This window comes from Electrophorus electricus, chromosome 15 (assembly GCF_013358815.1).
Source record: "Electrophorus electricus isolate fEleEle1 chromosome 15, fEleEle1.pri, whole genome shotgun sequence".
Lineage (NCBI taxonomy): Eukaryota > Metazoa > Chordata > Actinopteri > Gymnotiformes > Gymnotidae > Electrophorus > Electrophorus electricus.
Genome location: NC_049549.1, coordinates 18513718 through 18585243, shown reverse-complemented (window position 1 = coordinate 18585243; position 71526 = coordinate 18513718). Strand labels below are relative to the sequence as shown.

Sequence of the window (71526 nt, the reverse complement as noted above, 5' to 3'; positions counted from 1 at the left end):
CTGGGCAAAAACAAAGCTACCATAACAGCAATAATGGTGTTTAACTAAGCTCATGACCTCGACTTTGACATCTGCACAATGGCTGGAACCGGGGACAGCATGTAGTAGGGGGATCATACAGAAGGAAGAACAAAGGGGCAACACAACAGACTCGACTGGAGTCAGGACAGGAGATGCAACTGGGGATTAGGTGCTGTTCAATGGGTAGAATATACAGGTGGACTGGAAAACAGGCAGGACACGTGATTGCAAAGAAGGTTGGGAGATAGGCTGGATGGTGGACTGGATAACAGGACTGGAGCATGGAGGATGGGTGACCAAGACAAAACCAGGAAAGTTTAATCGAGAAACTTGGAAGGAGACGAGAAGACTGAGGGTCAGCCACAATAGGCTAATTGGCAGGTGGCCCTAGGAGCAGGCTTGAAGGCCAAAAGGGAGTAGGAAACAGGAGGCTGGGTGGCATCATTCATGCCAGGAACAGGAAGCTGGGCAGCTTCTGAGGAACAAATGCATAAAGAAATCCCTGGGTGTTCCCTCAGGCCCGCAGTTCCTATCACACATAGTACAGAAGAAGGGCTATGAGGGAGCCAGACATAAGGACATATTGCCCTCCCAGTTCATAAAAGCCATCCTTCTGGAGAGCCAGAACTATGAGGACCAGGTAAACCTTCATGGTGTGGGACAAGGAGACTCTCCGGACTGGTAAAGCCTTGCTCATACACCCCTTTGCCTGATACAGCATTGCCTTGTGCAGATACTTAATAGTGGCAACATCAAAACCAAGAACAGAAAAACAAAACTATGGAACTAGTTTTAAAAATAAAACCGAACCAAGGAGTGTGAATGACCAAGGTAATAAAAGGTTATCAACACACAGGCAGAAACTAACAAACACAGGAAAGCACATGACCACATGAAAGTGGAACTAAATGAAAACCTAAAAACAATGCATGGCAAAAATCTCACCATGGGAACTATGACTCCAGAGAAGGCAAAACTGACAGTTGGTAGAACATCATTAACAGCTTAGATTAGGAATTTTATTCAGCTGGGCTTGGCTTTCTAAAGCTCCTCCCATGACTTTGCATTCCACCACTCACTCCCATCTTATCCAAGTTCCCTGCTGCCACATTCCAACTGTTCTTGCTCACTCCTCATCTGATGCTCATATCACATTCTGTATTAGCAACCTCCAGTCCTTCCCCTGCACCTTGTCATAGCAAGTGTCAAGGAAGGCTGTTCATCTATCAGGAGGGACACGCCCACTGCTGCTCATAACCACACCAAGCACATGCCACAGTCCAAATCACGTATTTATTAACCCTATGCACCTGTTCCTTGTTTTCTCTGTCTTATTATTTAAGCACACAGGTACCTGAAGTTAGTGCTGCTGGACCTTAGAACAATGCACTGCTCAATAGCTCTATGCTAACTGAAGCCATTTGTTTCCTTTGTCGCTGCATTGAAGGTTGTCATTCCTTCATTTCAGCCTCACCTCTTGCTCACTTTGTCGCCACTGTCACAGAATGTGTAGCCAACTGTGAGTGAAGTGAGCAGTCCTGACTGAGCACACCTGCGGGCTGTTCAGGTGGCAGCACTTGAAAAGCAGATGTAGGAACTAGGCGTTCTGTGGTGTAAGGAACCTCTCCCCAAGAGCCGAGTGACTCTGCCTACTATGTCTCCTGCTCCTGAGGGGGTAATCAGCACCCCGAGGTTTATGGAGGAGAACCCGATAGCTGTGAGGGATTCGTGGTCCAGTATAAATTGTTTTTGGTTTATCAGCACCTTCTGCCCAACCATGTGAAGGTGTCCTTCATGATCTCCCGACTCACAGGGCAAGCTCATGCCTGGGGAGCTGTGCTGGTGACTAACTCGTCTTAGGCAGGGCCAGTGTGTTCTTCCTGAAGAAGAAAGATGGGGGGCTGAGGCCATGCGTGGATTATTGAGGGCTAAATGAGCTACTGGTAAAATGTCCTTATCCACTCCCCCAGTCTCAGCCGCTGAGGGTAAATCGATACTTCACAGAGCTAGACCTATGCAGTGCATACATCCTTGTACGGATCAAGGAGGGAGACGAATGGAAGACATGTCCTCTGGCCACTACGAGTACTTGGTTGTAGCCATGGCTCCCTCCATATTCCAAGCGTATATTAACGAGGTCTTAAGGGGGTTTCTGGGTAGATCTGTTGTCACATATACCGACGACATCCTCATCTAGTCCTCCTTTGACCAACATGTGTATGAGGTACGTGTAGTACTCTGTAACCTCTTATGTAAACGCCTCTACTATAAGTTGGAGAAATGTGAGTTCCACGGCAGTGAGGTGTTTTCTAGGATGCATCATTCAGGAGAGATTTGTACGCATGCAACTCTGTAAGGTAGAGGTGGTAACAGGCTGGCCGAGACCCCAGACACGCTGGGAGCTACAGCTATTCCTGGGGTTTGCCAAGTTCTACCGGAGGCTCATCAGGTCCTTCAGCACCCTGTCCAGGCTCCTCACGGACCTACTCTGGAAACAAGCTAAATGGTTGAGATGGAGTGTTAAGGCATAGGTGTTAGAGAACCTAAAATCCACCTTCTTTACTGCTCTAGTACTGCAGCAACCCTACCCAGCGAAGCAATTCATGGTTGAGGTGGACACCTGGAATGTGGGAGTTGGGGCTGTGCTGTCCCAATACATGGGGAAGGATGGCAAGTTAAAGACCATAGACTACTTTTCCCATAAGTTGAACCCATCCAAGCATAACTACGGGGTCGGTGATTGTGAGCTTCTCGCGATGAAGCTAGCATTTGCAGAGTGGAGGCACTGGCTGGAGGGAGTACAACACCCTTTTATGGTAATAACTGACCACAAGTACCTGGAGTACCTCCAAGCCACCAAATAGTTAAACTCCAGACAGGCTTAGTGGTCCCTCTTTTTCTCCCGATTTGCTTTTCACATTACCTACAGACCAGGGGAGAAACACATGCAGGCAGACATCCTCTCCAGGCAATACACCGCTGAAGCGCAATCCACAAATCAGGAGCGAGTTCTCTTCCTCTCATGCTTCTTGGCATCTGTACGATGGGACTTAGACCGCAGCATTGAAGCAGCCAACGCTCATTCTCACTGCCCACCCCATCAGCTCTACATTCTGCCCAGACACCGCAGAGCCCTCATCACATGGGTACACACCTTTTGGGGACGGGACGGGACATCCAGGATCGGCTTGCACAGTGCAACTATTGAGTGAACGCTACTGGTGACCGGCAATGCATAAAGACTTGGTTAAATACATGGCCTCGTGTGCAGAGAGTGTACATGGCAAAGCGCCACATACTACAGGTAAACTGCTTCCCTTACCTACTCCCCTACGCCTCTTGTGTCACATATTCAAGGCACTACCCAATGCTCTGAAGACAGCCGACTGCTCTTTGGCCACATATTCAGAGAGTTTGGGCTTCCCAAAGACATCATGTCTGACAGGGGGTGGGTTCAGTTCACATCGCGGATGTGGCATGAATTATTGGGGAAGCTAAACATCACAGTTACCCTGACGGACAGGTAGAGAGAGCTAACCAGGAGTTGGGTAATTTTCTACGCTTGTACTGTCAGCGATACGAGACGTGGTGTACTTACCTCTCCTGGGCAGAATTACTTGCCTCTCTTCGCCATGCAGGGACAAAACCAATCCCCTTTGAGTGTGTTTTAGTCTACCAACCACCACTATACCCCTGGAACTCCCCTACGTCTGAGCAGCCCACTGGGAGGAAAACACCGGCGGTTGCTTTCTTCCATCATAACCTTCAAGAGGAAGGCAAATAAGAGGTGTGGAGAGACCCCATGATACGAACCTGGAGACAAGGTATGGGTGGGCACGAAAGATGTCCGGATGGGACCTGCAGGCTAGCTGTGTGCCAAGTATGCCAGTCCATATAGTCACATACCGTATAGGTTTGCCAGGGAGCAGCTGTGCATCAATGGCTTTCCATGTCTCATCCCTGAAGCCTGTGGTGGAGTGTCCCCTCACTGAAGAGGAGGATCCCTTAGCTACACCACCTCCGCCGCTGGAGGTGGAGGAAGAACCCACCTACAAGGTGCGTGCCTTGCTGGACATGAGGAGGAGAGGCACCCAGCTGCAGTACCTCAGGGACTGGGAGGGGTTCGGCCTGGAGGAGTGTTGCTGCCTTTTATTTCCTTTGTTGCTGCATTGCAGGTTGTCATTCTGTATTATGGAGAACAAAGACTCCTTCATTTCACCCTTGCTTTTCATTCCCTCTGTGTCAGCAGCGTCACAGCAAGGTCCAAAAGGAACCATAGAATCCCGCTGGCACTAAAGTCTCCATAACAGCATCACAAAATTTGCCATTAGAAAGTCTACTATGAATGCATGAGAACATTGTGTAGCGCGTTTTAGTTTTAAAGGCTTGCTTTCTGTGCAATGTATGTTTCCCTTAGACTAGAGTACTGTGTTTGAAATAAATGTTTACGTGATGTCACCAGCAAGTAGAGGTGTATGCATGTGGAAAGACAGCATGAGGGCTTTGTCCAGGGAGAGAAACAGCATGGAGGAGAGTGTGCATGTTAAGAGACATAATCTAGAGCTGTGTGCACATGAGGAGATGGCACATACAGCTGTGTGTATGTCGAAAATGCATAGGGCTGTGTATACATGGAGAGAGGGCATGTAGGGTTGTGTGCACATGGAGTGGCATTTGGCACACAGTCCTCATATACTCTGCAGTCATTTCACCTTTGAGTTTTGCACAGATCATAAAAAAAGATTTATAATACTGCTTTATAGAACTTTGGCAATCATTTTTGCCTTACTTTGGAAATGACCAGATTTCTTTTTGGTTCTTTCTTTATTTAAAAAATATCAAAGTGTACATACCACAGAGCTTAGCCAAGACATAACAGCGATACAAAAACTGTTAAAATGTTAGATAATGAATTGTTGTGAGACAACATTATGACTAATACTGTGTGGGCTCCCAGGTAATTGAAAAGCCTTTTGTTGGCCTTCTAATAAAGGCTGTTGGTCTTGGATGGTGCCCTATGACAACATATATTGTGCTCACTGTTCATCTGATATTGTTTTCAAAGTACCCATGCCCTCTTGAAATTCAGAAAAAATCTCTACTGTAAAACACTGAGGCAGAACTAGTCATGCAACCACCAAAATGCCTGGCAAAGACTCCTGAACATGTCATTGAAGAACAGGCTACAGGCCCTTATGTCTCCTGTGCACTCAAGGGTGATGTAATGTAGCTCAATCTCACCAAACCATCCACATCATTCATAGGTCTGTGTGAGGCCTCCTTAGTTAAGGAGTTGCATTCTGTCCTGTATGATTCTGTACAGAAGCCAAGGAACCATACAGTGGGAAAGGCATTAAGATGTACTAGTGACTATGGCATCATCAGTATATGATACACCGGGGACTGTGCATTCAGATTGGGTCAGATGAGCAGAGAAATGCATGTGGCCATAATGATAGAAGCAGGTCCAAGATCAACACTCTTATTAGGAGCCTTTCAATAGGCTTTCAGTGCCCTGGGAACCCACATGGAATTAGTCACCATAGTATGTACAATACTTATGAATCGTAAATTTTATTAGTCTTTTATAAGTGATTGTAAGACATAAGCATCTGGCCATGATGACTGGGAATGGTCATGAAAAATGCAATTTCACTTTCTTAGTTATTATTATTATTATTGCTTGGAAACAATTTAAAAACAACATAATTTTCCAAAATAGTTGACATAACAGGAAGGATTGGAGTTCAAGTATTTCATTATTAGATTTAATTCACATTCTTAGATTAGCATTGGATAAAATTTTCTTGTCAGTGGTGATGAAATGCTGAAAATGGTGTAATCTCCCTCTGAAAAACTATATATATATACACCTACATATGAAATGGCTAAGTGACTACTTAAGCACATTTTAAAGTGCACTTCAGGAGGATTTTCTGTCTTACAGTATTAGTGTTTTGCACTTAGAAGATTTATGTGTTTGATTGTCTATGCTCAAATGAGATTTTATTCTGTCCACATTGCATGTAGCACACAAAAGCAGCGTAAAATTTCTCATCTCTTATGCCATAGATGAGTGGACTGACTGCCCTGGCGATGACACTAAATGTTATAAAGTTGAAAGAACGGATTGATGAATACACCTTAAAGTCTATCTGTTTGACCACATCTTCGATATAGGGGTAGATAATCTCCATTGTACACAGTGTAAGCTGAAACATGTGCAGTGAGACAGTACGGAGCCCCTTCGCTGCAGACTTCTTGTCAACAGAGACTGTTCGGGCAGCAAGCATAATCATCACATAGCAAAATAATTCAACAAGAAAAATGGTTATGAAGTTTATAATGTACAGGAAGCCCCTCATGTAACGGTGCCATGGCTCAGGAGTCAAGATCTCATAATAGCAATGGGTGAGCTGTGACAGATAAGCTTGCGAGACAGTCCAGGCAAGGATGGTCACGTCCACGAGCGGCCTTACAGCGCTTACAGTCCAGATTATGAGGATGGCAGTATGGGTCCTGCTGGAGGTGGCGAGAGCACTGTGTCTCAGAGGCATACAGATGGCCACGTAGCGCTCTACACACATGGCAGTGATGGTCAGCGGCGTACACAAGGTGACCATCTCCATGAGAATACAGAAGGGAATGCAGAACACCATGGGCATCAGGACATCACTGTAGGATATGAGCACCACAAAATCAGTCAGCAAAAGAAAAATCAAATCAACCAGTAAGGTGTGGGCAAACAATATGTAGCGTGTCTCAGTCCTGAAGGCCTGCTTCCTGGAGAAAGTGACAAGCATGAGCACATTGATGTATATGAAAGGCCACACGAAGAACTGAGTTATGGCCATTGATACAATAATTCTCATAGGCATGGAGCTGACCAGCTGTAGCTGATAACTGCTGCTGTTGGTGTCCTCACTGTTGTTACACTCAGCTGTGCACATGTCTAAAGAAGAAAAGAAATGACCAGCCTGAGAATAGTGTTGCATGACCTTCAGAAAAATTATGCCAAAATTTTAATAAAAAGAAAAAATTCTTGGAAAATAAAGAGAATTATAACCAATATTGTGCATAATAAAACTGTTATATACACAAGTTTACATTTAAGTCATAACAACAATAATGAGACAATGTTATCATAATTCGTATTGTCACTAATGCATTACCTGAAGAACAATGAAGTCAGTCAATAACAGCAACTAGACAAATACACACACATATATATATAGAATTGGTGGGGACTGATTTTAATATTTAATTTTTGACATCATACACACGTAGGGCTTCATACTGTATGTACATACCAGCCATAGGCAAGAGTACTGGGGGCGTTGCACTGAAGCATTTGGTAAAAATAAAAAATTTAAAGCCCTAATCAGAAAGCAGGACCCGTGTGTCATCCACACCACTGGGAGGTTCACGATTACAAACAGCATAGTAGTCGTGGGGATCCCGAAGCCTCAACTGAATAAATTAGCATGGTAATTATGGTCATCTCATTAAACGTTTAACTTGAACTTCATTGCATCTTGTTAATCAGGTGTTCCAGAGGTTATTTAGCTAGCATTGGTATGGCAACCCATCATTCCTTCATCAGTATACATTAATGCACTTTAAGGAATCAACCAGCAATGGCCCTCTAGTTCTAAATGAACTAAAATCACAAAAACCTCAATGAACACTTCTTGTGTCATTTGTATTTACTGCTTGGTCTTGGTAATAGGGTCACACTGAAGTGGAACAATGTGAATATCAGAACCCACAGGTCTCTATGCTCTTTCATGAAGGGCAAGTTTTGTAACAATGGACATGATAACATTTTTTTTAACTAACTACTCTGGCAGAGCTTCCAAAAATGTTTATTATTTACTAGCAGTAGAGTAAACTGATTCTCCACACTACGGAAGACCTGGCTGAATCTCAGACCCAGTCAAGAGTCACTGCAGGTGCCAGACCATTGTCCTAGATACTGCAGCAACAGAAGCTGTCGAACAATACTCTAGCACTGTGTAAGAACCTCTTTTCTTCTTGTCTGTTAGTAGACATGTCCAGTTCTGAGGTACACTGTTGGTCATTCCTGACAGTCTTAAGCATTGTCCCTAAATGTTTGCCCCTCCCTGGCATCGTGGTTCCCACGTGAAGAGATCTAGCGGACATTATTAAGGAAGTGGCCAACTTCTTTCATGCTTCCTAATGGGAGTACTGAGGAGAAATGTCTTCGGATGTTGGCAGCACATCGGCTGGCAGATACCCTGGACTGGCTTTATGAATGGTATGTATGGTAAGGGTCCGCAGTGGACTATATCTACCCAGCTACCCAGAGAAATGACTTCCTTTCTCAGGTGACTGAAACAGTTCAAGCTATGCCTAGATGGAAAAAGCACAAGATAGTCTTAAAAGCCACCCTGAGTCCATTCCTGTGTTTGAGGTTTCCTCTTTCTCCCTATTGGAGTCCCAGCCTGTTCCTGCCCCTCAGCCCAAGACCCTGACCTCTGGGGTAGAGGCATCCAAGTATGTTTTTTTGGGAGGGGGGGCTGCCCCATGGAATGTGTGGGGAAGACTATGGGACTGAGGGACCATGCATTACAGGCTCTAGTCCCCGGCGTGGAATGCCCCATATGCTAGACCTCCGGATCCACAGTTGTCCGACGCAGTGCTTCTGGACCCACTGTCAGCATAGGCTGCACCTCCTAACCTGCAGCTGACCTGCCGTCTGTAGCAGCTGTGCCTTCTGATCAGACGACGATAGGTGCTGCACTTCCTGACCCCTAGCCTATTCCTGTCTCCGGCATGGAAGACACCACCCTGTCGGTTCCTGTCTCCAGCATGGAAGATGCCGCCCTATCTGTTCCTGTCTCTGTCATGGAGTACGCCGTCCAGCCAGTCCTTGTGCCATACGCCAAACCTGTGCCCACGCCATGTGCTAGGCCAGTTTCTGTGACAGAAACAGTGGCTACATCACATGGGCCTTCTCTTGACTCCTAGGACTCATGTGGCCACAGCTTGTTGATAACCAGTGACTCCTGAGGCCTCTGTTGGCTTCCCACACCCCAGTGTTCTGCCAGATCTCCTATATTTATGCCCTGTGCTTCTCCTGTGACTTCTCTGCCCTCTGAGGCTGCTATATCAGCACCACTAACTGCCCCAATGTTCCTCCCGTCACCTGTTCCTGACACCATGTTTGTCTGTAGTTATTCATGTTCATGTTGTGCCAGTGTCGGTCCCTTTGACTGCCTTTATTTTAGTCCCTGTGTCCTTGAATGTATCAGTTCCTGTGTTTGTCAGTCTATGTTCTGACCATGTTTCGCCATCTGTCTCAGCTCCTGTTCTCACCATGTTTCCAGTGCCTGTACCTATCTAGTCTTGCTTCTGGTCCCTGGTTCTTTGTTTTCTATTTGTTTTTGTTTTGCGAATCAGGGGCCGTGTGTTAAGGGGCAGGTTCTGAGACCTCCTGGAGTTGTGGTTCCCACGGCAACACTACCTGTTTGTTTACTTCCTTGTACTTTCTTGTTTTAGTTTCTTTCGGTTCTACCCCATTGTTTGTATCTCCCGTTGTCATTATGTCCTCTTGTTAACTTGTTAGTCCCCATTTGTTCTTAGTATGTAAGACCTGTGTATTCATTCAGCCTTTATGAAGTCTTGTCAACCTGTCTAGTGTTACTGAGCCTTTTGTTTATTTAAAAAATGGATACACTAATAATTGCACAGTATTACCAGAAGTCCAGAATAAGGTGTAAGGTGTTTTTTCCCCAAAAGGATCAGATGCACTGTTGCACTTTCATTTTGAAAGAAATCAATGGAAAATAACATTAAACGTGCTCTTTCAGTAAAAGTAGCTTAATGTCTTTTGGACTAAATTCTGCAGAATTATGCTGTGTTCGTGCTCAGCTTTACACATTTTGTGTATGAAATTACACACACACACTATAAAATATTTATAAAATATTCCCAAATATTTACCTCACATAGTGAATAAGGTTCTCACCAACAGACAAATTCCTTAATTTCATCTGTCAAGTGCAGTGTCAAGTGTGTCTAAATCAGGGGCTAAAAGGCTGAAATGTCAATGTAGCTGATAACAATCCTGCCTAGTAGATGTCATGGAGGACATCGTTAATGAATATCTGGAAAAACAGGCAGTGTAAGAAAGACTGACAGGCATAATCAGATATTCATAATGTCCAGATGTTGTGGCAAAAGTGGTTTTCCACTTACCACTTTTCTTCACGCGGATGAGATTATAAGCGTTTCTAAGATCTAGCTTGGTGAAAGAATTAACTCCATGGAGCTAGTAGTAAAAGGTATGGGTATTATTTCTTTGTGATGGTGTTCAAGATCCCAATAGTCTATTCATGGACGTAGATCACTTTTTTTTTTTTTTGTCTTCTTTTCGCCACGAAGAACCTGGCTGCAGCTCCTTCATAATGTCAATGATGTGGATGACAGTACAAAAGGATAGGCACAAGGATAAATGAGATCAGTCCAAAGTATGTAAAAACGAGTGCAGTACAATAAGATGAACAAACCAGAAATGGATAAGTTAGAGACAATAACCAGAGAGACAAACACAGAAACCACTCAGTACTCATGGAGGATACATGTTAATACTTTGCCACAGGTAAGTGGAACCAGAAAAGTCAAATATGCAGATGAAATGGGGAACAGGTTGAATCAAACAATAATCAGTGGAGGCGGATCGAAGAGGCTAGCTGTGATTGGTGCAACTGGATGGAGTGACAGGCAGGCCATTGGCTGCTGGCTAATGGGGGATGTAGTCAGAGGCAGGGAGCGTGACACAACGGTTGTTGTTATTAAAATGGTGTTGAGAAATAAAAGTGGAATACATGATGGAGTAGAAATGCAGGGAAGCAAAACTGGGCAAAAACAAAGCTACCATAACAGCAATAATGGTGTTTAACTAAGCTCATGACCTCGACTTTGACATCTGCACAATGGCTGGAACCGGGGACAGCATGTAGTAGGGGGATCATACAGAAGGAAGAACAAAGGGGCAACACAACAGACTCGACTGGAGTCAGGACAGGAGATGCAACTGGGGATTAGGTGCTGTTCAATGGGTAGAATATACAGGTGGACTGGAAAACAGGCAGGACACGTGATTGCAAAGAAGGTTGGGAGATAGGCTGGATGGTGGACTGGATAACAGGACTGGAGCATGGAGGATGGGTGACCAAGACAAAACCAGGAAAGTTTAATCGAGAAACTTGGAAGGAGACGAGAAGACTGAGGGTCAGCCACAATAGGCTAATTGGCAGGTGGCCCTAGGAGCAGGCTTGAAGGCCAAAAGGGAGTAGGAAACAGGAGGCTGGGTGGCATCATTCATGCCAGGAACAGGAAGCTGGGCAGCTTCTGAGGAACAAATGCATAAAGAAATCCCTGGGTGTTCCCTCAGGCCCGCAGTTCCTATCACACATAGTACAGAAGAAGGGCTATGAGGGAGCCAGACATAAGGACATATTGCCCTCCCAGTTCATAAAAGCCATCCTTCTGGAGAGCCAGAACTATGAGGACCAGGTAAACCTTCATGGTGTGGGACAAGGAGACTCTCCGGACTGGTAAAGCCTTGCTCATACACCCCTTTGCCTGATACAGCATTGCCTTGTGCAGATACTTAATAGTGGCAACATCAAAACCAAGAACAGAAAAACAAAACTATGGAACTAGTTTTAAAAATAAAACCGAACCAAGGAGCGTGAATGACCAGGGTAATAAAAGGTTATCAACACACAGGCAGAAACTAACAAACACAGGAAAGCACATGACCACATGAAAGTGGAACTAAATGAAAACCTAAAAACAATGCATGGCAAAAATCTCACCATGGGAACTATGACTCCAGAGAAGGCAAAACTGACAGTTGGTAGAACATCATTAACGGCTTAGATTAGGAATTTTATTCAGCTGGGCTTGGCTTTCTAAAGCTCCTCCCATGACTTTGCATTCCACCACTCACTCCCATCTTATCCAAGTTCCCTGCTGCCACATTCCAACTGTTCTTGCTCACTCCTCATCTGATGCTCATATCACATTCTGTATTAGCAACCTCCAGTCCTTCCCCTGCACCTTGTCATAGCAAGTGTCAAGGAAGGCTGTTCATCTATCAGGAGGGACACGCCCACTGCTGCTCATAACCACACCAAGCACATGCCACAGTCCAAATCACGTATTTATTAACCCTATGCACCTGTTCCTTGTTTTCTCTGTCTTATTATTTAAGCACACAGGTACCTGAAGTTAGTGCTGCTGGACCTTAGAACAATGCACTGCTCAATAGCTCTATGCTAACTGAAGCCATTTGTTTCCTTTGTCGCTGCATTGAAGGTTGTCATTCCTTCATTTCAGCCTCACCTCTTGCTCACTTTGTCGCCACTGTCACAGAATGTGTAGCCAACTGTGAGTGAAGTGAGCAGTCCTGACTGAGCACACCTGCGGGCTGTTCAGGTGGCAGCACTTGAAAAGCAGATGTAGGAACTAGGCGTTCTGTGGTGTAAGGAACCTCTCCCCAAGAGCCGAGTGACTCTGCCTACTATGTCTCCTGCTCCTGAGGGGGTAATCAGCACCCCGAGGTTTATGGAGGAGAACCCGATAGCTGTGAGGGATTCGTGGTCCAGTATAAATTGTTTTTGGTTTATCAGCACCTTCTGCCCAACCATGTGAAGGTGTCCTTCATGATCTCCCGACTCACAGGGCAAGCTCATGCCTGGGGAGCTGTGCTGGTGACTAACTCGTCTTAGGCAGGGCCAGTGTGTTCTTCCTGAAGAAGAAAGATGGGGGGCTGAGGCCATGCGTGGATTATTGAGGGCTAAATGAGCTACTGGTAAAATGTCCTTATCCACTCCCCCAGTCTCAGCCGCTGAGGGTAAATCGATACTTCACAGAGCTAGACCTATGCAGTGCATACATCCTTGTACGGATCAAGGAGGGCGACGAATGGAAGACACGTCCTCTGGCCACTACGAGTACTTGGTTGTAGCCATGGCTCCCTCCATATTCCAAGCGTATATTAACGAGGTCTTAAGGGGGTTTCTGGGTAGATCTGTTGTCACATATACCGACGACATCCTCATCTAGTCCTCCTTTGACCAACATGTGTATGAGGTACGTGTAGTACTCTGTAACCTCTTATGTAAACGCCTCTACTATAAGTTGGAGAAATGTGAGTTCCACGGCAGTGAGGTGTTTTCTAGGATGCATCATTCAGGAGAGATTTGTACGCATGCAACTCTGTAAGGTAGAGGTGGTAACAGGCTGGCCGAGACCCCAGACACGCTGGGAGCTACAGCTATTCCTGGGGTTTGCCAAGTTCTACCGGAGGCTCATCAGGTCCTTCAGCACCCTGTCCAGGCTCCTCACGGACCTACTCTGGAAACAAGCTAAATGGTTGAGATGGAGTGTTAAGGCATAGGTGTTATAGGACCTAAAATCCACCTTCTCTACTGCTCTAGTACTGCAGCAACCCGACCCAGCGAAGCAATTCATGGTTGAGGTGGACACCTGGAATGTGGGAGTTGGGGCTGTGCTGTCCCAATACATGGGGAAGGATGGCAAGTTAAAGACCATAGACTACTTTTCCCATAAGTTGAACCCATCCAAGCATAACTACGGGGTCGGTGATTGTGAGCTTCTCGCGATGAAGCTAGCATTTGCAGAGTGGAGGCACTGGCTGGAGGGAGTACAACACCCTTTTATGGTAATAACTGACCACAAGTACCTGGAGTACCTCCAAGCCACCAAATAGTTAAACTCCAGACAGGCTTAGTGGTCCCTCTTTTTCTCCCGATTTGCTTTTCACATTACCTACAGACCAGGGGAGAAACACGTGCAGGCAGACATCCTCTCCAGGCAATACACCGCTGAAGCGCAATCCACAAATCAGGAGCGAGTTCTCTTCCTCTCATGCTTCTTGGCATCTGTACGATGGGACTTAGACCGCAGCATTGAAGCAGCCAACGCTCATTCTCACTGCCCACCCCATCAGCTCTACATTCTGCCCAGACACCGCAGAGCCCTCATCACATGGGTACACACCTTTTGGGGACGGGACGGGACATCCAGGATCGGCTTGCACAGTGCAACTATTGAGTGAACGCTACTGGTGACCGGCAATGCATAAAGACTTGATTAAATACATGGCCTCGTGTGCAGAGAGTGTACATGGCAAAGCGCCACATACTACAGGTAAACTGCTTCCCTTACCTACTCCCCTACGCCTCTTGTGTCACATATTCAAGGCACTACCCAATGCTCTGAAGACAGCCGACTGCTCTTTGGCCACATATTCAGAGAGTTTGGGCTTCCCAAAGACATCATGTCTGACGGGGGGGGGGGGTTCAGTTCACATCGCGGATGTGGCATGAATTATTGGGGAAGCTAAACATCACAGTTACCCTGACGGACAGGTAGAGAGAGCTAACCAGGAGTTGGGTAATTTTCTACGCTTGTACTGTCAGCGATACGAGACGTGGTGTACTTACCTCTCCTGGGCAGAATTACTTGCCTCTCTTCGCCATGCAGGGACAAAACCAATCCCCTTTGAGTGTGTTTTAGTCTACCAACCACCACTATACCCCTGGAACTCCCCTACGTCTGAGCAGCCCGCTGGGAGGAAAACACCGGCGGTTGCTTTCTTCCATCATAACCTTCAAGAGGAAGGCAAATAAGAGGTGTGGAGAGACCCCATGATACGAACCTGGAGACAAGGTATGGGTGGGCACGAAAGATGTCCGGATGGGACCTGCAGGCTAGCTGTGTGCCAAGTATGCCAGTCCATATAGTCACATACCGTATAGGTTTGCCAGGGAGCAGCCGTGCATCAATGGCTTTCCATGTCTCATCCCTGAAGCCTGTGGTGGAGTGTCCCCTCACTGAAGAGGAGGATCCCTTAGCTACACCACCTCTGCCGCTGGAGGTGGAGGAAGAACCCACCTACAAGGTGCGTGCCTTGCTGGACATGAGGAGGAGAGGCACCCAGCTGCAGTACCTCAGGGACTGGGAGGGGTTCGGCCTGGAGGAGTGTTGCTGCCTTTTATTTCCTTTGTTGCTGCATTGCAGGTTGTCATTCTGTATTATGGAGAACAAAGACTCCTTCATTTCACCCTTGCTTTTCATTCCCTCTGTGTCAGCAGCGTCACAGCAAGGTCCAAAAGGAACCATAGAATCCCGCTGGCACTAAAGTCTCCATAACAGCATCACAAAATTTGCCATTAGAAAGTCTACTATGAATGCATGAGAACATTGTGTAGCGCGTTTTAGTTTTAAAGGCTTGCTTTCTGTGCAATGTATGTTTCCCTTAGACTAGAGTACTGTGTTTGAAATAAATGTTTACGTGATGTCACCAGCAAGTAGAGGTGTATGCATGTGGAAAGACAGCATGAGGGCTTTGTCCAGGGAGAGAAACAGCATGGAGGAGAGTGTGCATGTTAAGAGACATAATCTAGAGCTGTGTGCACATGAGGAGATGGCACATACAGCTGTGTGTATGTCGAAAATGCATAGGGCTGTGTATACATGGAGAGAGGGCATGTAGGGTTGTGTGCACATGGAGTGGCATTTGGCACACAGTCCTCATATACTCTGCAGTCATTTCACCTTTGAGTTTTGCACAGATCATAAAAAAAGATTTATAATACTGCTTTATAGAACTTTGGCAATCATTTTTGCCTTACTTTGGAAATGACCAGATTTCTTTTTGGTTCTTTCTTTATTTAAAAAATATCAAAGTGTACATACCACAGAGCTTAGCCAAGACATAACAGCGATACAAAAACTGTTAAAATGTTAGATAATGAATTGTTGTGAGACAACATTATGACTAATACTGTGTGGGCTCCCAGGTAATTGAAAAGCCTTTTGTTGGCCTTCTAATAAAGGCTGTTGGTCTTGGATGGTGCCCTATGACAACATATATTGTGCTCACTGTTCATCTGATATTGTTTTCAAAGTACCCATGCCCTCTTGAAATTCAGAAAAAATCTCTACTGTAAAACACTGAGGCAGAACTAGTCATGCAACCACCAAAATGCCTGGCAAAGACTCCTGAACATGTCATTGAAGAACAGGCTACAGGCCCTTATGTCTCCTGTGCACTCAAGGGTGATGTAATGTAGCTCAATCTCACCAAACCATCCACATCATTCATAGGTCTGTGTGAGGCCTCCTTAGTTAAGGAGTTGCATTCTGTCCTGTATGATTCTGTACAGAAGCCAAGGAACCATACAGTAGGAAAGGCATTAAGATGTACTAGTGACTATGGCATCATCAGTATATGATACACCGGGGACTGTGCATTCAGATTGGGTCAGATGAGCAGAGAAATGCATGTGGCCATAATGATAGAAGCAGGTCCAAGATCAACACTCTTATTAGGAGCCTTTCAATAGGCTTTCAGTGCCCTGGGAACCCACATGGAATTAGTCACCATAGTATGTACAATACTTATGAATCGTAAATTTTATTAGTCTTTTATAAGTGATTGTAAGACATAAGCATCTGGCCATGATGACTGGGAATGGTCATGAAAAATGCAATTTCACTTTCTTAGTTATTATTATTATTATTGCTTGGAAACAATTTAAAAACAACATAATTTTCCAAAATAGTTGACATAACAGGAAGGATTGGAGTTCAAGTATTTCATTATTAGATTTAATTCACATTCTTAGATTAGCATTGGATAAAATTTTCTTGTCAGTGGTGATGAAATGCTGAAAATGGTGTAATCTCCCTCTGAAAAACTATATATATAGACACCTACATATGAAATGGCTAAGTGACTACTTAAGCACATTTTAAAGTGCACTTCAGGAGGATTTTCTGTCTTACAGTATTAGTGTTTTGCACGTAGAAGATTTATGTGTTTGATTGTCTATGCTCAAATGAGATTTTATTCTGTCCACATTGCATGTAGCACACAAAGGCAGTGTAAAATTTCTCATCTCTTATGCCATAGACGAGTGGACTGACTGCCCTGGCGATGACACTAAATGTTATAAAGTTGAAAGAACGGATTGATGAATACACCTTAATGTCTATCTGCTTGACCACATCTTCGATATAGGGGTAGATAATCTCCATTGTACACAGTGTAAGCTGAAACATGTGCAGTGAGACAGTACGGAGCCCCTTCGCTGCAGACTTCTTGTCAACAGAGACTGTTCGGGCAGCAAGCATAATCATCACATAGCAAAATAATTCAACAAGAAAAATGGTTATGAAGTTTATAATGTACAGGAAGCCCCTCATGTAACGGTGCCATGGCTCAGGAGTCAAGATCTCATAATAGCAAAAGGTGAGCTGTGACAGATAAGCTTGCGAGACAGTCGAGGCAAGGATGATCACGTCCACGAGCGGCCTTACAGCGCTTACAGTCCAGATTATGAGGATGGCAGTATGGGTCCTGCTGGAGGTGGAGAGAGCACTGTGTCTCAGAGGCATACAGATGGCCACGTAGCGCTCTACACACATGGCAGTGATAATCATAGGTGTGCATATAGTGACCATCTCCATAAGCATGCACACGGGAATACAGAACACCATGGGCATCAGGACATCACTATAGGATATGAGCACCACAAAATCGGTCAGCAAAAGAAAAATCAAATCAACCAGTAAGGTGTGGGCAAACAATATGTAGCGTGTCTCAGTCCTGAAGGCCTGCTTCCTGGAGAAAGTGACAAGCATGAGCACATTGATGTATATGAAAGGCCACACGAAGAACTGAGTTATGGCCATTGATACAATAATTCTCATAGGCATGGAGCTGACCAGCTGTAGCTGATAACTGCTGCTGTTGGTGTCCTCACTGTTGTTACACTCAGCTGTGCACATGTCTAAAGAAGAAAAGAAATGACCAGCCTGAGAATAGTGTTGCATGACCTTCACAAAAATTATGCCAAAATTTTAATAAAAAGAAAAAATTCTTGGAAAATAAAGAGAATTATAACCAATATTGTGCATAATAAAACTGTTATATATACAAGTTTACATTTAAGTCATAACAACAATAATGAGACAATGTTATCATAATTCGTATTGTCACTAATGCATTACCTGAAGAACAATGGAGTCAGTCAATAACAGCAACTAGACAAATACACACACATATATATATAGAATTGGTGGGGACTGATTTTAATATTTAATTTTTGACATCATACACACGTACGGCTTCATACTGTATGTACATACCAGCCATAGGCAAGAGTACTGGGGGCGTTGCACTGAAGCATTTGGTAAAAATAAAAAATTTAAAGCCCTAATCAGAAAGCAGGACCCGTGTGTCATCCACACCACTGGGAAGTTCACGATTACAAACAGCATAGTAGTCGTGGGGATCCCGAAGCCTCAACTGAATAAATTAGCATGGTAATTATGGTCATCTCATTAAACGTTTAACTTGAACTTCATTGCATCTTGTTAATCAGGTGTTCCAGAGGTTATTTAGCTAGCATTGGTATGGCAACCCATCATTCCTTCATCAGTATACATTAATGCACTTTAAGGAATCAACCAGCAATGGCCCTCTAGTTCTAAATGAACTAAAATCACAAAAACCTCAATGAACACTTCTTGTGTCATTTGTATTTACTGCTTGGTCTTGGAAATAGGGTCACACTGAAGTGGACCAATGTGAATATCAGAACCCACAGGTCTCTCTGCTCTTTCATGAAGGGCAAGTTTTGTAACAATGGACATGATAACATTTTTTTTAACTAACTACTCTGGCAGAGCTTCCAAAAATGTTTATTATTTACTAGCAGTAGAGTAAACTGATTCTCCACACTACGGAAGACCTGGCTGAATCTCAGACCCAGTCAAGAGTCACTGCAGGTGCCAGACCATTGTCCTAGATACTGCAGCAACAGAAGCTGTCGAACAATACTCTAGCACTGTGTAAAAACCTCTTTTCTTCTTGCCTGTTAGTAGACATGTCCAGTTCTGAGGTACACTGTTGGTCATTCCTGACAGTCTTAAGCATTGTCCCTAAATGTTTGCCCCTCCCTGGCATCGTGGTTCCCACGTGAAGAGATCTAGCGGACATTATTAAGGAAGTGGCCAACTTCTTTCATGCTTCCTAATGGGAGTACTGAAAAGAAATGTCTTCGGATGTTGGCAGCACATCGGCTGGCAGATACCCTGGACTGGCTTTATGAATGGTATGTATGGTAAGGGTCCGCAGTGGACTATATCTACCCAGCTACCCAGAGAAATGACTTCCTTTCTCAGGTGACTGAAACAGTTCAAGCTATGCCTAGATGGAAAAAGCACAAGATAGTCTTAAAAGCCACCCTGAGTCCATTCCTGTGTTTGAGGTTTCCTCTTTCTCCCTATTGGAGTCCCAGCCTGTTCCTGCCCCTCAGCCCAAGACCCTGACCTCTGGGGTAGAGGCATCCAAGTATGTTTTTTTGGGAGGGGGGGCTGCCCCATGGAATGTGTGGGGAAGACTATGGGACTGAGGGACCATGCATTACAGGCTCTAGTCCCCGGCGTGGAATGCCCCATATGCTAGACCTCCGGATCCACAGTTGTCCGACGCAGTGCTTCTGGACCCACTGTCAGCATAGGCTGCACCTCCTAACCTGCAGCTGACCTGCCGTCTGTAGCAGCTGTGCCTTCTGATCAGACGACGATAGGTGCTGCACTTCCTGACCCCTAGCCTATTCCTGTCTCCGGCATGGAAGACACCACCCTGTCGGTTCCTGTCTCCAGCATGGAAGATGCCGCCCTGTCTGTTCCTGTCTCTGTCATGGAGTACGCCGTCCAGCCAGTCCTTGTGCCATACGCCAAACCTGTGCCCACGCCATGTGCTAGGCCAGTTTCTGTGACAGAAACAGTGGCTACATCACATGGGCCTTCTCTTGACTCCTAGGACTCATGTGGCCACAGCTTGTTGATAACCAGTGACTCCTGAGGCCTCTGTTGGCCTCCCACACCCCAGTGTTCTGCCAGACCTCCTATATTTATGCCCTGTGCTTCTCCTGTGACTTCTCTGCCCTCTGAGGCTGCTATATCAGCACCACTAACTGCCCCAATGTTCCTCCCGTCACCTGTTCCTGACACCATGTTTGTCTGTAGTTATTCATGTTCATGTTGTGCCAGTGTCGGTCCCTTTGACTGCCTTTATTTTAGTCCCTGTGTCCTTGAATGTATCAGTTCCTGTGTTTGTCAGTCTATGTTCTCGCCATGTTTCGCCATCTGTCTCAGCTCCTGTTCTCACCATGTTTCCAGTGCCTGTACCTATCTAGTCTTGCTTCTGGTCCCTGGTTCTTTGTTTTCTATTTGTTTTTGTTTTGCGAATCAGGGGCCGTGTGTTAAGGGGCAGGTTCTGGGACCTCCTGGAGTTGTGGTTCCCACGGCAACACTACCTGTTTGTTTACTTCCTTGTACTTTCTTGTTTTAGTTTCTTTCGGTTCTACCCCATTGTTTGTATCTCCCGTTGTCATTATGTCGTCTTGTTATCTTGTTAGTCCCCATTTGTTCTTAGTATGTAAGACCTGTGTATTCATTCAGCCTTTATGAAGTCTTGTCAACCTGTCTAGTGTTACTGAGCCTTTTGTTTATTTAAAAAATGGATACACTAATAATTGCACAGTATTACCAGAAGTCCAGAATAAGGTGTAAGGTGTTTTTTCCCCAAAAGGATCAGATGCACTGTTGCACTTTCATTTTGAAAGAAATCAATGGAAAATAACATTAAACGTGCTCTTTCAGTAAAAGTAGCTTAATGTCTTTTGGACTAAATTCTGCAGAATTATGCTGTGTTCGCGCTCAGCTTTACACATTTTGTGTATGAAATTACACACACACACTATAAAATATTTATAAAATATTCCCAAATATTTACCTCACATAGTGAATAAGGTTCTCACCAACAGACAAATTCCTTAATTTCATCTGTCAAGTGCAGTGTCAAGTGTGTCTAAATCAGGGGCTAAAAGGCTGAAATGTCAATGTAGCTGATAACAATCCTGCCTAGTAGATGTCATGGAGGACATCGTTAATGAATATCTGGAAAAACAGGCAGTGTAAGAAAGACTGACAGGCATAATCAGATATTCATAATGTCCAGATGTTGTGGCAAAAGTGGTTTTCCACTTACCACTTTTCTTCACGCGGATGAGATTATAAGCGTTTCTAAGATCTAGCTTGGTGAAAGAATTAACTCCATGGAGCTAGTAGTAAAAGGTATGAGTATTATTTCTTTGTGATGGTGTTCAAGATCCCAATAGTCTATTCATGGACGTAGACCACTTTTTTTTTTTGGTCTTTTTTTTTTTTTTTTTTTTGGCCTTTTTTTCGCCACGAAGAACCTGGCTGCAGCTGGGGAGGTAGATGGCTGAATGAAGCCCCGAGCCAAAGCTTCTTGGACTTAAGTATCCATAGCTCTTTGTTCTGAGGAACGAAGAGTTGGTAAAATACAGGGAACATTGTAGTAGAAAACCCTTGCATTCGTTAGGTTTCCTGTTATACATTTCTGGCTTGCTCAATGGAAAGACAGCTTTAGGTTGTCCAGCAGGGGCAGGTGTAACTTGAGAGTTTGGCGAAACCTCAGGAGAGTGTATGAGCTGCATAATGACGGACAACTCCTTCATAATGTCAATGATGTGGATGACAGTACAAAAGGATAGGCACAAGGATAAATGAGATCAGTCCAAAGTATGTAAAAACGAGTGCAGTACAATAAGATGAACAAACCAGAAATGGATAAGTTAGAGACAATAACCAGAGAGACAAACACAGAAACCACTCAGTACTCATGGAGGATACATGTTAATACTTTGCCACAGGTAAGTGGAACCAGAAAAGTCAAATATGCAGATGAAATGGGGAACAGGTTGAATCAAACAATAATCAGTGGAGGCGGATCGAAGAGGCTAGCTGTGATTGGTGCAACTGGATGGAGTGACAGGCAGGCCATTGGCTGCTGGCTAATGGGGGATGTAGTCAGAGGCAGGGAGCGTGACACAACGGTTGTTGTTATTAAAATGGTGTTGAGAAATAAAAGTGGAATACATGATGGAGTAGAAATGCAGGGAAGCAAAACTGGGCAAAAACAAAGCTACCATAACAGCAATAATGGTGTTTAACTAAGCTCATGACCTCGACTTTGACATCTGCACAATGGCTGGAACCGGGGACAGCATGTAGTAGGGGGATCATACAGAAGGAAGAACAAAGGGGCAACACAACAGACTCGACTGGAGTCAGGACAGGAGATGCAACTGGGGATTAGGTGCTGTTCAATGGGTAGAATATACAGGTGGACTGGAAAACAGGCAGGACACGTGATTGCAAAGAAGGTTGGGAGATAGGCTGGATGGTGGACTGGATAACAGGACTGGAGCATGGAGGATGGGTGACCAAGACAAAACCAGGAAAGTTTAATCGAGAAACTTGGAAGGAGACGAGAAGACTGAGGGTCAGCCACAATAGGCTAATTGGCAGGTGGCCCTAGGAGCAGGCTTGAAGGCCAAAAGGGAGTAGGAAACAGGAGGCTGGGTGGCATCATTCATGCCAGGAACAGGAAGCTGGGCAGCTTCTGAGGAACAAATGCATAAAGAAATCCCTGGGTGTTCCCTCAGGCCCGCAGTTCCTATCACACATAGTACAGAAGAAGGGCTATGAGGGAGCCAGACATAAGGACATATTGCCCTCCCAGTTCATAAAAGCCATCCTTCTGGAGAGCCAGAACTATGAGGACCAGGTAAACCTTCATGGTGTGGGACAAGGAGACTCTCCGGACTGGTAAAGCCTTGCTCATACACCCCTTTGCCTGATACAGCATTGCCTTGTGCAGATACTTAATAGTGGCAACATCAAAACCAAGAACAGAAAAACAAAACTATGGAACTAGTTTTAAAAATAAAACCGAACCAAGGAGCGTGAATGACCAGGGTAATAAAAGGTTATCAACACACAGGCAGAAACTAACAAACACAGGAAAGCACATGACCACATGAAAGTGGAACTAAATGAAAACCTAAAAACAATGCATGGCAAAAATCTCACCATGGGAACTATGACTCCAGAGAAGGCAAAACTGACAGTTGGTAGAACATCATTAACGGCTTAGATTAGGAATTTTATTCAGCTGGGCTTGGCTTTCTAAAGCTCCTCCCATGACTTTGCATTCCACCACTCACTCCCATCTTATCCAAGTTCCCTGCTGCCACATTCCAACTGTTCTTGCTCACTCCTCATCTGATGCTCATATCACATTCTGTATTAGCAACCTCCAGTCCTTCCCCTGCACCTTGTCATAGCAAGTGTCAAGGAAGGCTGTTCATCTATCAGGAGGGACACGCCCACTGCTGCTCATAACCACACCAAGCACATGCCACAGTCCAAATCACGTATTTATTAACCCTATGCACCTGTTCCTTGTTTTCTCTGTCTTATTATTTAAGCACACAGGTACCTGAAGTTAGTGCTGCTGGACCTTAGAACAATGCACTGCTCAATAGCTCTATGCTAACTGAAGCCATTTGTTTCCTTTGTCGCTGCATTGAAGGTTGTCATTCCTTCATTTCAGCCTCACCTCTTGCTCACTTTGTCGCCACTGTCACAGAATGTGTAGCCAACTGTGAGTGAAGTGAGCAGTCCTGACTGAGCACACCTGCGGGCTGTTCAGGTGGCAGCACTTGAAAAGCAGATGTAGGAACTAGGCGTTCTGTGGTGTAAGGAACCTCTCCCCAAGAGCCGAGTGACTCTGCCTACTATGTCTCCTGCTCCTGAGGGGGTAATCAGCACCCCGAGGTTTATGGAGGAGAACCCGATAGCTGTGAGGGATTCGTGGTCCAGTATAAATTGTTTTTGGTTTATCAGCACCTTCTGCCCAACCATGTGAAGGTGTCCTTCATGATCTCCCGACTCACAGGGCAAGCTCATGCCTGGGGAGCTGTGCTGGTGACTAACTCGTCTTAGGCAGGGCCAGTGTGTTCTTCCTGAAGAAGAAAGATGGGGGGCTGAGGCCATGCGTGGATTATTGAGGGCTAAATGAGCTACTGGTAAAATGTCCTTATCCACTCCCCCAGTCTCAGCCGCTGAGGGTAAATCGATACTTCACAGAGCTAGACCTATGCAGTGCATACATCCTTGTACGGATCAAGGAGGGCGACGAATGGAAGACACGTCCTCTGGCCACTACGAGTACTTGGTTGTAGCCATGGCTCCCTCCATATTCCAAGCGTATATTAACGAGGTCTTAAGGGGGTTTCTGGGTAGATCTGTTGTCACATATACCGACGACATCCTCATCTAGTCCTCCTTTGACCAACATGTGTATGAGGTACGTGTAGTACTCTGTAACCTCTTATGTAAACGCCTCTACTATAAGTTGGAGAAATGTGAGTTCCACGGCAGTGAGGTGTTTTCTAGGATGCATCATTCAGGAGAGATTTGTATGCATGCAACTCTGTAAGGTAGAGGTGGTAACAGGCTGGCCGAGACCCCAGACACGCTGGGAGCTACAGCTATTCCTGGGGTTTGCCAAGTTCTACCGGAGGCTCATCAGGTCCTTCAGCACCCTGTCCAGGCTCCTCACGGACCTACTCTGGAAACAAGCTAAATGGTTGAGATGGAGTGTTAAGGCATAGGTGTTATAGGACCTAAAATCCACCTTCTCTACTGCTCTAGTACTGCAGCAACCCGACCCAGCGAAGCAATTCATGGTTGAGGTGGACACCTGGAATGTGGGAGTTGGGGCTGTGCTGTCCCAATACATGGGGAAGGATGGCAAGTTAAAGACCATAGACTACTTTTCCCATAAGTTGAACCCATCCAAGCATAACTACGGGGTCGGTGATTGTGAGCTTCTCGCGATGAAGCTAGCATTTGCAGAGTGGAGGCACTGGCTGGAGGGAGTACAACACCCTTTTATGGTAATAACTGACCACAAGTACCTGGAGTACCTCCAAGCCACCAAATAGTTAAACTCCAGACAGGCTTAGTGGTCCCTCTTTTTCTCCCGATTTGCTTTTCACATTACCTACAGACCAGGGGAGAAACACGTGCAGGCAGACATCCTCTCCAGGCAATACACCGCTGAAGCGCAATCCACAAATCAGGAGCGAGTTCTCTTCCTCTCATGCTTCTTGGCATCTGTACGATGGGACTTAGACCGCAGCATTGAAGCAGCCAACGCTCATTCTCACTGCCCACCCCATCAGCTCTACATTCTGCCCAGACACCGCAGAGCCCTCATCACATGGGTACACACCTTTTGGGGACGGGACGGGACATCCAGGATCGGCTTGCACAGTGCAACTATTGAGTGAACGCTACTGGTGACCGGCAATGCATAAAGACTTGGTTAAATACATGGCCTCGTGTGCAGAGAGTGTACATGGCAAAGCGCCACATACTACAGGTAAACTGCTTCCCTTACCTACTCCCCTACGCCTCTTGTGTCACATATTCAAGGCACTACCCAATGCTCTGAAGACAGCCGACTGCTCTTTGGCCACATATTCAGAGAGTTTGGGCTTCCCAAAGACATCATGTCTGACGGGGGGGGGGGGGTTCAGTTCACATCGCGGATGTGGCATGAATTATTGGGGAAGCTAAACATCACAGTTACCCTGACGGACAGGTAGAGAGAGCTAACCAGGAGTTGGGTAATTTTCTACGCTTGTACTGTCAGCGATACGAGACGTGGTGTACTTACCTCTCCTGGGCAGAATTACTTGCCTCTCTTCGCCATGCAGGGACAAAACCAATCCCCTTTGAGTGTGTTTTAGTCTACCAACCACCACTATACCCCTGGAACTCCCCTACGTCTGAGCAGCCCGCTGGGAGGAAAACACCGGCGGTTGCTTTCTTCCATCATAACCTTCAAGAGGAAGGCAAATAAGAGGTGTGGAGAGACCCCATGATACGAACCTGGAGACAAGGTATGGGTGGGCACGAAAGATGTCCGGATGGGACCTGCAGGCTAGCTGTGTGCCAAGTATGCCAGTCCATATAGTCACATACCGTATAGGTTTGCCAGGGAGCAGCCGTGCATCAATGGCTTTCCATGTCTCATCCCTGAAGCCTGTGGTGGAGTGTCCCCTCACTGAAGAGGAGGATCCCTTAGCTACACCACCTCTGCCGCTGGAGGTGGAGGAAGAACCCACCTACAAGGTGCGTGCCTTGCTGGACATGAGGAGGAGAGGCACCCAGCTGCAGTACCTCAGGGACTGGGAGGGGTTCGGCCTGGAGGAGTGTTGCTGCCTTTTATTTCCTTTGTTGCTGCATTGCAGGTTGTCATTCTGTATTATGGAGAACAAAGACTCCTTCATTTCACCCTTGCTTTTCATTCCCTCTGTGTCAGCAGCGTCACAGCAAGGTCCAAAAGGAACCATAGAATCCCGCTGGCACTAAAGTCTCCATAACAGCATCACAAAATTTGCCATTAGAAAGTCTACTATGAATGCATGAGAACATTGTGTAGCGCGTTTTAGTTTTAAAGGCTTGCTTTCTGTGCAATGTATGTTTCCCTTAGACTAGAGTACTGTGTTTGAAATAAATGTTTACGTGATGTCACCAGCAAGTAGAGGTGTATGCATGTGGAAAGACAGCATGAGGGCTTTGTCCAGGGAGAGAAACAGCATGGAGGAGAGTGTGCATGTTAAGAGACATAATCTAGAGCTGTGTGCACATGAGGAGATGGCACATACAGCTGTGTGTATGTCGAAAATGCATAGGGCTGTGTATACATGGAGAGAGGGCATGTAGGGTTGTGTGCACATGGAGTGGCATTTGGCACACAGTCCTCATATACTCTGCAGTCATTTCACCTTTGAGTTTTGCACAGATCATAAAAAAAGATTTATAATACTGCTTTATAGAACTTTGGCAATCATTTTTGCCTTACTTTGGAAATGACCAGATTTCTTTTTGGTTCTTTCTTTATTTAAAAAATATCAAAGTGTACATACCACAGAGCTTAGCCAAGACATAACAGCGATACAAAAACTGTTAAAATGTTAGATAATGAATTGTTGTGAGACAACATTATGACTAATACTGTGTGGGCTCCCAGGTAATTGAAAAGCCTTTTGTTGGCCTTCTAATAAAGGCTGTTGGTCTTGGATGGTGCCCTATGACAACATATATTGTGCTCACTGTTCATCTGATATTGTTTTCAAAGTACCCATGCCCTCTTGAAATTCAGAAAAAATCTCTACTGTAAAACACTGAGGCAGAACTAGTCATGCAACAACCAAAATGCCTGGCAAAGACTCCTGAACATGTCATTGAAGAACAGGCTACAGGCCCTTATGTCTCCTGTGCACTCAAGGGTGATGTAATGTAGCTCAATCTCACCAAACCATCCACATCATTCATAGGTCTGTGTGAGGCCTCCTTAGTTAAGGAGTTGCATTCTGTCCTGTATGATTCTGTACAGAAGCCAAGGAACCATACAGTAGGAAAGGCATTAAGATGTACTAGTGACTATGGCATCATCAGTATATGATACACCGGGGACTGTGCATTCAGATTGGGTCAGATGAGCAGAGAAATGCATGTGGCCATAATGATAGAAGCAGGTCCAAGATCAACACTCTTATTAGGAGCCTTTCAATAGGCTTTCAGTGCCCTGGGAACCCACATGGAATTAGTCACCATAGTATGTACAATACTTATGAATCGTAAATTTTATTAGTCTTTTATAAGTGATTGTAAGACATAAGCATCTGGCCATGATGACTGGGAATGGTCATGAAAAATGCAATTTCACTTTCTTAGTTATTATTATTATTATTGCTTGGAAACAATTTAAAAACAACATAATTTTCCAAAATAGTTGACATAACAGGAAGGATTGGAGTTCAAGTATTTCATTATTAGATTTAATTCACATTCTTAGATTAGCATTGGATAAAATTTTCTTGTCAGTGGTGATGAAATGCTGAAAATGGTGTAATCTCCCTCTGAAAAACTATATATGTATATACACCTACATATGAAATGGCTAAGTGACTACTTAAGCACATTTTAAAGTGCACTTCAGGAGGATTTTCTGTCTTACAGTATTAGTGTTTTGCACTTAGAAGATTTATGTGTTTGATTGTTTATGCTCAAATGAGATTTTATTCTGTCCACATTGCATGTAGCACACAAAGGCAGTGTAAAATTTCTCATCTCTTATGCCATAGACAAGTGGACTGACTGCCCTGGCGATGACACTAAATGTTATAAAGTTGAAAAAGCGGATTGACGAATACACCTTAAAGTCTATCTGTTTGACCACATCTTCGATATAGGGGTAGATAATCTCCATTGTACACAGTGTAAGCTGAAACATGTGCAGTGAGACAGTACGGAGCCCCTTCGCTGCAGACTTCTTGTCAACAGAGACTGTTCGGGCAGCAAGCATAATCATCACATAGCAAAATAATTCAACAAGAAAAATGGTTATGAAGTTTATAATGTACAGGAAGCCCCTCATGTAACGGTGCCATGGCTCAGGAGTCAAGATCTCATAATAGCAAAAGGTGAGCTGTGACAGATAAGCTTGCGAGACAGTCGAGGCAAGGATGATCACGTCCACGAGCGGCCTTACAGCGCTTACAGTCCAGATTATGAGGATGGCAGTATGGGTCCTGCTGGAGGTGGAGAGAGCACTGTGTCTCAGAGGCATACAGATGGCCACGTAGCGCTCTACACACATGGCAGTGATGGTCAGCGGCGTACACAAGGTGACCATCTCCATGAGAATACAGAAGGGAATGCAGAACACCATGGGCATCAGGACATTATCATAGAACATGAGAACCACAAAATCAGTCAGCAAAAGAAAAACCAAATCAACCAGTAAGGTGTGGGCAAACAATATGTAGCGTGTCTCAGTCCTGAAGGCCTGCTTCCTAGAGAAAGTGACAAGCATGAGCACATCAATGTATATAAAAGGCCACACGAAGAACTGAATTATGGCTGTTGATACATTCATCTTCAAAGGCGTGGAGCTGACCAGCTGTAGCTGATAACTGCTGCTGTTAGCTTCCTCACTGTTGTTACACTCAGCTGTGCACATGTCTATGGGAGAAAAGACATGACCAGCCTCAGAATAGTGTTGCATGACATTCACAAAAATTATGCAGATGTTTACATTCCTAGTATTTTGTCTTTTTATTAAAGAGAATTACAACCAATATATTGTACATAAATAAAATGTGTTATCTAGGCAAATTCACACTTAAATCATAAAAGCAATAATAAACCATGAGAATGTCATCATAACTCATGTTGTCATTAATGTATTACCTATAGAATAATAAAGTCAAATTGAATAACAGACTGTGGGCAAACACACATATATAGTGTTGGTGTGGGCTGATTTTAATATCTAATTTCTGACATCATACACTCGTAAAGCTTAATATGTACATACATATAGCTAAGAGTATTGAGGGGCGTTACACTGAAGCATTTGGCAATGACCTGGAGTTAAACATAAAAAAGCCCTAATCAAAAGCAGGACCAGTGGGTCATCTATACCACTGGGAGGTTCACAATTACAAACAGCAGAGTAGTCATGGTGGGGCTCCAGAAGCCCCAACTGAATAAATTAGCAATGATAACTATGGTCATTTCATTCATTGACCTTTAACTTAAACTTAAAATCTAATTGATTGCCTTTTGGTACGGTGGAAATTGGCACTGTTTCCTCTGCCTGTAACCATTGAGTAGTCAGGTGTTAGGAGATTATTCAGTGAGTATTGGTATTCCAACCATGTATTCCTTCATAGAAGTACATTAAAACACTAAAGACCAAACAGAAAAGTCAATTTAATTTATCTGTCAAGTGCAATGGTGACACAGAGGCAGCAGATCTTCCAAAAATCTTACATGTCCTCAACAGTACACTGGTTGGTTTGTCACACTACATGCAACCTGACTGAGATCCAACCTTTTTTTGAGGAGCCCACTTTGCCTACTGTTTTAGTTCAATTCATTTTCATGGGTATCTTTTCTCATGACACCTGCATTGACACTTGTGTGGAAATGTGAGATTCAGTTGTGTTCTTTGTAGTGTGACAAACCAATATACTGTAAGCAGGGACGAGGTTTTAGCAGGGAGAAGGTGAGAGGCAGAATGGAAATGCCGGAGGTTCTCTAATAAGCGAGGGAAACAACACAGGAGACTAACATACAGAGACACAGAGAAAACACTGAGGCAAATTAACACGCAAACTAAGGAAATGATGAAACAAGGACGCTGACGGTGATAATGACAACGACACTACACATGACCAAACTTAACAAAATAATGGAAAAACAGAAATACAAGACACAGGGCTTAAATAACAGACTGATGAATACTATGCAGATACAGGTAAACATAATGAACAGCGAAAACCAAAACAAGGACTGGAAAAGTGGAACAGAAGAAGGCAATGACGGATGTGGAAAACTAGAAGAGGGGTGGGGAAAGTGAAACTAAAGAAGCAAACTCAGACCTGAGAGGGTAACCATGGAAACATGGCCAATCATGACAGAACCCCCACCCCACCCCACCCCCAAGGGCGCAACACCGGGGCATGCAAAAACAACAACAAAACCCAAACACAGGACCAGGACAAGACACTGGAACGGACAGGCCACAACGGGAGCCGAAGACTCAGATATGACTAGGAACAGGCACCAGAGTGGAAGAGAATGAAGACACAGAACCTAGAGACAGAAACTGGGAACAGGAGCAGATGCAGGAACAGACAGAAACAGACTCAAGGGACAGGCCATAGTCAGGCACAAGATTTGGAGCCAGGGTAGGCGGTGTAAATGGGTGACATGATGGGCGGAGGCAAGTCACTGCATGGCTGGGGAAGCTGATTCCAGGGCAGGGTAAGAGGAGAGTTGGTGTGGCGATGAGGTAAAGGGGCAACGGCCACAAGACCAGAGTGACGCAAGGAGCTGAGATAGGCGATAACACAAGAGGAAAAACACCAGACACAGACCTAGGATGAGAACATGAAGCGGCAACAGTGTATAAAGAGGACTGAGCATGACACAGAAAGAAAAAGGACAAACAGGGATACAGATGGATGTGCTCAGGAATACAGGGTCTGAAACAACAACAAAACAATGGAAACGGGGACAGGAATAAAGACAAGCACAATACCAGAATTAGGAATAGAGGCGGAGGTTCAGGCAAGATAGAGGGAGGTAGAGGAGGCGGGGACAGAGTTTGGAAAGGAAAAGAGGAGAGGAACATTGACATTGGGCACAGCCATGGGAATGGGGACAGGAACAGAAACAAAGACAACACAACTGAGACAGGCACAGGAAATACACAACAGGCATGGTTACAGGTACTGGAACTGGCAAGGGAACACTGATGCCACAAGGTAGGGTAACAGGTTTTACCAAGGTCACATAAACAGGCAGATATATTCACAGGAACCAAGACAAAACCAGGAACAGGCAAAACTAGAGCTGAGGAAAATGACGAGGTAGTCTCTGCGGCAGTAATAGGGGCTGGCACAGCAACCTCAGGCAGCAAAGGAGTTAAGAGAGGTGTAAATAAAGGAGCCATATGAGTCTGAGAAGTTGACTGAGAGGCCATAAGAGTCGGTGGCTGGCTGCCAGGTATGGCAGAAGGAGTTCTGAGCATCTCAGGGGACCCCTCTGTTGCAGTCTTTTTCGATACAGGTGAGCAATGAGGAGCAACCACAGGGACAGTCCTGGCGCAAGGCACGGGGACAGGCAAGGCAGCTTATCCACTCCAGGAACCGTAACTGATAACGCATTGACCTCTGTGCCAGAGACAGGGACTGGCAGCGCAGCATCCTCTACACTGGGAGCAGGGTCTGGCTGGGGGTCCAGCAGCGCAGCAGCTATGGTCGACAGATCCTGACATGCAGCTGCTGCAAACAGCAGGCCAGGAAGGACCAGGGGAGCAGCTACATCAGTCAACGGCAGGCCCGGGAGGTCTGCAGGCACGGCTAGGCCAGTCAGCGGCGCTGTAGGGAGGTCCGGGGGCGCAGCTTCGGTGATCAGCAGTGTGGCTTCGGCGGTCAGTGGCGCTGCAGGGAGGTCTGAGGGCGCAGCTTCGGTGGTCAGTGGCACTGCAGAGAGGTCCAGGGGTGCGGCTTTGATCATCAGCGGTGGGCCTGGGAAGTCCAGTGGTGTGGCTACGTTGCTCAGCAGCGGGGCCCGGGAGGTTTGGGGGCGCAGCTTCGGCGGTCAGCGACACTGCAGGGAGGTCCAGAGGTGTGGCTTCGATGGTCAGCCTAGTCACCCCAGTCTACGTCGTCCATCAGTTGCTGGACTCCAGGAAAGGGGCCGGTATATAACAGTACCTGGTTGACTGGGAGAGTTATATCCCTGAGGAGAGATGCTGGGATTTGTGATAGGTGGCTGACAAACCATTGACTCCATATGGGAAGACCTGTGCCTAAGAAACATCCCAGTAACCCTCCTGTGGAAGATGGGAGGGATCATTTGTACTCAGTTCAGCACCACAGTGGATCTGACTGTTGGTCCCGAGCATCCTCACTCCTCCGTCCTCCTGGACACCGTAGGTGGTGGGGGTGGGGTCCTCTTGCTGCATCATTGGTTGGTCAGCTATTCTGTCACATAGAAAGGAGTGCAGGATGCAGTTGAGAGAGTCGATATTATTTATTAGGATTGAAGCAGAACTCAGCAAACATAATGGAATAAAGGCAAACACACATGGAACACCAACAGTAACGGATATTAACCGAAAAATAAAACATTGAACCAAAAGGCTAATAAACATTTTGTCATGGTTAGTTCCTCCTAGCTTCCCTGTTTCATGGTTTCCCTGTCTTGTGTTTTTGGTTCCATTCTGTAGTTTCCTTGTCTCTGCCCCTCGTTTGGTTTTCCACACCTGTTCCTCATTTCTAGCCTTGTTAATTTAATGTATTTAAACCCTGTCTGATTCCCTGTGTTTTTGCTGTTCACTGTTTGGATGAATGTCTGAAAACCCGCATCTGTATGCCCGTAAGTTTGTACTCCGTGTATCCTAGTCTTACTGTTTTTCCCAGCATTTGTGTTTCTTAGCCTCTGAGTTCTTTCTAGCCTCTGTTATTGCCTGCTTCCCCTGTTTGCCTTTGTGTGTTTTTCTTTGCTTATTCATGTATCTTTGTACTCTCCATATTGGCTCAGTGAACCTGTACTGTTATAACAACTCTGAATCTGGATTTGCCCCTACTAAATCTCGCTCTTCTCCACACGTGTCTGTCTCCTTACCGCTCACCGTTATACATTTGACAACACAGACAGAATCACTAACAAACACAGGAAAGCAGATAACCAAAACAAAAGCAGAATTAAATGAAATCCAAACACAGCACATGGCAAAATCATCACAATGAGAACCACAACTCTAGAGGAGGGGCAACCATAACTTATGTAGACTTGATACATCATCATAGAGAGCCTTGATTAGGAATTTTATTCAGTGAAACTTGGCTTTCCAAAGCAACTCCCATGAGACTTTGCATTCCACCACTCATTCCCATCTTATCAAAGTTCTCTGCTGCCAAATCTTTCTCACTTCTCCTCTACCAACACTCGTATCTCACCCTGTTCTAGCAACTTCCAATACTTCCCCTATGCCTTGTCACAGCAAGGTATATTGCTGCTAATCACCAGGTACAAAAAGGAATCATGGAATCCCACTGACACTAAAGCCTCCATAACAGTATCATAAAACCTGCCATTAGAAAGTCCACTATGAATGTATGACAACACTATGTAGCGTGTTTAGTTTTGAAGGCCTGCCTTCTCATCGAGCAAATATATAGAAATGTACAAGTGTCCTGATTATATGAGATAAATGTCACCAACAAGTAGAGATGTGTGCATGTGGAGAGACAGCATGTAAAGATAGCATCCACATGCACACGGTTGGAGAGTTGGAGAGCATGTAGGGCTTTGTCCTTCATGCACAGACCATAAAATGGTACACAGAATTGCTTTGTGGAACTTAGCAAACATTTCACTTCATCTTGAAAAAGACCAGATTTCTTATTTTCTTTATTTCTTAATAACATATGTGATCATTCCACAGTGATTAGCCAAGACATAACAGCATCACACATCCATTAAAATGTAAAATAAGTAAATTTTTTTTAAACAATGTTATGACTAATGCTCTGGGGGTTCCCAGGTAATTGAAAAGTCTTTTGTCAGACTACTGTAACGTGGGAGGAGTTAAGAGCGAATGTTCTGTGAAACGGAACTAAAGAGTGACGCCATAAAGAGCGTGATAAATAAAATAGAATTAATAAAAACTGTAATAACAGAAACTTGCAAACAAGAGCAGAACAAAGCACAAACTAGGAACAGCTGGAGATAAAGGGGAGGAGACATGGAACCATGGAAGTGATTAGGTTGCCTGGGAAATGGAGAACGCTCTGGGCTGTGGACGTGACACCCACTAATAAAGACTCTTGATCTTGGTGTCACGAGTGGCCGGCCTCTCAGCAGGAGGACCATGCCCACTTGCTGGGAGGACCACAGCTCACACTTACCCCTTTCCCAATCACCAGCCTGCTAACCATGTGCACCTGTCCCTTGTTTCTTCCTTCCATTATCTCAACCCGCAGGTCAGCAGGGATGGCGCTGCGCATTAGCAGATTACCTGTTGGGGAACCAACACAGACAACCATGACAAGCACTTACTTTTTGTTTCATTTTGTTGCTATATGCTTGTGCCTTTAGTTATGGACAATAAAGAGCACCTTCTAGCGCCTCTTGCTCCCTCTGTGCCAACGTCACATTTGAGTGGTTTGTGTCCTATGATAACATACATTGTGCTCACTGTTCATCTGACATAATAGTTTTCAAAGTACTCAAGTCCTCTTGCAATTCCATATTGCTCATTATTGTAAAACACTGAGGTAGAACTAGTCGTACAACCACCGGAATGCCTGACACAGACTCCTGAACATGTCATTGAAGGACAGGCTACAGGCCCTTATGTCTCCTGTGCACTAAAGGGTGGTGTAATGTAGCGCAGTCTCACTAAACTGTCTGCATCATTCATAAGTGTGTGAGGCCTCCTTAATTAAGGAGTTGCATTCTGTCCAGAAGCTGAGGAACCACAGAATGGGAAAGACATTAACGTGTACTATTGACTATTGTGTACTATTGACCACTACATTCAGATTGTGTCAGATGAACATAGTGCATGTGGTCATCATGACAATAACAGGTCCAAGATCAGCACTCTTATTAGGAACCATTCAATAGTGATTGTAAGACAAGCATCTGGCCATGATGACTAGGAATGTGCATGAAAAATGCAATTTCACTTTCTTAATTTGGTTTATTTATTATAGGTTGGAAACAATTTAAAAAGAACATAACTTTCCAAAATAGCTGATAGTGCCCTGGGAACCCAGTGGGAATTCAGTGCTCTGGGAACCCACATGGAATTAATCACCATAGTACGTACAATACTTATTATGACAGTTTTACAGGGGATCATAACATGTGCCATAAACATCTAACCTGGTGTCATAGGAATAAATGTGAAGAATGTAGCAGTACTTTCTTTGGACAATAGTATATTTGGACAAACAAATTCTTGGTGCCATTGCAAAGAGCAGAATTGTACTGACGGATTCACTCTTGATCAAGTAGCTGGAAGAGAATTTTCTTCTTCTCTTATATCGAAATAACACAGTGGCCAGGGGCTCAAGTATTTCATTTTTAAATGTAATTCACAGTTTTATCTTAGCAATGGATTAAATTTTGTCAAAGGTGATTCAGAGAAAATAGTGTGTAACCCTTATAGAAACTATCTATATGCATCTACAAATGAAAGGACCCTTCAGGAGGGTTTTTCAGTAGTAATATAAATTTAGATGTTTTATGCTGGGTTTGGTTTTCTATTTTCAGGTGAGATTTTCAGGTGATTTTGTCCACATTGCATGTAGCATACAAAGGCAGCATAAAATTTCTTATCTCTTATTCCATAGATGAGTGGACTGACTGCCCTGGCGATGACACTGAATGTTATAAAGTTGAAAAAGCGGACTGACAGATATACCTGGATATCTAGCTGTATGACGATGGCTTCAATATAGGGGCAGATAATCTCCATTGTACACAGTGTAAGCTGAAGCATGTGCAGTGAGATGGTACGGAGCCCCTTAGCTGCAGACTTCTCATCAACAGAGGCTGCTCGGGCAGCAAGCATAATCATCACATAGCAAAATAATTCTATAAGAAAAATTATTATGAAGTTGATGATACACAGGAAGCTCCTCATGTAAGAGTGCCATGACTCAGGAGTCATGATCTCATAATAGCAAAAAGTGAGCTGTGCCAGATAAGCTTGCGAGACAGTCGAGACAAGGATGATCATGTCCACAAGTGGATATACAGCGCTTATAATCCAGATGGTGAGGATGGCAGTATGGGTCCTGCTGGAGGTGGAGAGAGCACTGTGTCTCAGAGGCATACAGATGGCCACGTAGCGCTCTACACACATGGCAGTGATAATCATAGGTGTGCATATAGTGACCATCTCCATAAGCATGCACACGGGAATGCAGAACACCATGGGCATCAGGACATCACTGTAGGATATGAGCACCACAAAATCAGTCAGCAAAAGAACAATCAAATCACCCAGTAAGGTGTGGGCAAACAATATGTAGCGTGTCTCAGTCCTGAAGGCCTGCTTCCTGGAGAAGGTGGCAAGCATGAGCACATTGATGTATACAAAAGGCCACACAAAGACCTGAGTTATGGCTGTTGATACATTCATCCTCAAAGGCGTGGAGCTGACCAGCTGTAGATGATAACTGGTGCTGTTAGCTTCCTCACTGTTGTTACACTCAGCTGTGCACATATCTATGGGAGAAAAGACGTGACCAGCCTCAGAATAGTGTTGCATGACATTCACAAAAATTATGCAGATCTTTAAGAATGTAAAAAGAATTACAACCAATATATTGTATATAAATAAAATGTGTTATCTATGCAAATTCACACTTAAATTAAAAGCAATATTAAACCATGAGAAAATGTTATCATAACTTATATTGTTATTAGTGCATTACCTGTAGAATAATGAAGTCAATCGAATAACAGACTGGGCAAACACATATAGTGTTGCTGTGGACTGATGTTAATATCTAATTTTTGACATCATACACACGTAGGGTTTAATATGAACATACCAGTCATGGGTAAGAGTACTGGGGGGCGTTACACTGAAGCATTTGGCAATGACCTGGAGTTAAAAATAAAAAAGCCATAATCAGAAAGCAGGACCAGTGTGTCATCCACACTACAGGGAGGATCCAGAAGCCCCACCTGAATAAATTAGCATGGTAATTATGGTCATCTCATTATTGTATCTTGGCATGCTAGAATTTAGCACTGTTTCCTCTGCCAGTAGGAACTGAGTAGTCAAGTGTTCAGTACATTGTTCAACTAGCATTGCTATGGCAACCCTTTATTCCTTAATAGAAGTACATTAAAACAGCCTAAAGAATCCACCACTTACTATCAATGGGAAACCTGAGCCTGGTACAGCGTACACAACCATGCTCTTGCTGGAGTGGATGAGAGACAAACAAAGAGCGAGTCTACAGCCCTCAGTCGCTCTCTGCACTTGTTCTTGATGAAATGGCTTAAAAAGCTCAGCTTGCCCAAACACATCATAGAGAAGGGCAGAAGAATATCAATGGTGCTATTTGCAACTATTGGGTACTCAGTCTCCAAAGATATTCAAAACTGGCTCAAAACCTTAGCCTTAGCTACTATCATGGCTAGGTACATAGCGAGAGGGCACGATGGACCCCAGTAAAGATTAATGTCTTTTCTTTGTCTTGTAGCTGATCTCTACCCTTGCTGCTAAGCTACCAATGGATGATAAAGTTGATGGTTTCATTCCAGAGTTATCTGATTCTGGAGCAATTCTTTTCAAAAGCCGTTCGATGCTAGTCTGTGTTCCTCACACCATACTCTCATAATGCATTGCACAACAGTGAAAATGAAAAATTAGTAGTAATAATAATAATAATAATAGTAGGCTGTTTAGGTCAGACTTTTCATAGTCATATGCTGACCCTGGCATAGACACTGACATGCGGATAGGGCACATGAGACAGATTTTTGATGATGACAAGTTGTGTAAGTTTTCGTTTTTTATTTTGATTAATTTTATTATGTCAGCAATTTCAGAATCTCTATTTTTTTGACAGCACCCAGACACCACCTCTGTTGAGAAATGCTGGTCTAAGTACTGTTCTCTAACAATATTTGCTGGGACGAGACAAAAGGCAGAATGCAGATGCAGGAGGTTCTTTAATTAAATAGGAAACTAAACAAGGGGGGCAAATAAAACAGACAGAGGGAAAACACTAAGCTAAAGTAACACACGAACTAAACAAACAAATGAAACAAGGACGATAACGACAACAACTCCACACATGACCAAAGTTATCCAAAAAACAAACAAACAAACAAAAAAAATGACAACAAGGGAAACCAAACATAGCTTAAATAACCAGGACAATTAAGCACTAACCAGACACAGGTGAATATAAGATCAGGGAAAACCAAAACAAGGACTGGAATTTAGGAACAGACAAGGGGCGGGGAAAATGAAACCAAGGAATGGAACAAGGAAGTAAAGGAAAACAGACACGACAGGGAAACCATGGAAACAGGGATGCCAGGAGGGTGGTCATTCAGGACAGAACCCCCCACTAAAGTGTGCAAAACAGAATGCAGGATAGAACGAGACACCAACAAGCAGAACGAGCAAGACACGGAGCAGGGACAGGACCCAGAAAAGACAAGAACAGACAGAAACAGGAGCAGACAAGGGAACGAATACAAAACCCGGGGGAACAGGATAAGGACCAGGACCAGGAACAGATGTAGGAACAGAGGCAGGAGATCAGGCAAGACAGGGAGTAGGAACAGGAGTACCACATGAAGCAGAAAGGACCAAAAGGAGGCGCTAGGGACGACAAGGCAGGACAGGAACCAGAACTAGGGGACATTGAGGAAGCCAATCTGGACACAGGAACACGAGGGACACAAGCAGGTACTGAAACAGGACCTGGTTGAGGAGCAGAAACAGATGAGAGGACACATGGAGTAAACAAAGAAGTAGGAACAGGACCAGGGGCAGGACTACAAACAGGGATTGTGGCAAGACCAGGGGCATGCACGGGACTCTGGGCTAAACCCTGGACAGGTAGTGGAGTTGGGACAGATTGAGTGACAGAAGCCAGATGGGGAAAAGGACTGGGACTGGAGACCTGGTCAGGATTGGAGATGGGCGCAGAGACATGGCTGGGGCTGGAGACAGGCACAGAGACATGCCTGGGGCCGGAGATGGGCGCAGAGACATGGCTGGGGCCGGAGATGGGCGCAGAGACATGGCTGGGGCTGGAGACAGGTACAGAGACATCGCTCGGGCTGGAGACGGGCACAGAGACTTGGCTGGGGCTGGAGATGGGCACAGAGACATGGCTCAGGCTGGAGATGGGCACAGAGACTTGGCTGGGGCTGGAGACGGGCACAGAGACATGGCTGGGGCTGGAGACGGGCACAGACACATGGCTGGGGCTGGAGATGGGCACAGAGACATGGCTCGGGCTGGAGATGGGCACAGAGACATGGCTGGGGCTGGAGACAGGCACAGAGACAAGCAGAGAGAGGAGAGGAGAAAAACTGGTGTCAGGGACAGAAGCAAAGACACATTACGTTAAGTACAACACAGACAGGCACAGGGACAAAATACACAACAGGCATGGGTACAGATGCCACAAGGTAGGTTAACAGGTTTCACTACGGTAATAAAAACAGGTATGGATTTATGGACAGGAACATGGACAAAACCAGGAACAGGAGCTGGCAAAACAAGAACTGAGGAAACAGAAGCAGACACGGTGTGTTACGACCCTTGGTGGGTTATTTTGTGTGTCTGTTTCTATGTATTTTGTTGCAGGTTATCTTGTCATCTGCGTTTCCATCACTGCGCCAGCTGCTGACAATTGATGGTGATTGCATTGTGTGGCCTGACTGGTTATCCTGCCTTGCCCCACCTCACATATAGCCATTCGAGGAGAAGAGCCCAGATCCCTACCTTCGCATACTTGGCATTGTGTCTATTCTTGTACATTTGTTACTGAACAGTTTTGTTTTTGGGTCGTGAGTATGCAAGGGTTTTGTGTTTAGTTCAGATATGTCTGTACAGAGTATGTTAGTCGTAGAGATGTAGAGAGATGACACCATTTATTTTGGGTACTTTCTTTATCCTCTGTTTTGGTTTAGGGAATTAGGGCACATTTTTGTTCCATGAGAATGAGGTTGACATGTATTTTCCCGTGTTCGAACGTATTGTGTCCACACTATAGAGGCCAAAGGAAGTTTGGTCGTTAATGTTGCACTGTAAGGTAGTGGGAAGAGCACAGGAGGTGTGTTCTGCTCTGACATTAGAGCAGAGTTTGGATTACGACACAGTGAAGTCTGCGGTTCTGCACGCGTATGAGCTGGTGCCGGAGGTATATTGACAAGGTTCCGAAAACATTTCAAAACCACCAGCCAGACATATGTTGAGTTTGCTCGGGAGAAAACCATGCTTCTCGAAAAGTGGTGCGCCGCATGCAAAGCAACCACATTGGAACAGTTTAAAGAACTTGTTCTGTTAGAAGAATTTAAAAACTGTCCCAGAAAAGGTTGTCATGCATCTCAATGAGCAAAAGGTTACATCCCTCATTGATGCTGCCTTTCTGGTGTATGAATTTATGCTTATGCACAGAATGGTATTTCACCCTCCCCTTCATGTGCGTCTTGCACACGATCATTTCTTATTTGGACACCTTGGTATTAGGAAAATGTATCAGCGTGTGTTGCAACAATTCTTCTGGCCAATGGTAAAACGGGATGTGGTCCAATTTTGTCGTTCATGTCGTACTTGTCAAGTTGCAGGGAAACCGAATCAGGTTATCCTGCCGGCTCCACTGAAGCCCATTCCAGTAATTTGTGAGCCCTTTAAACTTATTATTATTATTATTGACTGTGTAGGCCCGTTCCCTAAAATGAAAGCAGGTCATGTATATTTATTGACCGTTACGTGTGCTGCCACTCGGTTTCCTGAAGCTGTTCCTCTTCGCTCCCTAAAGGCCCCAGCCATCGTAAATGCTTTGATTCCATTTTTTACTGTTTTTGGTCTGCCTAAATACGTTCAGACTGACCAAAGAGCAAATTTTATGTCTAGACATTGCCATAGAGTTATGCACCAGTTGCAGGTAAATATAACACTGGCCTGAGTGCCGCAGAGCATGATACAGAACACGCAGACTACCCCGACAGTGACAGTGATGTTTATTAACACACAACGCAGACGTTAACGGTGCCACTCACATGTAACATTTCCGAGTAACATGACTCTACACTTAGCACGTAACAAAGCTAACTAACATGTAACGGAAGACGATACAAACAGGCATAACAGCTACACAGACGTTTCAACATTACAGGACAACAATGACCAACAGGGATCATACACTGTCAGGGGTTTAAGTAGACAGACTAATATTTAACATTAATCCCTGTCCAGGCGTGGTTAGAAATGACACGTGAGTCCCCCTGGACGCAGCGGGTCGTACTACGTGACCCGTGGGGGAGGAGCGTTCTGTGATAGTACCCCCTCCCAAGGGGCATGGCTCCCAAAGCGTCCCGGGCCACCATGCACACACAAACAGACACTGCATGGCAATGCCTGGTGCCCACCCAACACAAGGCGGGCCAGGAACCGCCAGTCAGGGAGACCGCCGTGCAGGAGGGAGAAAGACTCCCTGCCTCTCTCGGGGCAGTCCTTAACGCTCCTCGTAACGTGTGTAACGTCCTCGACGATGACCCCTCCCTAGGGGCTTGATTCCCAACGCTTCCCTGTGTCATGACACGCCTAAACACATACACAAGGTGCACATATACACAAACACTAGCACCATTCCACAGATACATAAGGTGCTGTGACGTGTCCTCGGCTTCGACGTACACGTGGGGGTACACATCTGTCCCGGTTCCGGGCGTGCTCCTCCCCTGAACGGTCCTCCTCTCTCACTCTTGGAGCACCCCAGAAACAGTTTGCCTCCAAGGCTTTGTAGCCTCAGCCACCCCCCCCCCCCCCCAAGACATTCCTGGGGGTGTTCCCCTCCACCTCAGGAGTAGACGCAGACACCGGTCACAGTCCTTTCCCCAATATCCTGGGACCCAGGCAACAGTAAGGGGGGTGCAAGGAAGTCCATCCTTAAGCGAGGGAGCTGGCTTATTGTGGTGGTTGGTCATTCTGTAACGCGGGCCCGAGTGCCACAGGCCTTGGTACAGAACGGTGGCACTCACATGTAACATTTACAAATAACACAACTCTACACTTAACACGTAACAAAGCTAACTATCATGCAATGGAAGACGATACAAACAGGCATAACAGCTACACAGATGTTTCAACATTACAGGTTGACAGTTACCTATGGGGATCATACAATGACAGGGGTTTAACTAGACAGACTACCGTTTAACATTAATCCCTGTCCATGTGTACGCAATCCCTAGGGGGTTATGGTTACAAATGACACATGTGAGTCCCCCTGCACGCCACAGGCCGTACCACGTGACTCGTGGGGAGGAGCATTCCGTGACAGTAAAACATCCTGAATCCCAGGGTGCTTTAGAAAGGTTTCACCAAACCTTAAAGACCATGCTGAGAAAGGACTGGGATGTGGGTCTTCCCCGCCTTCTGTTTGCTATTTGTACTACTCCTCAGGAGTCACTCGGATTTGGCGCGGCTGAGTTAGTGTTCGGACCATCCGAGGACCGTTAATGATGTTAATAATAGTGATGAGCAGGTGTTGTCTCCAGATCTTTCTCCCTCCTCCCCAACTAATGTTCTTGATTGTTAGTGAGTTCCGTGAGCGTTTACACTCCCTTTGTGAGTTAGCACATAAAACCCTAAACAAGTCCCAGTGCATTATGAACGCTAGGTACGATTTGCAAGCTGTTCAGAGATCCTTTCAGGAAGGAGACAAAGTGGTAGCTTTATTGCATTTGCCAGGTTCTGTCCGTCATGCTAAATTCGCTGATCCGAATGTGGGTAAGTCATGATTCAGTGATACGAATTATGTGATACAGACACCCGACCATAAGAAAAAGTCACATGTCTGTCACATTAACATGCTCAAATGCTATGTCTCACGTGACACTTCCACAACTGATGGTAGTAGTTGTGCACCTGTTCCGTCCCTAGTCGTATCCCCAATCCCTGCCTCTTTATCTGAGCATGCCTCTGATGTGGATGGTTTAAATTTACTTGAGAATTTTTGTCCTTCTGCTCATCTACCCAATTCCGAATCCCTTAAAGATCTCCCCTCTAAATTAGGACATCTTCCTGAGTCATCTCGACTTGATGTTATATGGTTAATCCACCAACCCTTGTTGTTGTTTTCAGATGCTCCTTCTCACACTATGGTTCTTCTGCACGATGTGGACGTTGGTGATAGTCACCCAGTGAAACAAAATTCTTATCATGTGAACCCAGCCAAATGGTCGCTTATGAAAAAGGAAGTTGAATACCTCCTTAAAAATGGTCTTGCTACTCCTAGCGCTAGCCCTTGGTGTTTGCCTTGTTTGTTAGTACCTAAACCGGATGGCACCTTTCATTTTGTACCAATTATAGAAAAGTTAACTTGTTGACTAAGTGCAATTTGTTTCCTCTTCCTAGGATAGAAGACTGTGTAGATCGTGTGGGTAATGCCCAATTTCAAGCTTGACCTATTAAAGGGATATTAGCAAGTTCCGTTAACAGAGAGAGCCTCTGAAATCTCTGCTTTTGCTACCCATGACACATTCCTACAATATCAGGTCATGCCTTTTGGTTTAAAAAAACACCCCAGCGATGTTTCAACGTGTTATGAACAGAGTATTAGCTGGCATTGGAGGGTGCGATGCCTATTTAGACAACGTTATTGTGTATTGTGGATACATGGGAAACTCACATACACACCCTCTGCGAAATATTCCTTTGGTTCCAAGAATCCACCTTAACCCTAAATCTGGCTAAATGTGAATTTGGCCATGCTACAGTGTTTTATTTTGAGAAACGAGTGGGTTGTGGTGTTGTTCGTCCTCAGGACACAAAGGTGCATACTATACTGGCTTTTCCTGCCCCTACAAGCAGAAGAGAATTACGGAGTTTTCTTGGCATGACAGGATACTACAGAAGTTTCTTTCAGAATTTCTCAGACATGGTACTCCCTCTTACAAACCTTCTGCATAAGTCTAACCCTTTTGGTTATCCTACCTTACCCCACCTCACATATAGCCGTTCGAGGAGAAAAGCCCGGATCCCTAACTTTGCATACTTGGCGCGAGGCACGGGAACAGGCCTGGCACGAGGCATGAGAACAGGCCTGGCGCGAGGCATGGGAAATTGTGGAGTGGCTTCCTCCATTCCAGGGTCAAGCTGTGAGGTGTCCATCGCACCAGGACCAGGACTGGACTGGTCTAGGGGCACAGCTGCGACGTTCAATGGGGGATCCGGCGACGGGGCTGTGACGGACAGAGGCGGGTCCGAGAGGCCCAGAGACGTGGGTGTGCCAGTTAGCTGCGGGTCCGGGAGGTTCAGAGGAGTGGCTGCAGGAACAGACCAGATACAGGAAACAGGAACTGGTTCAGTGACATCTCGGACAATGAGAACAGGCCAGGCAGCCTCCAATAGGTTGGGAACAGGAGCAAGATGGGTGGCTTCTTCCACACCAGAGACAGGGACGGGGGGTGGCCAATTGTGACATGCTCAGCAGAAGCTGTCTAACAATATTCCAGTACTGTGTAAAATGTTAAAAATCTATTTCCCTTGCTGTCTTTAAGTAAAAGTGTTATGCTCGCATACCAGAGCATTCCCATTTCCCTGACTATCTGACTTCCATGTTTTCCTGTTCTTGTTGTTTTCTAAGGTTCCCTGTCTCCTCCTCTTTAGCTCCAGCTGTTCCTTGTTTGTCTGGTGTGAGTATTCCTATTTAAGCCTCTTTATTATCTCATGTTTGCTGGTCATTCTCTTGCTTCATCTCTTGTGCTCTCTTTCCTTGTCTGTAGTTTGCTTCCATCTAGTTTACGCTCTCCCAGTTATACACAAGTAATGTTCGGTTTTTGCTTCGTCTTCTTATGTTTATCTGCAACTTTCTGATTTTTCCTTTAGTCCTGTCTCTTGTTATGATTGTCTTCTGTTTTAGTCTAGTCTGTCTCTTGTTATGATTGTCTTCTGTTTTAGTCTAGTCTGTCTCTTGTTATGATTGTCTTCTGTTTTAGTCTAGTCTGTCTCTTGTTATGATTGTCTTCTGTTTTAGTCTAGTCTGTCTCTTGTTATGATTGTCTTCTGTTTTAGTCTAGTCTGTCTCTTGTTATGATTGTCTTCTGTTTTAGTCTAGTCTGTCTCTTGTTATGATTGTCTTCTGTTTTAGTCTAGTCTGTCTCTTGTTATGATTGTCTTCTGTTTTAGTCTAGTCTGTCTCTTGTTATGATTGTCTTCTGTTTTAGTCTAGTCTGTCTCTTGTTATGATTGTCTTCTGTTTTAGTCTAGTCTGTCTCTTGTATAGCTAAGTATCCTGCTTCTGCATTTTCCCCTTTCTTTGTCTTTTGCTTGTTCTGAGGTGGATATTACACTGTTGTGGTCATTCATGACACAAAAGCAAAAAATAATACTGATAATAGCACAGTGGTTCCAGACAGTGGTATAGGTTTCGTTTCAGCTTTGGGAGGACCCTGCTCACACCACCCAACCTCCCACATTATATGTGTAGTGTGAGGGGACATCACTCACATCACCTAACCTCACACATTATATGAGTAGTGTGAGGGGACATCACACACACCACCCAACCTCACACATTATATGTGTAGTGTGAGGGGAACATCACTCACACCACCCAACCTAACACATTATATGTGTAGTGTGAGGGGAACATCACTCACACCACCCAACCTAACACATTATATGATTAGTGTGAGGGGACATCACTCACATCACCCAATGAATAGCATCCCGTGACAATATCAAATCTGTTCTATGCAAAACCTCTGTTTATTTAGTTTTTATTTTATTTAACTTTTAACAGTTTGATTATAGTGTAAACAAAACAATCAGTAATAAATCAGCAAAGATCCACAAGTTGTTCTGTGGACAAATATTACATCAACATGTTTACTATAATTATGAGTCGTGGATGTAGGAAACGTCCCTGTGGTCTAATTATAGCAAAGAGTCATTCAATGAGCGTTTGTTTTCCATCCTGCTCTGGTCTAATTACCCATTTACCGGTGTACTGGTGTACTGGTGTAGGCTCTGATGTTGCCTAGCTGTCCTCGGTGACATGTTCTATGTCAGTGCCAAACAATAAGTCAAAAAACATCTAATTATATATTAATTGCATGACCACATTAATTATTTATGCAAAACATAATTAGCCACATAGGATTTTAGGAAGCTTTTTAATTCTCACTTAACTTACATGGATCACTGATGTAAGTCAGTTAGGGCCTAACAGTGAGCATGTGAAATACAGTATGAATCATATCTGATGGTTTGAGTCTTAGACTAGTCAACTCTTTGATGTGACATGATCTAATAAGAATATACATTTGAAAAAGCTAAATATTCAGTGAGTTTGATCATTTGTTAATAAAAAATATTTGTTAATATGTTTCAGCATATTTAACATTAAACGGTTTAACTATTTTGCTATATATTCTGAAGACACAAAATGGCCTTTCATGGTGACAAACAGCAAACAATTAGAGGTTCAGAGAGTTGTGTTTGGATCAGCCCTAACACAGTCGGAGGGTCACAGAGTTGTGTTTGGATCAGCCCAAACACAGTCAGAGGGTCACAGAGTTGTGTTTGGATCAGCCCAAACACAGTTAGAGGATCATAGAGTTGCGTTTGGATCAGCCCAAACACAGTTAGAGGATCATAGAGTTGCGTTTGGATCAGCCCAAACACAGTTAGACCGTCACAGAGTTGTGTTTGGATCGGCCCAAACACAGTTAGAGGGTCATAGAGTTATTTGGATCAGCCCAAACACACTTAGAGGGTCATAGAGTTGTGTTTGGATCAGCCCAAACACAGTTAGAGGGTCATAGAGTTGTGTTTGGATTGGCCCAAACACAGTTAGAGGGTCACAGTTATTTGGATCAGCCCAAACACAGTTAAAGGGTCATAGAGTTGTGTTTGAATCAGCCCAAACACACTTAGAGGGTCATAGTATTGTGTTTGGATCGGCCCAAACACAGTCAGAGGGTCATAGAGTTGTGTTTGGATCAGCCCAAGCACAGTTAGAGGGTCACAGAGTTGTGTTTGAATCAGCCCAAACAAAGGCTGGCGTTTTCAGCTTTGAGTAAAAATTCAGATTAAAAAGTAAATGAGGCTGATGCTTTTGTATATTCTAATGTCAGTGGTCAGTTCATGACCACAGGACCACTGTTGTCTGGATATGAACTCCTATAGTTGATAGACTCATATCAGCACAACAAGACAAATTATGCATAGCATATGGATGGACCCCAGAAAATAAATGTATGCATTTAAATAGCATCTATGAGGTAGGAGCCAGGGAGGTGTTTCTAATTAAATGGCCATTGTACATGAGAAATTATCTTTATTTATAATACTTTTAATATCATGTAAGAGATGAATATACTGTAGTATGAAGATTTGCTGGTGTATTCAGCTAATTAAAATATGGACCGTGCTGCTCCTGCCCTGATGAACTTAGTAATGTCTGGGGTCAGAGTAGCCTTGGCACTGAATGTCAGCTCTCTTGTGTAAGCACACACTAGCATTGCCTTCATCCTGGCTTGGGGGACATTTTCCTGCAGGTTCAGTGCACCCCAGCTAACACATGGTTGTGTACACTTCTCTCTGCCCACACTAGTGACGCATGTTAGATACTTTTTTGTGCAACTTTGTTTGCCATACAGAACAAATAATGTGCAATTAGTATAAAGCCCAGAGGTTTTAGTTAACCCTTAAAGTTTAGGCCAAACTCTGACCTATGAGGCCTCATTCCCATCTACTCCAACTACTGTGCACATCTGTGGACTCAGATCTGTGATCTTACCATGGTCTCTTTGGTCCTGCACCACCCAAAGGGTCAATGGGTATTCAAGACTGTCCTACAAGTTGTGAGTGGAGCTGAGAGTGGAGCTGTGGGTGGAGCTGAGAGTGGAGCTGCGGATGGAGCTGAGAGTGGAGCTGAGGGTGGAGCTGGGGCAAATCTGGACGGTGGACAGGTTTAGAGAAATCTCTCCCTGGGGTGTACTCTCGCCTCTCTCTGCTGCCCTCTCCTCTTTTCTCTTTGTCTGCCAGTCTATTAGGTACAATTCATGTAGCAGCTATTTCCTTTGCTGTATTTCTGGTATTTACATTACCATTTGTATAGACTCATTTTGTTATCTAACCTATTGTAATGTGTAACTAATTGATTTGTATTACACAAATAAAACCATGTGTTAACTTGAACTCACGCTTTACATAATGTAAATACCTAAGTACTAACTAAATAGACTGAAGAATCATTTTAATTTATATACTGCCAGACCAGTTCCCTGTGAATTTACACTAGGTGGTTAAAGGCCTACACTTCTTGGATGTGTTGTATTGTATACAACAAGTTGTATGTTTTTATTGCCCTGATTCCTGGAATCTAATGAGCTGGAAATTGTACATTGAATTATAATTATACATGCAACAAAATTAAATGAATAAGCTGTTTTACCTCTCAGAAAATCATATATGGAGATTTAAGATACAATATAGAATAAAACTATTTCAGGTAGAGTACAGGGTACTAAGTGCAATGGCATTCATTCCCAGTAACAACATCTGAACACTTGCTAAACCACAAGCCAGAAAAAGCCCTCACTCAGTCAGGCCACACCCACATTCTTTACCTCATTCTTTTTAGATATAGGTGCATTTTTAAATGGCATGGAATGTTTTCCAAAACTTCCATGTCAACACCTAAATTAAGAAGATCTCATTTCTAGGCACTCACTAGTCACCTATTATTATTATTATTATTATTAATGAAATGGGAGTTAGAAACAGTATCTGCACATATTGGCTACTGCATCAGACATGCTGCTATTGTAGGTGTGTTTATGGTTACACATTAACAGGCTGTAGCCCAGATGTTAGTCATGCATCATTTTTCAACCACCCTCTGGCGTTCATCACAGGACCACAGGTGATCACATTATTTGGGCAGTAAACCATTTATGGCCCAGCAAAGACCCTGACATTGGTGTGTTGCACTGGTATGAGTGTAGGTATAGCAGTATTTCTGCAATTTCTACACCTGTTGGTGTCACTGCTGAGTAACTGGTGTTATAGTGGTGTTAGAAGTGTTTTAGTGGTGTTAAAGGGGGTTATAGTGATGTTATAGAGGTGATAGAGTGGCGTTAGATTGGTGGTAGAGTGGCGGTAGAGTGATGTTAGAGTGGTGTTGAGTGATGTTCCACACAGAAATATCCAGAAACAGTTTTGAGAAGAGCTGGGGGAAGGCTAACACAAGGTATCAGATGGGCTAAAATTTCCAGCTGTGCGTCTACAAGCTGCTTCTAATAAATATTTATTATACAGTAGTCAGTAAATTGAAATGGCCTATTCTGTGGCCACTGAACCCTGAATAATGCTTCTTTCATTGCATTGTTTCAGAGGGTTGAGAAACAAAGATTTCAACAAAGCTGTGGTTTAAGAGCCTACACAATTGTAATTCAGGAACCACTGAGTGAACTTCAAAGCACATGGGAACATGTGTAACAAACAAAACATGGTTCATTGGTTTTACACTAATAATATGAAAATGTTCAGGGACAATATTGCTAATCATCAAAGTAATGTACTGTGACAATAGCATGGAATTAATGTTTCCCTTGAGGTTACATCATGACCTTTTCTCCCTATTACCTCACACCATGAAAACACTGCTTCTATAAATGCAAAAACCAAACTACCCATCTCACACTACCTTCTAATTCCATTGCCTGCAGACAGGTGCGGTAAGTACACTTTGTTAATGAGTCGTCATCTTATTGTAACCCAGGACTGGGGTCACCATTCAAATCAGTTCAACTTCATGTAGTTCAGTCAGTTCTTTCTACTGAATGGTGTTGTATTTATATCTGAATTGAGGCTGAATCGAGTCCCACTCCAGATATGTATTATATGTTTGGATTGCACTAATCCAGTGTTCTCAGTGTCAGTATTGGGTAACCAGTGCTGTGGGAGTTTTGTGTCTCTAATGTAACTACATTAAGCTCCACATGTTATCAAGGACTTCATGAGAGTACTGTGTTAGAGCAGAGGAAGCACTAAAATGCACATGGTCCCTGAACTAGGTAGGATATCTTAAGAAGGTGGAGAAGCTGTCTTTAAATCTTTTGGAAAATGTTAATATGCAATTTGATATTCCTTTTCATTTGAGCTTTTCAGGCTGGTAAAAATCAAGATTTTGCATATTGAAGTTATGCAAAACGTGACTGAGCCTCCAGATGATGCCAGGTCCAGCAGAACTGTGTCCATCATGGTGAAGATATGTGTGGTCATCCCATTCTTCTGCCTTTTCCTCTGCTTCATCCTGCTCGTTCTGCACACCTTCGCCTCACACAGGCAGTTCTTCGACAGCTCTCGCTATATCCTGTTCGCCTACATGCTAGTCAACGACACCCTGCAGCTGCTCTCGTCTGTGCTACTCTTCCTCTTCATCATGGGCAAAGTGAACTTTGCCATCATCTTCTGCGCCCCACTGCTGTTCGTCTCCACGGCCACTTTCCAGAACACGCCACTCATCTTGGCCGCGATGTCCCTGGAGCGTTACACAGCCATCCTCTACCCTCTCCAGCGCCCGGTCTCCTGGAGGCCCGAGCGCATGTGGGTGGTGATCCTGAGTCTGTGGCTCCTCAGCTGCGTCCTGCCCATGGTGGACTTCATCTTGATGCAGCCCAAAGTGGGCGTCGACGTCCTGTCCACTCCGGTGGTCTGCAAGACCGCAGTGCTCAACTCCTCACCCATCCAGACCTTATTCAAGCTGGTGATGAACGGCTTATTCTTCGCCGGGGTAGCTGTGGTCATCCTGTTCACCTACATGCGTATCCTGCTGGAGGCGCGCAGGATGCGACGGGACCGGGCGTCGGTCAGCAAGGCCCTGCACACCGTGGTGCTGCATGGCATTCAGCTGCTACTCAGCATGACGGCCTTCACCTTCCCCATCACAGAGAGCCTGATCGTGCTGCGTGTGGACTGGCCGCAGGAGCACATCTCCTTCATCAACTACTTCTGCTTCGTCCTGCTGCCGCGGTTCCTCAGTCCCCTCATCTACGGCCTCCGGGACGAGAGTCTCAGGAGTCACATGAGCAGAGCCATGCCCTGCTACAGGGCTCATGTGGCTCAGCAGAAAGCAACCAGGACGCTGAAGTGAGCCTTCCTAGCTCTTACAAATGCCAATGACAATAACTTGGATCTACTGTAATGATTATTTTTCATGTGTTGTAATGACAAAGTCATGGATTGAACCAGCACTCAAATCTAACTTAATCTTAATTAATCAAAGTGTAAACAGTTAAGGATAAAGTTGTCACTGTTTATTTGCAAGGCTGTTCCAGTCGTCAAATAAAAGTTACTCTGACTCACTTATAAATAAGACCATTTTAAGATGAGCTCTATAAATTGAGAAGAATCGTATGCAAATCCCGTCTAAATCCCGCCTGTCACATTCCTCAATTCGTTTAATCAGATAAAAATGCAACGAAAAACTTTAGAGCTCTAGGATGCACATTTGTTTTTTATTGTTCCCGTTGTTCTTTTTATTGTTAATATCAACAATAATTTAAATAATCTCCCGATCGTTGAGATACGCGCAGTAAGACGTGTTCTCTGAATGTTCTCCGGGGCTCATGACAAGGGGCCGAGTCCGTGCGTCAGATTGTGTAGGGCTGTGGAAGAGAGAGGACGAGGATGCACACACACAGCATGAGGACAGGCCTACATTTACGTCTGCTAGCGCTGTGGGTCGCAGTCAACACACATGGCAAATCACTCGGGGAGATGTACACTTCAGTGATGAGCATAAAGCAGTCTAGTTTATCAGAAATACAACTTATTCATTATCTAAGGACATACATTGATCACGAAACTCGACGACTTGAGGACGTTAAGCGGTAAGTATGTTTATTTGTTTACATGTACCATGCAAATCTTAGATTCAGCGATTTTTAAAACCAAATGCAAAAAATGCAAGGGTACGAGGGAAGTGTTCTTTTAACTAACACCTAAAATAATTACGGTGTTATTCTAATTGAGCGAAGTATAGTTAATTGTATATTCATTGCCGAGGCGAACCACATGTTGAGTTGCTGGCGCCTCTGAATTGAGTGGATGCGTCATTAACGTTCTGTGGGACTTGAATCATTGCGTCACGTGCACGTGTTTGCAGGTCACACTTGCTCCTGCCACAGTAAATGTGGCTCAGTTAAAGGAAGTTTTTGGTTCTTATGAAATTTAAACTGGATTGTTATGAATAGTAACGGTCGCTATGTTTTTTTTTTATGTACTTCTCTAGGTTTTACGTAAAGGTTTCTGAATTTCATGACAAGATATACAGTGAACTAGCATATTCTATGGCGAACCCTCTGGTGGCGTTCTCACTCATCAAGAGGCTACAGTCTGAATGGCTGAATGTAGTTTACAGCAGCCAAGCCAAAGAAAACCTTGAAGGTATTTTCTTATCCGTCCTTCAAAATGTGTGGCTTTGATGTGTGACTTCTCACTAAGAACGTCTTTGAAACCATTGTTGTATTTCAGCCCTCAGGACTAACTTTGAGAGCCTGGAAAGCAGTTTACCCAGACTAGAGGACCTCCAGGGGGCAGCACAGGGCCTCATGAGGCTCCAGGATGTCTATGCGCTTCATGTGGAGGCACTGGTGAAAGGTCACTTCCAGAGGAACACCAATGGCAACACAGTGGAGATCTACAAACCATCTGTGACCATCCCTCTTTCTGGGGATGACTGCTTCCTTGTTGGAAAGGTGGGTCACCTGAAAACTATACAGTTGCTTTAGAAGTCTGTCCTGTGTGCCTCTTCATTTCACTGATATGAGCTGTACATACTGCTGATGTGCAAGTGGCAGAAAGTTATTCTCACTGATACATGGGTCACACTAGGGAAGGAGCACGGCTTTCAGCAGATGGCCAGTGACATTTCTTTGGGCCTTTGAATTAGTTTCATGTTGTTTGTGGCTATAGCACAAACACAGAAGCTCGTCTGCCACAGTGTAGCAGAGGACGGGAAAATGTGAATTTATGACCTGAAAATCTGAGCACGTAAGCTTTTAGAGTCACATATACTCAGGCCATGCCAAACACACACACACACACCCACACACACATATATATATATATATATATATATATATATATATATATATATATATATATATATATACATACACCATGGTCATACACAAACACACGCACACATATACCACGTTCATGCACACACACACACTATGAAAACAGACATTTCAACAGCTTGAAATGTGAGCTGAGCACTCCGGAAGATGTGCTCAGACGTTCCCACGAGACCATACTGGAACTTCCTAATTGACATTCCATATTGAAGTTATACGTCCCTTCCTGTACTTGTGGTGTATGCTTGGCTGAATTCCAGTCGTCTGGGTCTGAATGCTCAGCTGGCTGACGGTCAAAGTGCAGGAGAACTTACCCTACTGCCTCTACCCTGTGCACGGAGCTCCTCCATAATAACAGAGTCTGGAGCCACCATGTGAAAAGTGTCAGTTAATTGATAAACACATTGGAAAAATACAACACATGGGTGAAAACGGTCACTGATTTGTTTAGCATTTATGTATGAAATATGAGAAAATAAGATGTACACAAGACATAAGTGGAAACCATGGAAACCAAGCGTTTGTCTGTGTACCAGCCTTGGAAATTATTAAACTAGTCAACTTTTACAGTACAGTATTAATATATCTGGAAGAGCAAACTTAAATATTCTCAACAGCTGTTCTCATGTGCTCATGTGTATGGCCTACAGTGAAACAGTCGTGTGAAGACCAGGTCATCTGGAAGCACTAATCTCGCTGGGCTGCACTCAAAATATCTGGCAGTGTTCTCTGTGTCTGTAATGGCCGATTTTCACTAAATGTTGTGACAACTTTGGAGTGACACAAATTTGCCCAAAACCATAAATTTTAAGCAGGGTCAATGTCAAAAAGCCATGGGCTTTAGGCTGATACATTTTTTATGTAGAACAGAGATCCTTTGCAAGTATTCAAGCTGAGAATGGAAGGTCCGTATCACACACCAGCCTTTATTTGATTAAGAGCTGCTACCATAGAAGATCGATCCATGGAGGTGATTAGAAACTCAATCCATGGAGGTGATTAGAAACTCAATCCGTGGAGGTAATTAGAAACACCTTCCATGGAGGTCAAGTCCATCACACAAGACCTTCACCTCATCTAACATATATACCAGATCCCAGTTATATAAATCACCTTCACCTCATCTAACATATATACTGGTTCCCAGTTATATAAATGACCTTCACCTCATCTAACATATATACTGGTTCCCAGTTATATAAATTACCTTCACCTCGTCTAACATATATACTGGTTCCAAGTTATATAAATGACCTTCACCTCATCTAAAATATAGACTGGTTTCCAGTTATATAAGTGTGAGTATTATGACCCCAAGACCCACTATAAGATTCTTGATTGTGGTTTTATTATTTGCATTTATACTGTAAGCAGTTTTGTAGCTCATGTCTTCTCACGATGGGTCTAGTCAACAGACACCGTGCAGCTCAAGGAATGGAAGATTCTGAACACCTTCCTACCTTGATGTCGTGGGTTCATTATAATAATAATCAATAATGATATGATACATGGCTAGAATGGCACCTCCTAACCTCTGATATTCTTCTTGTATCTTTATTCATGTTTAGTAGTTCTGATCCTCTGGGGTTGTGCGAACATCGTCATTCCAGGTGGCCTACGAGGCAGAGGACTACTACCACGCCGTGCAGTGGCTGGAAGAAGCAGTGAGCCTGTTTGGCGGCAGCAACTGGAGCCTCGAGCACGATGGCAGTTTGGAAGAAGCACTGGATCATTTAGCCTTCTCTTATTATAAGGTGCATAATCAATAACCATAATCAATAATAATAATTATAATCGCTGGATCTTTTGTTTTCTTATATGGTCAGTCTGATTGTTTATATTATTAACCCTTTTGTTTGTGTTATTCCAGACAGGAAACATCTCCTCTGCTCTCAGCCTCTCGTTGGAATTACTGCATCATGGTGAAGTTATCCTGTGAAATGCTCAACAAACACCTCATGTTATGCAATGAGAGAAAGTGAGATTAGGGTAGTGTGGAGAGTAGACAGTATTTCCTGACCAAAACAACTTGAACACAGCTTTCAGAACTCTGTCTGACAGGGGGAGTTTACAGTTTTCTGTTGTTCATAAATTTCAAAATCCTAGTTTTAAATTGGAAATTGAGCATCTTTGCAGTTGTATTCATATTTACTTTGTTTTTTAATCTTTTTTGTCAAGATCCCTCAAACAAAAGGGTTCTGCTTAATTTGGAGAAGTATAAGAAACTTCTGACTGAAAATCCACCCATTGTAACTTCAGGGTCATTGCTAAAGAGACCCAACACCACCTACCTGAGAACGAGGGACACCTATGAACGACTGTGTCAAACACACAGGTCTCAGGTACTAACCTACAGCACCTATGAACGGCTGTGTCAAACACACGGGTCTCAGGTACTAACCTACAGCACCTATGAACGGCTGTGTCAAACACACGGGTCTCGGGTACAAACCTACAGCACCTATGAACGACTGTGTCAAACACACGGGTCTCAGGTACTAACCTACAGCACCTATGAACGACTGTGTCAAACACACGGGTCTCAGGTACTAACCTACAGCACCTATGAACGACTGTGTCAAACACACAGGTCTCAGGTACTAACCTACAGCACCTATGAACGGCTGTGTCAAACACACAGGTCTCAGGTACTAACCTACAGCACCTATGAACGGCTGTGTCAAACACACGGGTCTCAGGTACTAACCTACAGCACCTATGAACGGCTGTGTCAAACACACGGGTCTCAGGTACTAACCTACAGCACCTATGAACGGCTGTGTCAAACACACGGGTCTCAGGTACTAACCTACAGCACCTATGAACGGCTGTGTCAAACACACGGGTCTCGGGTACAAACCTACAGCATGGTAAACAACTTAAAAAACAGATCCTCTGCACCCCTTCAGTCACTGTGTACCATGGCAAGCCAGGTTATTAAATACCACAAAAGAAGAAAAGATATAGAAATGATAACTGAAACTGATGCAGAGATTAACCTCCACTCTTCCAGGTTGGTAGATATTCTGTCGTAGGGAAGGAGCAGGTTAGTGGTTAGGAACTGGAAAGGACCAAAACTGAAAAAAAACCAAAAAAACACAACAAACATCAAATCTGTGATGTCAGTTATTGTCCTGCACGTGTCCTTTGAGACGAGTGGCCTCAGATTTCTAGTGTCTGATAGTTAAAGCAAAACTGATTGTACACCTTTACAATTGTGGCATTTGGCAGAACTGCTAGAAGAAAATCACTTGTTCTGGTACTTAAAGATTAGTGAACCATTTGTTTTGTTTTTAAGATTTGATGCAGTGCTCATTTGAACTAGTGGATTCTTAATAGAATAATAACCTGAGTCCAATAGTCCTGCACCGTCTCAGTGGTTGAGAGTAGTAGTACCTATGCAGAGGTGCAGAGACTTGACTGTCAGCTGACTCTGGTGTCGGGAGAGGTGAGCATGCTCAGTTCAACCAGTGAAGCTCGAGGTCCTGTCTCTGCTCATATCCCAAGCTGTATGAAGACCCCCAGCTGTTCTGCGATTACTTCACCAACGACAGCCCGGGTCTATATCTGCAGCCCATCAGGAGGGAGGTGCTCAGCGTACTGCCGTATGTCGTTCTGTTTCACAATTTCGTCATGGGAACTGAAGCCCAGAGTATCAGGGACTCAGCAGTGCCTGGGGTGAGTGATTCACAGATACCAGATGTTTTACACATGTGTGGGTTTTTGTTTTTTTTTTACACTTTCATTAGTGCTTAAACGTGTTTGTCAAAATGTCATAAAGACTCACATGCCAGCCAGCTGCTATGTTTCTGTTCAGTAGCACAAAGAACCATAAGGCACAAGACCTTTCGAATGTTGGCAGAAAACCTGTGATCATGACATGGGTTGTAAGCTTCTACCAGTTAGATGGTTGATTTGTCAAAGGCACAGAAGACTGATCTGAAATCAGCATGAAGCTGGAGATGACTGGTCACAATCCACCCATGCACTGTTGGACCCTAATACGAGGATGAAGAGGAAGAACCATATATGTGGTTCTGACTACTCAGGGAAAATAACGTCTGGACCATATTTACAGTTGACATTCTACACTACAGCTTCTAGAACTTTCATGACAAGTAATGACTGAAGCAATTGTTTGAGGTTCTGAAACGTTGTCTGGAAATTTTATGTGTGAGCAACAATACTAAGTTAAAACTGTTCCTCTGTGTTCTGATCCTTCCTGGAGGCGCATTACTGCCGTCATCAGTGTAGTTCAGCCACAGCGTGCTCAAGTTGATTGAACGCAGAGTGAGTGAGTCACATACAAAAAGCTGGTTGTCGGTTGTTGCACTCTGTGTGGTTTTATAGTCTGACATTGTTGTGTGGGTGGATTGAACCATCACCCTTTAGAGGATACAGTGCATAAAAGTCTCCTTTCCTTGCCAGTAGTTGAGTCTTAACCTTATCTTTCCTCTATGACATTAGTGCACAAAGCATCCATGGTGTGTGTGAGTGTTTTATTTAAATGCAGAGTCTGAGAGGTCAGGACAGCACCCATCATTTTGTTGATGTGTACTGCCTGTTTATTGCTGCCGTTTCCCTTTCACACACATGCTGTGCTGAGCTAACTTATTTATATCTTTAGCTAAGGAGGTCAGTAGCGGCATCAGGGGTGAACCAGACCAGTGCTGACTATCGCATCAGTAAGAGGTACAGACGGAGCTGTAGACAGTACATTTTTTGAATGTAACCAAAGGACAGAACAAGTTTTTATACGCAACATTAACTTGTTAACATACCACACCAGCTCAGAAAATGGCAAAACAAAAAGTTTAGCAAAAATAATATCTGCTTTGCTATGCACTTGAGCTGTTTATATATGACTGGTGTTAGTCTGGAATATTCCTAAGAGTTTTTCCATCTTAAGTTTTGTTTCAGACACTGTAATGGTAAATGAATATCAGGTACTATTAATAATTGTATGAAGTAATGTATCTTAATAACAAGATTGCTAAAGTTCATCTGTGAGCAGACCTGTGAGACTTTTGAATGTTTTTAACAGAAGTGTGGGGTGTTGTATGACAGCTTGTACTGCTGATCCTTGCAGTGCCTGGTTAAAGGACTCAACACACCCCGTGGTTGGCAAGGTAAACCGGCGCATCACTTTGCTAACTGGCCTGAACGTACAGCATCCCTACGGCGAACATTTGCAAGTAGTGAACTACGGCATCGGAGGGCACTATGAACCGCATTACGACCATGCCACTGTGAGTCTAATCCACCAACACGGTCTGCTCAGGGCAAAATGAACACGTTCAGATGGTTCTGTGGTACGCTGCACCCATCAGACACATCCAGCAGTGCTACGCCAGAGCAGGCTGGAACCATAACAGATTCTCTGTAGAAGGTGATAACAATGCAATGCTTTAATCTTATCTCTCCGTCTGAGTAGGTGTTCTACCGTGGAATCATTTTGTCTTTAATATGAATTTGATCTTCAAATACAGAATTGTCCAATCTGTTTTTTATTTTCTTTGCATCGCTGTTTGTTCCACTGGCAGTCAAAATCCAGCCCATTGTACACACTCAACTCTGGAAATCGAATGGCCACATTTATGATATACGTAAGTGAATAATTATTTGTTCCTGTTTTCCTTTAATGTCTTCTCTCTACATATATATACACATGTATATGGGTCAACTGGAGAGTTAATTAAAAATTTTCCTATAGTGTCATTTAGTTAAAGTAACTCTTCAGCAAATGTTGCTGTCTGTGAAATAGAGTGTGTGTGTGTGTGTGTGTGTGTGTGTGTGTGTGCGTGTGTGCGTGTGTGTGTGTGTGTGCGTGTGTGCGTGTGTGCGTGTGTGTGTGTGTGTGTGTGTGTGTGTGTGTGTGTGTGTGCGTGCACGTGCGTGCGTGTTTTGGATGGTGCTAAGATGTGCATGCCATGTTTTAAATGAATGAGAGTTTTGTAATGTGCTGTAGCTCAGCTCTGTGGAGGCCGGGGGATCTACAGCCTTCATCCATGCCAACCTCAGCGTTCCAGCAGTGGAGGTACAGCAAACACACACACACACACACACACACACACACACACACGCACGCACACATATACGCGCACACACACACATGCATGCAAACACATATACACACAGACGCGTATGCACACATACACTCACATACACACACTCTTCGCTCGCTTTGAGGCTGCAGCTAGCAGCGCTAATGCTAACAGTGCAAATGGTGCTATCGGCGCAGCCAACGGCGCATGCGCAGAGCCCACCATAGGCCAGCGCCCTCTCATCATCATGAAGAGTGACGTGAGGAGAGTGTTCAAAAGAGTGAATACCAGGAAGGCGGCAGGGCCAAACGGCATCTGCAGTAAAGTCCGCAAAGCCTGCACAGACCAGCTAGCCCCGGTATTCACTGACATCTTTAATCTCTCCCTGACGCTCGGTATCGCCCCATCCACCATCGTCCCAAAGAAACCTCAGCCTTCCGGCCTCAACAACTACTGCCCTGTTGCCCTCACATCAGTCGTGATGAAGTGCTTTGAAAAGCTAGTCAGAGACTTCATCACATCTTCACTGCCAGCCTCCATGGACCCACTTCAGTTTGCATACCACCACAACCGCTCCACTGATGATGCAGTTGCACATCTGCTCCACACCACACTGACCCACCTGGACAAAGGGAGGGGAAATTATGTTAAAATGCTGTTTGTTGACTACAGTTCAGCATTTAACACCATCATCCCCTCCCTACTCACTACTAAGTTGGAGGATCTAGGACTGCATCCATCGCTGTGTGACTGGATCTCCAACTTCCTAACAGACAGACCACAATCAGTATAGGTGGGCAACTGTGCCTCATCCATTCTCACCCTCAGCACTGGCGCTCCCTGAAGACCAACACAGAGATGAAGAGGAGCTTTTTCCCGCAGGCCATTCGGGCCCTGAAAAAAAAATCTAGAAATTGTACATTGTATATACGCATATTATACATTCCCTCTTCATCCATCATAACATATTTATTTATTCACTAAACCGCATCCATTTCCCTGTATCTCTCCTCAGCCATGGATGGAGAAGTTACAAAATGCATTTCACTGCCAGTTATACCATGTATGACTAAGTACATGACAAATGAACTTTGAACTGAACACACACACACACACACACACACATATACGCGCACACACACGCGCACACATGCACGTACCCACACACACAGGCGCGCGCGCACACACCCACACACACATATAGACACATGCACGCATGCAAACACACACAAACACATGCACACGCACACATACACACATATACACACACGCGCATGCAAATGCACGCCCGCATACACGCACATGCACGCAAACACACACACACACACATATGTGCAAACACATACACACACACGCCTGCGCGCGCACACACACACACACACACACGTATACACACACGCGCACACATATACACATGCATGCATACACACGCAAACGCACACGCATGCAAACACACACACACACACACACACAAGCACACATGGCAACACCTGCCCAGACTCCACCCCTGCGCGCACACACACACACACATATACACACACGCGCACACACACACACAAGCACACATGGCAACACCTGCCCAGACTCCACCCCTGCGCACACACACACACACCAAAATCCAACCACAGTCAGTACAGCTGTCCAAATGCAGAGAAAGCTTCTTGTCCTGGGATCCTGCTTTAGGAGGGTGTCATTATGTGTGGTGCTTGGTAGAAAGTGTCCCACTACACAAAGGATTTGGATTGGAGCTTGAATGGGGGCTTAGCAAATGAATTGTTGGAGAAACATTCGTGACCCCTAGCTAGGATATTACCCTTTGACCTTTGTGTTCTTTCACCACCTATGGCTGTCCCTGTGGTGAGTGGTTATGGTGACCCTGACCACTGACCTCTGTTCAGCATTCATTTAAAATCTGTCATTACAGACATTTACAGAGACGTTTTGAAGACAAAGGGTCCACTCCTTAGACCCCCTGATGTATGTAGCGATGTGTGAACTGTGTGTGTGTATGCCTGTGTGTGCGTGTGTGTGTGTGTGTGCCTTTCTTACAGAACAGTGCACTCTTCTGGTGGAACCTTCACAGAAATGGCCAAGGAGATGGAGACACACTGCACGCAGGCTGTCCAGTTCTTCTGGGTGATAAATGGGGTATGATGTCCATGCCATAGGCAAACACGCCTAATACCACATTAGTAAAACCAGACACACCTAACACTGCATTAGGTCATTTTTTCTAGATGACAGGGTGGATATGGTGCAGATACTCTGAAAGCCAAACCTGACGAGACATTTTCCAATTGTCCTGAACATTTGCACTTTATTTTTGGCTGGATTTTTGACATGTTCACTAAGTTTCACTTACAAAAGCAACAAAGAATCTGTCTCCGTTTCTAGTGGCTAATAAGTGGGTGCATGAGTACGGGCAAGAGTTTCAGCGGCGCTGCAGTCGGGACCCTGATGAGTGATGAGACACTGTGGGACCGGCAGGAGTGCAAGACCCAGCCTGCACTGTGGAGTGGCGTGGCCGGTGTGTGCGGGGAGAACAGCTCCGTCCTGGGCAGCCGCACAGACACACCGTTAAAGGAGAGCTGACGGCCGGGGGGTTGGCGCTGTGGACGGAGGTTGTTGGCTTTGAATTGGTGTTTGGCAGTGAGTACGCCCACTGAGAGAGGCCGTTAACTCTGCACGTCCGTACACACCTCCAGAAGAAGGTTGCTTTTGCATCGCCATTGCCAGGACAACAAATGTGCAATACATAAAACTCCAGAGGACACAGTTCAGTTCAGTGGCAAAATGTATATTATCATATCCATTTTTCCAAAGATATTTTGTGGAATTTGCAATAATCATGTCCTACAAAAATGTTAATAGTAAAGATTGTGTTTTTGGATTGTGTTTTTGTGCTTTGACTGAATAAAGATGGAATTATTCATAACACAAAAAATGACATTCATACCTTTAATTGGTTAGTGGTTTTCACGCTCATGCCACACCACTGCCCAGATTAGAGTTGTATCATCAATATTTTGCTATTTGTAGATTCAGTGAGGCAGAGTCAGAGCCTCCTGGTCAGGCTGTAGCAACTGGGGTGTGTCTGGGGCGTGGCTGTGCTGGGGTGTGGCTTGGCTGGGGACGTCCAGGACCAGGGCAGTCTATCACACTCTCTGTGAGTGTGACCCTAAGAGACCCTAAGCTGTCTGTGAGTGAACCTTTACATTCACATAAGGGTTCAGTTTGGGGAGTGCTGACAGGTAGTGGCTGCATGTGTATACACACAAACACACACACACACACCATGTCTTTGGAATGCTGTGTGTTCACAGCTGTATTTGGTTAGTGGAGATCATTCATTTTCACTGCAGACAGACACAGAACAGTGAATAGTGAGTTTAAAAGGATTCCTACATTTATCAAAAAGGACATGAAAGACTTTTTCACAAATCTGACAAGAGTACTTGATTGCTTTTTAAAAACATTTTTCACAGTGTGACCCACATGATATGGAATTGAATAACAAAATAAAACTAAATTTTAATACATCCCAGGAACTCCAAGCCCTTAGTTGTCATTCTTAACTCATGTTTCTAATCTAACCTGGTCTTGCAGATTCCTTCTTTGTAACATACGAAGGATTCGGCCCTTTCACAGGAAGCTGCCCAGGTACTTGTGCAGTCTCTTGTGATCTCAGAGCCCGACTACTGCAACTCACTACTTGCTGGTCTTCCTCTAAGAGCCATCAGACCTCTGCAACTTGTCCAGAATGCAGCAGGTATGGTGTTGGTATGGCGTTCTCTAATGGTTTGCTGAAAGCTGTATTTGGTTTTCATTTGGACTAAACATTACGCATACCGGTCTATCTGACGTTCAAAGGTTAAGTGTCTATGGCAAACCCAGAGAAAGGCATTTGTGTTCTGGAAATTATTCTTGGGCTTGTTAGATGAGTGTGTCTTCATTATATGAGCATGTGTTTATTAGATGAGTGTGTGTCTTGTGGTCAGAGAGACTTGGGTGGGACAGACACCCTGGAAAGGTCCACTGTCATTTTAAAGGGTCTTTGTCGCTTTGTTCTGACTATGCTTTACTGGAGTCTAGTGTCTGGAAAATACTTTGCAACTTCCTCCAGACTGAAAGGAATCATCAACCTTTTGTAGCATTCTTTGGGAATGTCTTTGGATTTGCGGAGAATTCCTTGGGCTGTGGTGTCGGGAAGCTACATGCTGCCAAGCTCACAATGATGATGAGCTAAGGTAAAATTTAATGGAGTTAAACGAGGGTAAGACAATGCAGCTAGTGGGTTCAAATTAAATGACTCTGATCCTTGATAGATTTTATGGAAAATAAAATAGTACAAAACTTTTATGTGATCTTATACAAATCATGTATATATCATACATATATTCTGTGTCCAAATATCTGTTTACATCACTGCTATGGAAACAGCTCCAGTAATGCTGCTCTATGTAGTGTTGGTCACTAGCCCACCTTCTGTAGTGTCACTACATGTTACTGAGCCCGGAGGTAGTGCATTTACTGAACAACCACCTTGACACAAGCGTTGCTATGGTTACTAGAATGCATATATTTCGTCACCTCAAACATGACGTCGACTGTTTTCTTGCGTCTCCATTATAAAGGCCAGTGCTGCCACCTGCTGGTGCGCATGCTCATTAACGTTCTGCCTGTTTCACTTTATGTCAGATGCCCAGAGCTCCCTAATTTTCGACAAAAAGTAATGTGGCCGAGTGATGTGGAGGGGTTTTGTTTTTCTGAGTAAGGAAACATCCTATAAAATCGAAGCATGCTGGAGGCGTGAAAAAACGCACTTTTACTCGCTGGAGTTCTGTTTTATTCCTCCAGGGGCGGTAATGAGCGAGCTGCTGTTTTCCCGAGATCAGCAGAAGAAGAGAAACGAGCGCACAGTTCGTTGCTTGGTTGTGACTCCTAAGTTACACAGACGCTGTCAGGAATGACAACCTGCACGGTTTACTAGCTCATTACTTGATTTAGGTATGAAGAACAAAAGGGCAAAATCTACCAAATTCGGAAGTAACAGAAAAAAAGGTAAGCTAATAACTATACAAGGACACAAAGGCAAGAGAATAAGTGGTGCTTTGTTGACAGCTACATGCTAGCTAGCGTTAGCCACTGTCAGCTAGTCTGGAGACAGCTAACTCTGGTTTAGCTTAGCGAGATACACATAATATCAGGTAGGGCTCTCTTCAGAGAGACACATTTGAGGTCGTTTTTAGCAGGAGACGCTTTTCTTATATATAAATCCAGCTCGTTTGAGTTGTGCTAGAAGGATCTGCTATTCAGGCGTGCATTAACTAGGGCTCTCCCTGCTTTTGTGTGCCAGTCTCCAGTGATGTCTCCCCTTCCACGAGCATCCCTCCTCTCGTGGAGGGCCAGGTGCGGTGTTTTCTTCGAGCCACCATGGGCAGGGTGGTGTGGGCAGCAGGCAGGCCGCCCCCCGTCACCCTGGTCCGACTTCGCTGGTGGGGGGAGGCAGCCGGTGGCACACTCTTCCGCCCCAGGGACGGAGCCCTCGCGCCACACAGAGACGTTAAAGACACCGCTCGTTTTCCAGTCCGTTGTGGACCCAAGCAGTTTACGTCATATTTGACAGGTAACGTAATGTGGACGTCTACATTTTAAATGTATACCAGTGTTGACACAGTTCACTGTAGATTCCTCTATATTTCCCTGCTGTTCTCTTTGAATTCGTGTATGCCTTCATCGTGCGTCCTCATTGCAGCGCGGGCCTGTGTGTTATTCACAGATATGGGTTTACTGGTGCTGGATGTTCTCACAAAACCTGATCACTTACCCATCGCACGTGTTCAAATAGCTGGCATTGCTAGATTGTCTCTATCCCACTCCATTAATGGATTTTTTACCCTTGTGTCACCAACATCTGAAAAACTGGGCAAGCTTCAGGTGGGTGCTGAACATAATGTAAGACATTGGTGTTCCCTCCCACTTCCCCAGTAGATGGTTTCAACCTTGTGCTCTCTCTGTAGGTCACACTGGCCCTGGAGCCACTAACTGAGACCTATGATGGCAGTAGCTCTATGCCAACCACAGACATGAGCACAGAGGTGCCGGAGTCCGTACCTGGGCTGCGGCCTCCGGCTCTGTCTCTCTGTGCTCCAAGCAGCGCTGGAAGAGAGTCTGTAGGAAACAGTTCCAGCAGCACACCCAGGTTTCTTTCGTCCTTTAGTTTTTGGCTGATTTATTTTGTACATTTTACTAAAATCATCAAAAAGTATTATTTTCTCAAATCAAAAAGAGTGACTGCGCACATTATAGAAGGACAGCTTCTATAATTTTAAATGTCTACTGACAAATGGGATGTGTCTGTCTTAATTATATATATTGTACCAGGGGGAAGGATCACCTGTACTTTCAAGGAAGAGGAAACGTTCCCTTCACAAGGAAAGCAGCAGGGCGACCTGATGACCAGCAGAACATTCTGCCTGCTCCAACTGCTGCTGTGGTTGGTCCTTCAACACCTGGACCGGACGCCTCTCTGGACCTCCTCTCTGGTAGGCTTCACAAACAGGTGGTTTCTGTCATTACAGTCTTTTGCATTTTTGTTTGTGATGAAATCAGAGCTGAAACACACTCCAGTTCAGTTAAGATCACCGCACTGTAGACATTCTCCAGTTCAGTTAAGATCACCGCACTGTAGACATTCTCCAGTTCAGTTAAGATCACCGCACTGTAGACATTCTCCAGTTCAGTTAAGATCACCGCACTGTAGACATTCTCCAGTTCAGTTCAGTGTAACACAGCTAATGCCAGCAGCACCTCTGTACTGTTCCCTTTCAGTTCTCCTTGAGCGTGGTAGCAAGCTTAGCAACGCCATGGTGATCTCAGCATTGAGGTCTGACATCGGTTCTGACATGGCACTGAAGGACACGCCCTTTCCTTTACCAAGAGACAACGCTGGAGCCGCTCCATTATCGTACGTCCCGCTGTTTGCTTTGAAAAATCAGCTTGTATGAGTAGAACAGGGCAATTGCTTGCTAGCGTAACTGTTTTGTGTTTGGGGAAGACCACCTATGCCCTCCTCAGGACGGCTGCTTCAGGACATCCTACGTTCTGACCTCCAGAGCTCCTCTCAGGACCCTGGGCTCACTGGTTCAGAGTGCATGGCACACATGCACAGCTCCGCTGTGGACTTGCTGCTGGGGAGGTAGTGTGCACATAACCTTTTCTCACCTGAAGGATCTGTGTGTCTGTGTGCTGAAGTTTCACTTGAGTTTAAATTTTTCAGTAATAGATTTGCAATCTCTGTTAAGACTGGTCTGTTCCACTCATTTACATTTATGGCATTTAGCTGATGCTTTTATCCAAAGTGACTTAGAATTATGAGTGAGTACAACTTGAGCAATTGAGGGTTAAGGGTCTTGCTCAGGAGCCCAAAAGTGGCAACTTGACAGTTGTGGGGCTTGAACCAGCAGCCTTCCGATTACAAGTCAAGTACTTTAACCACTGAGATACCACTGCCCATTCCTGTGCTAAATCAAATCAAATCGTATCCGCTGTGTGTCTTTGGCATAGGTAAGGTATGTTGTCCTTCCTCTGTTTTCAGTGTGTCTGGATCGGTACTTCCTGTCTGGGATGGTGAGAGTTCCCCACCAGGCTTGTTCTCGGCCTGCAGCAGTCTGCTCTTGGACAGTGACTTCAGTGATCCGCAGTATGATCAGAGTCTCCTGGAGAACCTCTTCTACAGAGCTCCAGTACGTGCCGCGTGAGACGTAACACTGCTCTTGGACAGCCCTCTGATATCCTACTGCAGCTTCCATAATCCTGCTTTGGTTTCTTCCATTCCAGTCTGACAGCTGTTTGAGTCCAACAGAAGATGAGTCTCACTGCAAACATAGCTCGGACAAAAAAAACAGGTCAGTTCATTTGCATCAACAATCCTGGTCCCTGATTCTTGGTGATGAACGGTTGACTGGTAACTTATGTTTGTTAAATTGCCATAGTGACAGGAAGAGCAATACCATTGTAGTCATTACTAAAGCAGTAATTTAATACATGTTGTTTTTAAATATTTTTTGGATCTCTGAAGACCGGTTGAGAATTCTGGTCAGTGTGCAAGACCCGAGGATAGTTTCCCTGAGCTCAGCGTGGACAGGGTTGCACTTCTGGGAAGAATCCGTTTAGCCAGAGTTAGCATCCTTCAGTTAGCACTCCCGACAAACACTACAGGTACACCAAGGATGCTCTCAAAGAGAGGAAGACCACCTCTGCCTCTAACAACCAAGAAATGGTACGATCTGAAAACCAGTCTCCCTTTTTATAATGGGAATGGTTATACTTGTATAAATAACTCCAGTCTTTCCTTGGCGTCTTCTCTAGCTCCTATTTCGTGGAATATTTCTTTCCATTACCATCTTCTGATAAGAACGAGCCTGGATCTTCAGTTCCAGCCGAGGTCACGCGAGTCGTTTCCAGTAAAGTTGTGGAAGGAGGTGAGCTTTGCCTTTTGTCTGTAAGTAGTGACCAGAGCACAGCCGCATTGACTGAATGGTAAGTAGAACGCATCTATTTCCCCAGCGTTGAACTTCCGTCAGCGCAGTGTCTTTCCAGTACACTTTGATGGCCCCACCATCAAGCGGTGGTGGGACACCAACCTTCCTTTCAAAATCTACTGCAGGCAAAGTTTTCAGAAGAAGGTAAGTGTGGCATTTATCACATCTATCAGTGCCTGTAGTGTGATGGGAGTGCCAGGTGTTCTGTCGTGCGGAGTGGATGAGGTTTTGTTGGATGTTTCAGCCTGTTCCCATCGGGATGGCAGAATTCCCCCTGCGCTGTGTGCTGCAGAGTGATGAGCTGACCATCACTACTGTCTTGCCTGTCCACACGCTGGAGGACAGCCCAAGCAAACAGGACACTGGGCCTCTGAAGGTAATATGCCCTTCAGTGAGTGGGGTGCTGTCCTCTGATTTTATTTCATAATAAGTTGCGAAGTAGTGAAATGAAATTAAAGGTGAGGCTTTTTTTCCTTAATTTCGCCTGAAGGTGTCGTTTGAGCTAGTTGAAGACAAGAAGGGCTTCTCCTCCAAGAGCAGGTTGAGGAAGGTGGCAGGGGGCGCAGGTGCGTCCCCTCGGAGAATGCTGTCCCAGGAGGCAGATGTCTCCGCAGGGCCATGGGACGGCGAGCACACAGGAGGGTTTCTGTCTCTCCGAGAGGAAGAGTACAGGACAGACTCCTCAAGGCGAGCAACTCCTCCCAACCACACCATCCAAATGTCCCGGTCCCGTTCTGCCTCACCACGAAGCGGAGCACCAGACCCTCGCCCCACCCAGGAGGAGCAGAGTGATGTGCTGCTTCACGTCTTGCTCATGGTCCCGGACGGGAAGGACTTCGTCTGCTCCCCCATGCAGCCCAACGTCTATCTGAACTGTAAGCTGTTTGGGTCTGAGGAGTGCACGCGATCCATGGTCAGCTGGGGACAGACGCAGCCAACATTCAGCTTGGTTCAGGTTGGAGCACTGGGGTTGGGGTTGGATTTGTTTTGTTTTGTTTTTTCTATGGAAAGATATTTGGCCAAAGTAAGTGTGATCTCAGTTCATCAATCTGATATGTGTCTGTATGTGCATGCTTGTGCACGTGTGTGTGTCCTGCAGGTTGCTCCATTGACTCTCACTTCCAAACTTCTGGAGAGAATGAGGAACAATGTCATGGTAATAGAGGTTTGGCTGAGGACCAGCAGGTCAGATGAGGACAAACTCCTCGGGCTGGTTAAACTGCCTCTGCATCAGTTCTACATGTCCTTCAGGTTGGCTTCAGCACAGTTAATATTAATGAACTACACGAGGAGGAATGACAACACCTAATTTACATGTTTCCTTGGGTGTAAAGACACTGTGGTCAAATCTTGAATTCCCTTTAACTGAACTGTGATTGTATGGCCAGTTTTCCCCTGTTTCTAGACAAAGGCACACGTTTTATGGCGCATGTTTTGTGTCCCGTAGAGACCCCAAGGTCTCCCAGCTGCTCCTGCAGGCTGAGTACCCCGTGGTGGCGGTGGACGGCTACGTGCCCGTAGTGGACATCTTCACGGGTGACGCTCGTGGGAGCCTGAGGGTGTGCTTGGCCATGGGGCATGCCCAGCAGGTCGTGGCCCTCCAGCGTGGCAGAGACGAGGAGATGGGCTCCGGAGCTCAGCCGCCCCGGCCGACCCACCTGCTGGACCAGAGCCCTGCAGCGGACAGGAAGGTCCGTCCAGCTGGAGTGTGTAAAACAGCAGTGGTAGCTCAGTGGTGAAGGTACTTGACTTGTAATCAGAAGGTTGCTGCCCCACCACTGCCAGGTTACCACTGTTGGGCCCCTCAGCAACACCCTTAACCCTCAATTACTCAAGTTGTACTCAGTCAGAATTGTAAGTTGCTTTGGATAAATGCGTCAGCTAAATGCTGTAAATGTAAAACACACGCGTGTCAGACTCACTCCTGGAGGGTCACTGCACTGCAAGGATAGCGAGGGGCATTTACACAGAACATTTCACACAGAAGACAGTTAATGAAAAATATGAAAGACTCATTTAAGTAGGAAAGGGTTTTTTTTGTTTGTTTTTGTTTTTTTAAACCTAATTAAAATGAATAAAATACTGTAATCTTTTTAAAAATCTAACATTGTAAAATAATCTAATCAAGCAAAAGTGTAGTAAGTTAGGTTAAAAAACAGAAGTGCAGTGTGAATGTGCAGCAGAACTAAGGTGAAGATTGGGGTCTAGACTCTGGTTTAGAGATGACTGGGTTGGACTTGTTCCTGACAGTATTAGTGCTGTAAAATATTTTATTTACCAGAGGTGTGACTTTTCCATGGTGGAACATCCCAAATAATCAGCCAGTAATGAGCATAGACAGTGCTGTTCTCCTCCAGGACTGCAGATTCACACGTCCCAAACGTTCAGAAGCCCAGTCAGGCGTCAGGCCTTGCACACAGGCTTTCAGCACTTAGAGCGGTTCTTTTTCAATGGTGAACAGAAATATTTATTTTCTCAGTTTTCTCACAGTGTTTTTAATGCGGTTTTGTTCACCTGCTACGTAGGCGCCCACGGCCGGCGAGGTTGTAGCTGACGTCCTGATGGAGCACGTGTTTGTGGTGCGGGTGGAGAAAGTGAAGGGCCTGACCCCGCTGCAGTCCACCGTCTGGGGAGAGGCAGACTGCTACACACAGTACTCCTTCCCCACCCAGGAGGTGGAGGCCATGGAGCACATCAACCCACACACTGTGGAGAGCAGTAAGCAGCTGTGTGGGTGTGGGTTTGGGTGTTGTGGTGCGGGTGTGGGTATTGTGGGTGTTTTCTATCATTTAATATTACTCAATTTTATTAAATTTAAATCCTTTCCTTTTCTGTAGCTCTAGATCTTAAGCCCTACCGAACAGCTACCACACTCTGCGTACCTGATCCTGTGTTTGGACACTGCGAGACGCATGTTCTGCTAGCGTCCCCTGGTGTTCCCGTGCAGAGACTGCTCCTCAGCTCCCTGGCCAGCCAGGGCCTCGCTAACGGGGGAGGAATCCAGTTTGAAGTGTGGTGCAGGTAAGGAAGTGAGTGCTGTCTGGGGCTCGGTACCCATACAGTGCCAGGTATGTGGTGAGGAACACAACAGGAATGTTTAAGAAGGAATTATTCATCTTTAGAAGGTTCCTGTAATCCTGTTTGTTATTATGTTGGTATTGTATTGACAAATTAAGCCTACAGACAATACAAAAAAAAAAACACAAACACATTTAAAAACAAGCAAGGTGTTGTTTGGTAACCTTTGGCAGGTATTAGTCAAAAGTCAAAATTCATTTCTGTAGCGCTTTTTACAACAGCTGTTGTCACAAAGCTTTACAAATGTCCAAATCCAAGCCCCCAGTGAGCAAGCCGAGGGCGACAGTGGCCAGGAAAAACACGGAAGAGGAAAGTAAAAAATAAACAATTAATGTCTAGTGTAATTTTCTAGAGGTCCTAGTCTG

The 71526-nt window shown here is 44.8% G+C and overlaps 5 protein-coding genes across 8 annotated transcripts in view; 2 read left to right on the top strand and 3 right to left on the bottom strand.

The window, feature by feature from the left end:
- Positions 1 to 5993: 5993 nt before the first annotated feature.
- LOC118242512 (odorant receptor 131-2-like) lies at positions 5994 to 6971 on the bottom strand. The gene has a single exon (XM_035533981.1). It carries the CDS (start codon positions 6969 to 6971, stop codon positions 5994 to 5996), a length of 978 nt encoding a protein of 325 aa, XP_035389874.1.
- A 9925-nt stretch (positions 6972 to 16896) lies between these two features.
- LOC118242511 (odorant receptor 131-2-like) lies at positions 16897 to 17874 on the bottom strand. Its single transcript, XM_035533980.1, has one exon. The coding sequence runs from the start codon at positions 17872 to 17874 to the stop codon at positions 16897 to 16899; it is 978 nt and encodes a 325-aa protein (XP_035389873.1).
- A 10213-nt stretch (positions 17875 to 28087) lies between these two features.
- LOC113587643 (odorant receptor 131-2-like) lies at positions 28088 to 29065 on the bottom strand. The gene has a single exon (XM_027026403.2). It carries the CDS (start codon positions 29063 to 29065, stop codon positions 28088 to 28090), a length of 978 nt encoding a protein of 325 aa, XP_026882204.2.
- Positions 29066 to 50558: 21493 nt separating this feature from the next.
- p4ha3 (prolyl 4-hydroxylase, alpha polypeptide III) lies at positions 50559 to 62005 on the top strand. Its single transcript, XM_035533979.1, has 14 exons — positions 50559 to 50683; positions 52129 to 52248; positions 52650 to 52804; positions 52892 to 53115; positions 55107 to 55250; positions 55367 to 55418; positions 55675 to 55838; positions 57004 to 57174; positions 58124 to 58188; positions 58586 to 58745; positions 59040 to 59102; positions 59465 to 59533; positions 61592 to 61688; positions 61935 to 62005. The coding sequence occupies exons 1-14, from the start codon at positions 50559 to 50561 to the stop codon at positions 62003 to 62005; spliced, it is 1680 nt and encodes a 559-aa protein (XP_035389872.1).
- A 2450-nt stretch (positions 62006 to 64455) lies between these two features.
- The window catches only part of c2cd3 (C2 domain containing 3 centriole elongation regulator), a 15329-nt gene continuing 8258 nt past the window's right edge, over positions 64456 to 71526 (top strand). For 3 of the 4 annotated variants that reach the window (XM_035534204.1, XM_035534203.1, XM_035534201.1), the window contains exons 1-18: positions 64456 to 64601; positions 64897 to 65166; positions 65320 to 65477; positions 65561 to 65742; positions 65925 to 66085; positions 66372 to 66507; positions 66598 to 66738; positions 67138 to 67285; positions 67380 to 67447; positions 67621 to 67821; positions 67911 to 68023; positions 68109 to 68227; positions 68328 to 68459; positions 68574 to 69038; positions 69183 to 69334; positions 69531 to 69774; positions 70609 to 70813; positions 70921 to 71104. In XM_035534204.1, the coding sequence (XP_035390097.1) occupies positions 64550 to 64601; positions 64897 to 65166; positions 65320 to 65477; positions 65561 to 65742; positions 65925 to 66085; positions 66372 to 66507; positions 66598 to 66738; positions 67138 to 67285; positions 67380 to 67447; positions 67621 to 67821; positions 67911 to 68023; positions 68109 to 68227; positions 68328 to 68459; positions 68574 to 69038; positions 69183 to 69334; positions 69531 to 69774; positions 70609 to 70813; positions 70921 to 71104 (3131 nt within the window). In that variant the 5' untranslated portion in view covers positions 64456 to 64549. The remainder of the gene's footprint in view (positions 64602 to 64896; positions 65167 to 65319; positions 65478 to 65560; positions 65743 to 65924; positions 66086 to 66371; positions 66508 to 66597; positions 66739 to 67137; positions 67286 to 67379; positions 67448 to 67620; positions 67822 to 67910; positions 68024 to 68108; positions 68228 to 68327; positions 68460 to 68573; positions 69039 to 69182; positions 69335 to 69530; positions 69775 to 70608; positions 70814 to 70920; positions 71105 to 71526) is intronic. The other variant, XM_035534202.1, reaches the window with a different exon arrangement.

Bases quoted from the DNA above. Each gene is read 5' to 3' on its own strand.
- LOC118242512 (XM_035533981.1), bottom strand. From the start codon at position 6,971: ATGTGCACAGCTGAGTGTAACAACAGTGAGGACACCAACAGCAGCAGT.
- LOC118242511 (XM_035533980.1), bottom strand. From the start codon at position 17,874: ATGTGCACAGCTGAGTGTAACAACAGTGAGGACACCAACAGCAGCAGT.
- LOC113587643 (XM_027026403.2), bottom strand. From the start codon at position 29,065: ATGTGCACAGCTGAGTGTAACAACAGTGAGGAAGCTAACAGCAGCAGT.
- p4ha3 (XM_035533979.1), top strand. From the start codon at position 50,559: ATGCAAAACGTGACTGAGCCTCCAGATGATGCCAGGTCCAGCAGAACT. The intron at 50,684-52,128 runs CACCTTCGCCTC...TGGCAAATCACT, and splicing joins TTCATCCTGCTCGTTCTGCA to CGGGGAGATGTACACTTCAG. The intron at 59,103-59,464 runs GTAAGTGAATAA...AATGTGCTGTAG, and splicing joins TGGCCACATTTATGATATAC to CTCAGCTCTGTGGAGGCCGG.